This window comes from Trichomycterus rosablanca, chromosome 25 (assembly GCF_030014385.1).
Source record: "Trichomycterus rosablanca isolate fTriRos1 chromosome 25, fTriRos1.hap1, whole genome shotgun sequence".
In the NCBI taxonomy this organism is placed as follows: domain Eukaryota; kingdom Metazoa; phylum Chordata; class Actinopteri; order Siluriformes; family Trichomycteridae; genus Trichomycterus; species Trichomycterus rosablanca.
Window position 1 is genome coordinate 13,330,365 of NC_086012.1, and position 72,089 is coordinate 13,402,453.

Here is a 72,089-nt window from a genome sequence, read left to right on the forward strand (position 1 = left end):
TGCAAGTTTTTAGCTATTTTGAACCTTCAATAGCTTTTAAAATATTTACCAAAATTCTCTAAAACACGTTTTATTGTATCAAGAAAAACCCACCTTACACACTACAATTTTTATTTTTAAACTTTTATTCTTTAATACTGAAGAAAAAACTGATTTTATCCATGCCAAAATGCCATTGAAATATACAGCATAGCAAATACCTCAGTAGCATTGCAAGTTTTTAGCTATTTTGAAACTTCAATAGCTTTTAAAATATTTACCAAACTTCTCTAAAACACGTTTTATTGTTTCAAGAAAAACCCACCTCACACACTACAATTTTTATTTTCAAACTGTTACCTTTTAATACCTAAAAAAAAACTGATTTTATCCATGCCAAAATACCATTGGAATATACAGCATAGCAAAAACATCAGTAGCATTGCAAGTTTTTAGCTCTTTTGAACCTTCATTAGCTTTTAAAATATTTACCAAATTTCTCTAAAACACGTTTCATTGTTTCAAGAAAAACCCACCTCACACACTACAATTTTTATTTTCAAACTGTTACCTTTTAATACCTAAAAAAAAATGATTTTTTCCATGCCAAAATATCATTGGAATATACAGCATAGCAAAAACCTCAGTAGCATTGCAAGTTTGTAGCTATTTTGAACGTTCAATAGCTTTTAAAATATTTACCAAATTTTTCTAAAACACGTTTTATTGTCTCAAGAAAAACCCACATTACACACTACAGTTTTTATTTTTAAACTTTTATTCTTTAATACCTAAAAAAACAGATTTTATCCATGCCAAAATACCATTGGAATATACAGCATAGGAAAAACCTCAGTAGCATTGCAAGTTTTTAGCTATTTTTAATCTTTAATAGCTTTTAAAATATTTACCAAATTTCTCTATAAAACGTTTTATTGTCTCAAGAAAAACACACATTACACACTACAATTTTTATTTTCAAACTGTTACCTTTTAATACCTATAAAAAACTGATTTTATCCATGCCAAAATATCATTGGAATATACAGCATAGCAAAAACCTCAGTAGCATTGCAAGTTTTTACTTATTTTGAAACTTCAATAGCTTTTAAAATATTTACCAAATTTCTTTGAAACACGTTTTAATGTCTCAAGAAAAACCCACATTAAACACTACAGTTTTTATTTTTAAACTTTTATTCTTTAATACCTAAAAAAAAACTGATTTTATCCATGACAAAATACTATTGGAATATACAGCATAGCAAAAACGTCAGTAGCATTGCAAGTTTTTAGCTATTTTTAAACTTCAATAGCTTTTAAAATATTTACCAAATTTCTTTGAAACACGTTTTATTGTCTCAAGAAAAACCCACATTACACACTACAATTTTAATTTTCAAACTGTTACCTTTTAATACCTAAAAAAACTGATTTTATCCATGCCAAAATATTATTGGAATATACAGCATAGCAAAAACCTCAGTAGCATTGCAAGTTTTTAGCTATTTTTAAACTTCAAAAGCTTTTACAATATTTACCAAATTTCTCTATAAAACGTTTTATTGTCTCAAGAAAAACACACATTACACACTACAATTTTTATTTTCAAACTGTTACCTTTTAATACCTATAAAAAACTGATTTTATCCATGCCAAAATATCATTGGAATATACAGCATAGCAAAAACCTCAGTAGCATTGCAAGTTTTTAGCTATTTTTAATCTTTAATAGCTTTTAAAATATTTACCAAATTTCTTTGAAACACGTTTTAATGTCTCAAGAAAAACCCACATTACACACTACAGTTTTTATTTTTAAACTTTTATTCTTTAATACCTAAAAAAAAACTGATTTTATCCATGACAAAATACCATTGGAATATACAGCATAGCAAAAACGTCAGTAGCATTGCAAGTTTTTAGCTATTTTTAAACTTCAATAGCTTTTAAAATATTTACCAAATTTGTCTAAAACACGTTTTATTGTATCAAGAAAAACCCACCTTACACACTACAATTTTTATTTTTTAACTTTTATTTTTTAATACTGAAGAAAAAACTGATTTCATCCATGCCAAAATATTATTGGAATATACAGCATAGCAAAAACCTCAGTAGCATTGCAAGATTTTAGCTCTTTTGAACCTTCAAAAGCTTTTAAAATATTTACCAAATTTCTCTTAAACACGTTTTATTGTTTCAAGAAAAACCCACCTTACACACTACAATTTTTTTTTTAATTTTATTCTTTAATACTGAAGAAAAAACTGATTTTTTCCATGCCAAAATACCATTGGAATATACAGCATAGCAAAAACCTCAGTAGCATTGCAAGTTTTTAGCTATTTTGAACGTTAAATTGCTTTTTAAATATTTACCAAATTTCTCTAAAACATGTTTTATTGTATCAAGAAAAACCCACATTACACACTACAATTTTTATTTTTAAACTTTTATTCTTTAATGTCTAAGAAAAAACTGATTTTATCCATGTCAAAATACCATTGGAATATACAGCATAGCAAAAACCTCAGTAGCATTTCAAGTTTTTAGCTATTTTGAAACGTTAAATAGCTTTTAAAATATTTACCAAATTTCTCTAAAACACGTTTTATTGTCTCAAGAAAAACCCAACTTACACACTACAATTTTCATTTTAAAACTGTTACCTTTTAATACCTAAAAAAAACAGATTTTATCCATGCCAAAATACGATTGGAATATACAGCATAGCAAAAACTTCAGTAGCATTGCAAGTTTTTAGCTCTTTTGAACCTTCATTAGCTTTTAAAATATTTACCAAATTTCTCTAAAACACGTTTTATTATTTCAAGAAAAACCCACCTCACACACTACAATTTTTATTTTCAAACTGTTACCTTTTAATACCTAAAAAAAACCTGATTTTATCCATGCCAAAATACGATTGGAATATACAGCATAGCAAAAACCTCAGTAGCATTGCAAGTTTTTAGCTATTTTGAAACTTTAATAGCTTTTAAAATATTTACCAAACTTCTCTAAAACACGGTTTTTGTATCAAGAAAAACCCACCTTACACACTACAATTTTTACATTAAAACTGTTACCTTTTAAAACCTAAAAAAACCCAGATTTTATCCATGCCAAAATACCATTGGAATATACAGCATAGCAAAAACCTCAGTAGCATTGCAAGTTTTTAGCTCTTTTGAACCTTCAATAGCTTTTAAAATATTTACCAAATTGCTCTAAAACACGTTTTATTGTTTCAAGAAAAACCCACATTACACACTACATTTTTTTTTTAATTTTATTCTTTAATACTGAAGAAAAAACTGATTTTATCCATGCCAAAATACCATTGGAATATACAGCATTGCAAAAACCTCAGTAGCATTGCAAGTTTTTAGCTATTTTGAACCTTCATTAGCTTTTAAAATATTTACCAAATTTCTCTAAAACACGTTTTATTGTTTCAAGAAAAACCCACCTCACACACTACAATTTTTATTTTTAAACTGTTACCTTTTAATACCTAAAAAAAAAACTGATTTTATCCATGCCAAAATACCATTGGAATATACAGCATAGCAAAAACCTCAGTAGCATTGCAAGTTTTTAGCTATTTTGAAACTTCAATAGCTTTTAAAATATTTACCAAACTTCTCTAAAACACAATTTTTTGTATCAAGAAAAGCCCACCTCACACACTACAATTTTTATTTTTTTAATTTTATTCTTTAATACTGAAGAAAAAACGGATTTTATCCATGCCAAAATACCATTGGAATATACAGCATAGCAAAAACCTCAGTAGCATTGCAAGTTTTTAGCTATTTTGAAACTTCATTAGCTTTTAAAATATTTACCAAATTTCTCTAAAACACGTTTTATTGTTTCAAGAAAAACCCACCTCACACACTACAATTTTTATTTTCAAACTGTTACCTTTTAATACCTAAAAAAAAACTGATTTTATCCATGCCAAAATACCATTGGAATATACAGCATAGCAAAAACCTCAGTTGCATTGCAAGTTTTTAGCTCTTTTGAACCTTCATTAGCTTTTAAAATATTTACCAAATTTCTCTAAAACACGTTTTATTGTTTCAAGAAAAACCCACCTCACACACTACAATTTTTATTTTTAAACTGTTACCTTTTAATACCTAAAAAAAAATGATTTTTTCCATGCCAAAATATCATTGGAATATACAGCATAGCAAAAACCTCAGTAGCATTGCAAGTTTGTAGCTATTTTGAACGTTCAATAGCTTTTAAAATATTTACCAAATTTTTCTAAAACACGTTTTATTGTCTCAAGAAAAACCCACATTACACACTACAGTTTTTATTTTTAAACTTTTATTCTTTAATACCTAAAAAAACAGATTTTATCCATGCCAAAATACCATTGGAATATACAGCATAGGAAAAACCTCAGTAGCATTGCAAGTTTTTAGCTATTTTTAATCTTTAATAGCTTTTAAAATATTTACCAAATTTCTCTATAAAACGTTTTATTGTCTCAAGAAAAACACACATTACACACTACAATTTTTATTTTCAAACTGTTACCTTTTAATACCTATAAAAAACTGATTTTATCCATGCCAAAATATCATTGGAATATACAGCATAGCAAAAACCTCAGTAGCATTGCAAGTTTTTACTTATTTTGAAACCTCAATAGCTTTTAAAATATTTACCAAATTTCTTTGAAACACGTTTTAATGTCTCAAGAAAAACCCACATTAAACACTACAGTTTTTATTTTTAAACTTTTATTCTTTAATACCTAAAAAAAAATGATTTTTTCCATGCCAAAATATCATTGGAATATACAGCATAGCAAAAACCTCAGTAGCATTGCAAGTTTGTAGCTATTTTGAACGTTCAATAGCTTTTAAAATATTTACCAAATTTTTCTAAAACACGTTTTATTGTCTCAAGAAAAACCCACATTACACACTACAGTTTTTATTTTTAAACTTTTATTCTTTAATACCTAAAAAAACAGATTTTATCCATGCCAAAATACCATTGGAATATACAGCATAGGAAAAACCTCAGTAGCATTGCAAGTTTTTAGCTATTTTTAATCTTTAATAGCTTTTAAAATATTTACCAAATTTCTCTATAAAACGTTTTATTGTCTCAAGAAAAACACACATTACACACTACAATTTTTATTTTCAAACTGTTACCTTTTAATACCTATAAAAAACTGATTTTATCCATGCCAAAATATCATTGGAATATACAGCATAGCAAAAACCTCAGTAGCATTGCAAGTTTTTACTTATTTTGAAACCTCAATAGCTTTTAAAATATTTACCAAATTTCTTTGAAACACGTTTTAATGTCTCAAGAAAAACCCACATTAAACACTACAGTTTTTATTTTTAAACTTTTATTCTTTAATACCTAAAAAAAAACTGATTTTATCCATGACAAAATACTATTGGAATATACAGCATAGCAAAAACGTCAGTAGCATTGCAAGTTTTTAGCTATTTTTAAACTTCAATAGCTTTTAAAATATTTACCAAATTTCTTTGAAACACGTTTTATTGTCTCAAGAAAAACCCACATTACACACTACAATTTTTATTTTCAAACTGTTACCTTTTAATACCTAAAAAAACTGATTTTATCCATGCCAAAATATTATTGGAATACACAGCATAGCAAAAACGTCAGTAGCATTGCAAGTTTTTAGCTATTTTGAACGTTAAATTGCTTTTTAAATATTTACCAAATTTCTCTAAAACATGTTTTATTGTATCAAGAAAAACCCACATTACACACTACAATTTTTATTTTTAAACTTTTATTCTTTAATGTCTAAGAAAAAACTGATTTTATCCATGTCAAAATACCATTGGAATATACAGCATTGCAAAAACCTCAGTAGCATTGCAAGTTTTTAGCTATTTTGAACCTTCATTAGCTTTTAAAATATTTACCAAATTTCTCTAAAACACGTTTTATTGTTTCAAGAAAAACCCACCTCACACACTACAATTTTTATTTTTAAACTGTTACCTTTTAATACCTAAAAAAAAAACTGATTTTATCCATGCCAAAATACCATTGGAATATACAGCATAGCAAAAACCTCAGTAGCATTGCAAGTTTTTAGCTATTTTGAAACTTCAATAGCTTTTAAAATATTTACCAAACTTCTCTAAAACACAATTTTTTGTATCAAGACAAGCCCACCTCACACACTACAATTTTTATTTTTTTAATTTTATTCTTTAATACTGAAGAAAAACCTGATTTTATCCATGCCAAAATACCATTGGAATATACAGCATAGCAAAAACCTCAGTAGCATTGCAAGTTTTTACTTATTTTGAAACTTCAATAGCTTTTAAAATATTTACCAAATTTCTTTGAAACACGTTTTAATGTCTCAAGAAAAACCCACATTACACACTACAGTTTTTATTTTTAAACTTTTATTCTTTAATACCTAAAAAAACAGATTTTATCCATGCCAAAATACCATTGGAATATACAGCATAGGAAAAACCTCAGTAGCATTGCAAGTTTTTAGCTATTTTTAATCTTTAATAGCTTTTAAAATATTTACCAAATTTCTCTATAAAACGTTTTATTGTCTCAAGAAAAACACACATTACACACTACAATTTTTATTTTCAAACTGTTACCTTTTAATACCTATAAAAAACTGATTTTATCCATGCCAAAATATCATTGGAATATACAGCATAGCAAAAACCTCAGTAGCATTGCAAGTTTTTACTTATTTTGAAACTTCAATAGCTTTTAAAATATTTACCAAATTTCTTTGAAACACGTTTTAATGTCTCAAGAAAAACCCACATTACACACTACAGTTTTTATTTTTAAACTTTTATTCTTTAATACCTAAAAAAACAGATTTTATCCATGCCAAAATACCATTGGAATATACAGCATAGGAAAAACCTCAGTAGCATTGCAAGTTTTTAGCTATTTTTAATCTTTAATAGCTTTTAAAATATTTACCAAATTTCTCTATAAAACGTTTTATTGTCTCAAGAAAAACACACATTACACACTACAATTTTTATTTTCAAACTGTTACCTTTTAATACCTATAAAAAACTGATTTTATCCATGCCAAAATATCATTGGAATATACAGCATAGCAAAAACCTCAGTAGCATTGCAAGTTTTTACTTATTTTGAAACCTCAATAGCTTTTAAAATATTTACCAAATTTCTTTGAAACACGTTTTAATGTCTCAAGAAAAACCCACATTAAACACTACAGTTTTTATTTTTAAACTTTTATTCTTTAATACCTAAAAAAAAACTGATTTTATCCATGACAAAATACTATTGGAATATACAGCATAGCAAAAACGTCAGTAGCATTGCAAGTTTTTAGCTATTTTTAAACTTCAATAGCTTTTAAAATATTTACCAAATTTCTTTGAAACACGTTTTATTGTCTCAAGAAAAACCCACATTACACACTACAATTTTTATTTTCAAACTGTTACCTTTTAATACCTAAAAAAACTGATTTTATCCATGCCAAAATATTATTGGAATACACAGCATAGCAAAAACGTCAGTAGCATTGCAAGTTTTTAGCTATTTTGAACGTTAAATTGCTTTTTAAATATTTACCAAATTTCTCTAAAACATGTTTTATTGTATCAAGAAAAACCCACATTACACACTACAATTTTTATTTTTAAACTTTTATTCTTTAATGTCTAAGAAAAAACTGATTTTATCCATGTCAAAATACCATTGGAATATACAGCATAGCAAAAACCTCAGTAGCATTTCAAGTTTTTAGCTATTTTGAAACGTTAAATAGCTTTTAAAATATTTACCAAATTTCTCTAAAACACGTTTTATTGTCTCAAGAAAAACCCAACTTACACACTACAATTTTCATTTTAAAACTGTTACCTTTTAATACCTAAAAAAAACAGATTTTATCCATGCCAAAATACGATTGGAATATACAGCATAGCAAAAACTTCAGTAGCATTGCAAGTTTTTAGCTCTTTTGAACCTTCATTAGCTTTTAAAATATTTACCAAATTTCTCTAAAACACGTTTTATTATTTCAAGAAAAACCCACCTCACACACTACAATTTTTATTTTCAAACTGTTACCTTTTAATACCTAAAAAAAACCTGATTTTATCCATGCCAAAATACGATTGGAATATACAGCATAGCAAAAACCTCAGTAGCATTGCAAGTTTTTAGCTATTTTGAAACTTTAATAGCTTTTAAAATATTTACCAAACTTCTCTAAAACACGGTTTTTGTATCAAGAAAAACCCACCTTACACACTACAATTTTTACATTAAAACTGTTACCTTTTAAAACCTAAAAAAACCCTGATTTTATCCATGCCAAAATACCATTGGAATATACAGCATAGCAAAAACCTCAGTAGCATTGCAAGTTTTTAGCTCTTTTGAACCTTCAATAGCTTTTAAAATATTTACCAAATTGCTCTAAAACACGTTTTATTGTTTCAAGAAAAACCCACATTACACACTACATTTTTTTTTTAATTTTATTCTTTAATACTGAAGAAAAAACTGATTTTATCCATGCCAAAATACCATTGGAATATACAGCATTGCAAAAACCTCAGTAGCATTGCAAGTTTTTAGCTATTTTGAACCTTCATTAGCTTTTAAAATATTTACCAAATTTCTCTAAAACACGTTTTATTGTTTCAAGAAAAACCCACCTCACACACTACAATTTTTATTTTTAAACTGTTACCTTTTAATACCTAAAAAAAAAACTGATTTTATCCATGCCAAAATACCATTGGAATATACAGCATAGCAAAAACCTCAGTAGCATTGCAAGTTTTTAGCTATTTTGAAACTTCAATAGCTTTTAAAATATTTACCAAACTTCTCTAAAACACAATTTTTTGTATCAAGAAAAGCCCACCTCACACACTACAATTTTTATTTTTTTAATTTTATTCTTTAATACTGAAGAAAAAACGGATTTTATCCATGCCAAAATACCATTGGAATATACAGCATAGCAAAAACCTCAGTAGCATTGCAAGTTTTTAGCTATTTTGAAACTTCATTAGCTTTTAAAATATTTACCAAATTTCTCTAAAACACGTTTTATTGTTTCAAGAAAAACCCACCTTACACAATACAATTTTTATTTTCAAACTGTTACCTTTTAATACCTAAAAAAAAACTGATTTTATCCATGCCAAAATACCATTGGAATATACAGCATAGCAAAAACCTCAGTAGCATTGCAAGTTTTTAGCTCTTTTGAACCTTCATTAGCTTTTAAAATATTTACCAAATTTCTCTAAAACACGTTTTATTGTTTCAAGAAAAACCCACCTCACACACTACAATTTTTATTTTCAAACTGTTACCTTTTAATACCTAAAAAAAAATGATTTTTTCCATGCCAAAATATCATTGGAATATACAGCATAGCAAAAACCTCAGTAGCATTGCAAGTTTGTAGCTATTTTGAACGTTCAATAGCTTTTAAAATATTTACCAAATTTTTCTAAAACACGTTTTATTGTCTCAAGAAAAACCCACATTACACACTACAGTTTTTATTTTTAAACTTTTATTCTTTAATACCTAAAAAAACAGATTTTATCCATGCCAAAATACCATTGGAATATACAGCATAGGAAAAACCTCAGTAGCATTGCAAGTTTTTAGCTATTTTTAATCTTTAATAGCTTTTAAAATATTTACCAAATTTCTCTATAAAACGTTTTATTGTCTCAAGAAAAATACACATTACACACTACAATTTTTATTTTCAAACTGTTACCTTTTAATACCTATAAAAAACTGATTTTATCCATGCCAAAATACCATTGGAATATACAGCATTGCAAAAACCTCAGTAGCATTGCAAGTTTTTAGCTATTTTGAACCTTCATTAGCTTTTAAAATATTTACCAAATTTCTCTAAAACACGTTTTATTGTTTCAAGAAAAACCCACCTCACACACTACAATTTTTATTTTTAAACTGTTACCTTTTAATACCTAAAAAAAAAACTGATTTTATCCATGCCAAAATACCATTGGAATATACAGCATAGCAAAAACCTCAGTAGCATTGCAAGTTTTTAGCTATTTTGAAACTTCAATAGCTTTTAAAATATTTACCAAACTTCTCTAAAACACAATTTTTTGTATCAAGAAAAGCCCACCTCACACACTACAATTTTTATTTTTTTAATTTTATTCTTTAATACTGAAGAAAAAACGGATTTTATCCATGCCAAAATACCATTGGAATATACAGCATAGCAAAAACCTCAGTAGCATTGCAAGTTTTTAGCTATTTTGAAACTTCATTAGCTTTTAAAATATTTACCAAATTTCTCTAAAACACGTTTTATTGTTTCAAGAAAAACCCACCTTACACAATACAATTTTTATTTTCAAACTGTTACCTTTTAATACCTAAAAAAAAACTGATTTTATCCATGCCAAAATACCATTGGAATATACAGCATAGCAAAAACCTCAGTAGCATTGCAAGTTTTTAGCTCTTTTGAACCTTCATTAGCTTTTAAAATATTTACCAAATTTCTCTAAAACACGTTTTATTGTTTCAAGAAAAACCCACCTCACACACTACAATTTTTATTTTCAAACTGTTACCTTTTAATACCTAAAAAAAAATGATTTTTTCCATGCCAAAATATCATTGGAATATACAGCATAGCAAAAACCTCAGTAGCATTGCAAGTTTGTAGCTATTTTGAACGTTCAATAGCTTTTAAAATATTTACCAAATTTTTCTAAAACACGTTTTATTGTCTCAAGAAAAACCCACATTACACACTACAGTTTTTATTTTTAAACTTTTATTCTTTAATACCTAAAAAAACAGATTTTATCCATGCCAAAATACCATTGGAATATACAGCATAGGAAAAACCTCAGTAGCATTGCAAGTTTTTAGCTATTTTTAATCTTTAATAGCTTTTAAAATATTTACCAAATTTCTCTATAAAACGTTTTATTGTCTCAAGAAAAACACACATTACACACTACAATTTTTATTTTCAAACTGTTACCTTTTAATACCTATAAAAAACTGATTTTATCCATGCCAAAATATCATTGGAATATACAGCATAGCAAAAACCTCAGTAGCATTGCAAGTTTTTACTTATTTTGAAACTTCAATAGCTTTTAAAATATTTACCAAATTTCTTTGAAACACGTTTTAATGTCTCAAGAAAAACCCACATTACACACTACAGTTTTTATTTTTAAACTTTTATTCTTTAATACCTAAAAAAACAGATTTTATCCATGCCAAAATACCATTGGAATATACAGCATAGGAAAAACCTCAGTAGCATTGCAAGTTTTTAGCTATTTTTAATCTTTAATAGCTTTTAAAATATTTACCAAATTTCTCTATAAAACGTTTTATTGTCTCAAGAAAAACACACATTACACACTACAATTTTTATTTTCAAACTGTTACCTTTTAATACCTATAAAAAACTGATTTTATCCATGCCAAAATATCATTGGAATATACAGCATAGCAAAAACCTCAGTAGCATTGCAAGTTTTTACTTATTTTGAAACTTCAATAGCTTTTAAAATATTTACCAAATTTCTTTGAAACACGTTTTAATGTCTCAAGAAAAACCCACATTACACACTACAGTTTTTATTTTTAAACTTTTATTCTTTAATACCTAAAAAAACAGATTTTATCCATGCCAAAATACCATTGGAATATACAGCATAGGAAAAACCTCAGTAGCATTGCAAGTTTTTAGCTATTTTTAATCTTTAATAGCTTTTAAAATATTTACCAAATTTCTCTATAAAACGTTTTATTGTCTCAAGAAAAACACACATTACACACTACAATTTTTATTTTCAAACTGTTACCTTTTAATACCTATAAAAAACTGATTTTATCCATGCCAAAATATCATTGGAATATACAGCATAGCAAAAACCTCAGTAGCATTGCAAGTTTTTACTTATTTTGAAACCTCAATAGCTTTTAAAATATTTACCAAATTTCTTTGAAACACGTTTTAATGTCTCAAGAAAAACCCACATTAAACACTACAGTTTTTATTTTTAAACTTTTATTCTTTAATACCTAAAAAAAAACTGATTTTGTCCATGACAAAATACTATTGGAATATACAGCATAGCAAAAACGTCAGTAGCATTGCAAGTTTTTAGCTATTTTTAAACTTCAATAGCTTTTAAAATATTTACCAAATTTCTTTGAAACACGTTTTATTGTCTCAAGAAAAACCCACATTACACACTACAATTTTTATTTTCAAACTGTTACCTTTTAATACCTAAAAAAACTGATTTTATCCATGCCAAAATATTATTGGAATACACAGCATAGCAAAAACCTCAGTAGCATTGCAAGTTTTTAGCTATTTTTAAACTTCAAAAGCTTTTACAATATTTACCAAATTTCTCTATAAAACGTTTTATTGTCTCAAGAAAAACACACATTACACACTACAATTTTTATTTTCAAACTGTTACCTTTTAATACCTATAAAAAACTGATTTTATCCATGCCAAAATATCATTGGAATATACAGCATAGCAAAAACCTCAGTAGCATTGCAAGTTTTTAGCTATTTTTAATCTTTAATAGCTTTTAAAATATTTACCAAATTTCTTTGAAACACGTTTTAATGTCTCAAGAAAAACCCACATTACACACTACAGTTTTTATTTTTAAACTTTTATTCTTTAATACCTAAAAAAAAACTGATTTTATCCATGACAAAATACCATTGGAATATACAGCATAGCAAAAACGTCAGTAGCATTGCAAGTTTTTAGCTATTTTTAAACTTCAATAGCTTTTAAAATATTTACCAAATTTGTCTAAAACACGTTTTATTGTATCAAGAAAAACCCACCTTACACACTACAATTTTTATTTTTTAACTTTTATTTTTTAATACTGAAGAAAAAACTGATTTCATCCATGCCAAAATATTATTGGAATATACAGCATAGCAAAAACCTCAGTAGCATTGCAAGATTTTAGCTCTTTTGAACCTTCAAAAGCTTTTAAAATATTTACCAAATTTCTCTTAAACACGTTTTATTGTTTCAAGAAAAACCCACCTTACACACTACAATTTTTTTTTTAATTTTATTCTTTAATACTGAAGAAAAAACTGATTTTTTCCATGCCAAAATACCATTGGAATATACAGCATAGCAAAAACCTCAGTAGCATTGCAAGTTTTTAGCTATTTTGAACGTTAAATTGCTTTTTAAATATTTACCAAATTTCTCTAAAACATGTTTTATTGTATCAAGAAAAACCCACATTACACACTACAATTTTTATTTTTAAACTTTTATTCTTTAATGTCTAAGAAAAAACTGATTTTATCCATGTCAAAATACCATTGGAATATACAGCATAGGAAAAACCTCAGTAGCATTTCAAGTTTTTAGCTATTTTGAAACGTTAAATAGCTTTTAAAATATTTACCAAATTTCTCTAAAACACGTTTTATTGTCTCAAGAAAAACCCAACTTACACACTACAATTTTCATTTTAAAACTGTTACCTTTTAATACCTAAAAAAAACAGATTTTATCCATGCCAAAATACGATTGGAATATACAGCATAGCAAAAACTTCAGTAGCATTGCAAGTTTTTAGCTCTTTTGAACCTTCATTAGCTTTTAAAATATTTACCAAATTTCTCTAAAACACGTTTTATTATTTCAAGAAAAACCCACCTCACACACTACAATTTTTATTTTCAAACTGTTACCTTTTAATACCTAAAAAAAACCTGATTTTATCCATGTCAAAATACGATTGGAATATACAGCATAGCAAAAACCTCAGTAGCATTGCAAGTTTTTAGCTATTTTGAAACTTTAATAGCTTTTAAAATATTTACCAAACTTCTCTAAAACACGGTTTTTGTATCAAGAAAAACCCACCTTACACACTACAATTTTTACATTAAAACTGTTACCTTTTAAAACCTAAAAAAACCCTGATTTTATCCATGCCAAAATACCATTGGAATATACAGCATAGCAAAAACCTCAGTAGCATTGCAAGTTTTTAGCTCTTTTGAACCTTCAATAGCTTTTAAAATATTTACCAAATTGCTCTAAAACACGTTTTATTGTTTCAAGAAAAACCCACATTACACACTACATTTTTTTTTAAATTTTATTCTTTAATACTGAAGAAAAAACTGATTTTATCCATGCCAAAATACCATTGGAATATACAGCATTGCAAAAACCTCAGTAGCATTGCAAGTTTTTAGCTATTTTGAACCTTCATTAGCTTTTAAAATATTTACCACATTTCTCTAAAACACGTTTTATTGTTTCAAGAAAAACCCACCTCACACACTACAATTTTTATTTTCAAACTGTTACCTTTTAATACCTAAAAAAAAACTGATTTTATTCATGCCAAAATACCATTGGACTATAAAGCATAGCAAAAACCTCAGTAGCATTGCAAGTTTTTAGCTCTTTTGAACCTTCATTAGCTTTTAAAATATTTACCAAATTTCTCTAAAACACGTTTTATTGTTTCAAGAAAAACCCACCTCACACACTACAATTTTTATTTTTAAACTGTTACCTTTTAATACCTAAAAAAAAAACTGATTTTATCCATGCCAAAATACCATTGGAATATACAGCATAGCAAAAACCTCAGTAGCATTGCAAGTTTTTAGCTATTTTGAAACTTCAATAGCTTTTAAAATATTTACCAAATTTCTCTAAAACACGTTTTATTGTATCAAGAAAAACCCACATTACACACTACAATTTTTATTTTTAAACTTTTATTCTTTAATACTGAAGAAAAAACTGATTTTATCCATGCCAAAAACCTATTTGAATAGACAGCATAGCAAATACCTCAGTAGCATTGCAAGTTTTTAGCTATTTTGAACCTTCATTAGCTTTTAAAATATTTACCAAATTTCTCTAAAACACGTTTTATTGTTTCAAGAAAAACCCACCTCACACACTACAATTTTTATTTTCAAACTGTTACCTTTTAAAACCTAAAAAAAAACTGATTTTATCCATGCCAAAATACTATTGGAATACACAGCATAGCAAAAACCTCAGTAGCATTGCAAGTTTTTAGCTCTTTTGAACCTTCATTAGCTTTTAAAATATTTACCAAACTTCTCTAAAACACGGTTTTTTGTATCAAGAAAAGCCCACCTTACACACTACAATTGTTATTTTTTTAAGTTTTATTCTTTAATACTGAAGAAAAAACTGATTTTATCCATGCCAAAATGCCATTGGAATATACAGCATAGCAAAAACCTCAGTAGCATTGCAAGTTTTTAGCTCTTTTGAACCTTCAATAGCTTTTAAAATATTTACCAAATTGCTCTAAAACACGTTTTATTGTTTCAAGAAAAACCCACATTACACACTACATTTTTTTTTTAATTTTATTCTTTAATACTGAAGAAAAAACTGATTTTATCCATGCCAAAATACCATTGGAATATACAGCATTGCAAAAACCTCAGTAGCATTGCAAGTTTTTAGCTATTTTGAACCTTCATTAGCTTTTAAAATATTTACCACATTTCTCTAAAACACGTTTTATTGTTTCAAGAAAAACCCACCTCACACACTACAATTTTTATTTTCAAACTGTTACCTTTTAATACCTAAAAAAAAACTGATTTTATTCATGCCAAAATACCATTGGACTATAAAGCATAGCAAAAACCTCAGTAGCATTGCAAGTTTTTAGCTCTTTTAAACCTTCATTAGCTTTTAAAATATTTACCAAATTTCTCTAAAACACGTTTTATTGTTTCAAGAAAAACCCACCTCACACACTACAATTTGTATTTTTAAACTGTTACCTTTTAATACCTAAAAAAAAAACTGATTTTATCCATGCCAAAATACCATTGGAATATACAGCATAGCAAAAACCTCAGTAGCATTGCAAGTTTTTAGCTCTTTTAAACCTTCATTAGCTTTTAAAATATTTACCAAATTTCTCTAAAACACGTTTTATTGTTTCAAGAAAAACCCACCTCACACACTACAATTTGTATTTTTAAACTGTTACCTTTTAATACCTAAAAAAAAAACTGATTTTATCCATGCCAAAATACCATTGGAATATACAGCATAGCAAAAACCTCAGTAGCATTGCAAGTTTTTAGCTATTTTGAAACTTCAATAGCTTTTAAAATATTTACCAAATTTCTCTAAAACACGTTTTATTGTATCAAGAAAAACCCACATTACACACTACAATTTTTATTTTTAAACTTTTATTCTTTAATACTGAAGAAAAAACTGATTTTATCCATGCCAAAAACCTATTTGAATAGACAGCATAGCAAATACCTCAGTAGCATTGCAAGTTTTTAGCTATTTTGAACCTTCATTAGCTTTTAAAATATTTACCAAATTTCTCTAAAACACGTTTTATTGTTTCAAGAAAAACCCACCTCACACACTACAATTTTTATTTTCAAACTGTTACCTTTTAAAACCTAAAAAAAAACTGATTTTATCCATGCCAAAATACTATTGGAATACACAGCATAGCAAAAACCTCAGTAGCATTGCAAGTTTTTAGCTCTTTTGAACCTTCATTAGCTTTTAAAATATTTACCAAACTTCTCTAAAACACGGTTTTTTGTATCAAGAAAAGCCCACCTTACACACTACAATTGTTATTTTTTTAAGTTTTATTCTTTAATACTGAAGAAAAAACTGATTTTATCCATGCCAAAATGCCATTGGAATATACAGCATAGCAAAAACCTCAGTAGCATTGCAAGTTTTTACTTATTTTGAAACTTCAATAGCTTTTAAAATATTTACCAAATTTCTTTAAAACACGTTTTAATGTCTCAAGAAAAACCCACATTACACACTACAGTTTTTATTTTTTAACTTTTATTCTTTAATACCTAAAAAAAAACTGATTTTATCCATGACAAAATACCATTGGAATATACAGCATAGCAAAAACCTCAGTAGCATTGCAAGTTTTTAGCTATTTTTAAACTTCAATAGCTTTTAAAATATTTACCAAATTTCTTTAAAACACGTTTTAATGTCTCAAGAAAAACCCACATTACACACTACAGTTTTTATTTTTTAACTTTTATTCTTTAATACCTAAAAAAAAACTGATTTTATCCATGACAAAATACCACTGGAATATACAGCATAGCAAAAACCTCAGTAGCATTGCAAGTTTTAAGCTTTTTTTTAAACTTCAATAGCTTTTAAAATATTTACCAAATTTCTTAAAAACACGTTTTAATGTCTCAAGAAAAACCCACATTACACACTACAGTTTTTATTTTTTAACTTTTATTCTTTAATACCTAAAAAAAAACTGATTTTATCCATGACAAAATACCACTGGAATATACAGCATAGCAAAAACGTCAGTAGCATTGCAAGTTTTTAGCTATTTTTAAACTTCAATAGCTTTTAAAATATTTACCAAATTTCTTTGAAACACGTTTTATTGTCTCAAGAAAAACCCACATTACACACTACAATTTTTATTTTCAAACTGTTACCTTTTAATACCTAAAAAAAACTGATTTTATCCATGCCAAAATATTATTGGAATACACAGCATAGCAAAAACCTCAGTAGCATTGCAAGTTTTTAGCTATTTTTAAACTTCAAAAGCTTTTACAATATTTACCAAATTTCTCTAAAAATTGTTTTATTATCTCAAGAAAAACACACATTACAGACTACAATTTTTATTTTCAAACTGTTACCTTTTAATAACTAAAAAAAAATGATTTTTTCCATGCCAAAATATCATTGGAATATACAGCATAGCAAAAACCTCAGTAGCATTGCAAGTTTGTAGCTATTTTGAACGTTCAATAGCTTTTAAAATATTTACCAAATTTTTCTAAAACACGTTTTATTGTCTCAAGAAAAACCCACATTACACACTACAGTTTTTATTTTTAAACTTTTATTCTTTAATACCTAAAAAAACAGATTTTATCCATGCCAAAATACCATTGGAATATACAGCATAGGAAAAACCTCAGTAGCATTGCAAGTTTTTACTTATTTTGAAACTTCAATAGCTTTTAAAATATTTACCAAAATTCTTTGAAACACGTTTTAATGTCTCAAGAAAAACCCACATTACACACTACAGTTTTTATTTTTAAACTTTTATTCTTTAATACCTAAAAAAAAACTGATTTTATCCATGACAAAATACCATTGGAATATTCAGCATAGCAAAAACCTCAGTAGCATTGCAAGTTTTTAGCTATTTTTAAACTTCAAAAGCTTTTAAAATATTTACCAAATTTCTTTGAAACACGTTTTATTGTCTCAAGAAAAACCCACATTACACACTACAATTTTTATTTTCAAACTGTTACCTTTTAATACCTAAAAAAAACTGATTATATCCATGCCAAAATATTATTGGAATACACAGCATAGCAAAAACCTCAGTAGCATTGCAAGTTTTTAGCTATTTTTAAACTTCAACAGTTTTTAAAATATTTACCAAATTTTTCTAAAACACGTTTTATTGTCTCAAGAAAAACACACATTACACACTACAATTTTTATTTTCAAACTGTTACCTTTTAAAACCTAAAAAAAACGGATTTTTTCCATGCCAAAATATCATTGGAATATACAGCATAGCAAAAACCTCAATAGCATTGCAAGTTTTTACTCATTTTGAAACTTCAATAGCTTTTAAAATATTTACCAAATTTTTCTAAAACATGTTTTATTGTATCAAGAAAAACCCACATTACACACTACAATTTTTATTTTCAAACTGTTACCTTTTAATACCTAAAAAAACCACTGATTTTATCCATGCCAAAATACCATTGGAATATACAGCATTGCTAAAACCTCAGTAGCATTGCAAGTTTTTACTCATTTTGAAACTTCAATAGCTTTTAAAATATTTACCAAATTTTTCTAAAACACATTTTAATGTCTCAAGAAAAACCCACATTACACACTACAGTTTTTATTTTTAAACTTTTATTCTTTAATACCTAAAAAAAAACTGATTTTATCCATGACAAAATACCATTGGAATATACAGCATAGCAAAAACGTCAGTAGCATTGCAAGTTTTTAGCTATTTTTAAACTTCAATAGCTTTTAAAATATTTACCAAATTTCTTTGAAACACGTTTTATTGTCTCAAGAAAAACCCACATTACACACTACAATTTTTATTTTCAAACTGTTACCTTTTAATACCTAAAAAAAACTGATTTTATCCATGCCAAAATATTATTGGAATACACAGCATAGCAAAAACCTCAGTAGCATTGCAAGTTTTTAGCTATTTTTAAACTTCAAAAGCTTTTACAATATTTACCAAATTTCTCTAAAAAACGTTTTATTATCTCAAGAAAAACACACCTTACACACTACAATTTTTATTTTCAAACTGTTACCTTTTAATACCTATAAAAAACTGATTGTATCCTTGCCAAAATATCATTGGAATATACAGCATAGCAAAAACCTCAGTAGCATTGCAAGTTTTTACTTATTTTGAAACTTCAATAGCTTTTAAAATATTTACCAAATTTCTTTGAAACACGTTTTAATGTCTCAAGAAAAACCCACATTACACACTACAGTTTTTATTTTTAAACTTTTATTCTTTAATACCTAAAAAAAAAACTGATTTTATCCATGACAAAATACCATTGGAATATTCAGCATAGCAAAAACCTCAGTAGCATTGCAAGTTTTTAGCTATTTTTAAACTTCAAAAGCTTTTAAAATATTTACCAAATTTCTTTGAAACACGTTTTATTGTCTCAAGAAAAACCCACCTCACACACTACAATTTTTATTTTCAAACTGTTACCTTTTAATACCTAAAAAAAAATGATTTTTTTCCATGCCAAAATATCATTGGAATATACAGCATAGCAAAAACCTCAGTAGCATTGCAAGTTTGTAGCTATTTTGAACGTTCAATAGCTTTTAAAATATTTACCAAATTTTTCTAAAACACGTTTTATTGTCTCAAGAAAAACCCACATTACACACTACAGTTTTTATTTTTAAACTTTTATTCTTTAATACCTAAAAAAACAGATTTTATCCATGCCAAAATACCATTGGAATATACAGCATAGGAAAAACCTCAGTAGCATTGCAAGTTTTTAGCTATTTTTAATCTTTAATAGCTTTTAAAATATTTACCAAATTTCTCTATAAAACGTTTTATTGTCTCAAGAAAAATACACATTACACACTACAATTTTTATTTTCAAACTGTTACCTTTTAATACCTATAAAAAACTGATTTTATCCATGCCAAAATATCATTGGAATATACAGCATAGCAAAAACCTCAGTAGCATTGCAAGTTTTTACTTATTTTGAAACTTCAATAGCTTTTAAAATATTTACCAAATTTCTTTGAAACACGTTTTAATGTCTCAAGAAAAACCCACATTACACACTACAGTTTTTATTTTTAAACTTTTATTCTTTAATACCTAAAAAAACAGATTTTATCCATGCCAAAATACCATTGGAATATACAGCATAGGAAAAACCTCAGTAGCATTGCAAGTTTTTAGCTATTTTTAATCTTTAATAGCTTTTAAAATATTTACCAAATTTCTCTATAAAACGTTTTATTGTCTCAAGAAAAACACACATTACACACTACAATTTTTATTTTCAAACTGTTACCTTTTAATACCTATAAAAAACTGATTTTATCCATGCCAAAATATCATTGGAATATACAGCATAGCAAAAACCTCAGTAGCATTGCAAGTTTTTACTTATTTTGAAACCTCAATAGCTTTTAAAATATTTACCAAATTTCTTTGAAACACGTTTTAATGTCTCAAGAAAAACCCACATTAAACACTACAGTTTTTATTTTTAAACTTTTATTCTTTAATACCTAAAAAAAAACTGATTTTATCCATGACAAAATACTATTGGAATATACAGCATAGCAAAAACGTCAGTAGCATTGCAAGTTTTTAGCTATTTTTAAACTTCAATAGCTTTTAAAATATTTACCAAATTTCTTTGAAACACGTTTTATTGTCTCAAGAAAAACCCACATTACACACTACAATTTTTATTTTCAAACTGTTACCTTTTAATACCTAAAAAAACTGATTTTATCCATGCCAAAATATTATTGGAATACACAGCATAGCAAAAACCTCAGTAGCATTGCAAGTTTTTAGCTATTTTTAAACTTCAAAAGCTTTTACAATATTTACCAAATTTCTCTATAAAACGTTTTATTGTCTCAAGAAAAACACACATTACACACTACAATTTTTATTTTCAAACTGTTACCTTTTAATACCTATAAAAAACTGATTTTATCCATGCCAAAATATCATTGGAATATACAGCATAGCAAAAACCTCAGTAGCATTGCAAGTTTTTAGCTATTTTTAATCTTTAATAGCTTTTAAAATATTTACCAAATTTCTCTATAAAACGTTTTATTGTCTCAAGAAAAACACACATTACACACTACAATTTTTATTTTCAAACTGTTACCTTTTAATACCTATAAAAAACTGATTTTATCCATGCCAAAATATCATTGGAATATACAGCATAGCAAAAACCTCAGTAGCATTGCAAGTTTTTACTTATTTTGAAACCTCAATAGCTTTTAAAATATTTACCAAATTTCTTTGAAACACGTTTTAATGTCTCAAGAAAAACCCACATTAAACACTACAGTTTTTATTTTTAAACTTTTATTCTTTAATACCTAAAAAAAACCTGATTTTATCCATGACAAAATACTATTGGAATATACAGCATAGCAAAAACGTCAGTAGCATTGCAAGTTTTTAGCTATTTTTAAACTTCAATAGCTTTTAAAATATTTACCAAATTTCTTTGAAACACGTTTTATTGTCTCAAGAAAAACCCACATTACACACTACAATTTTTATTTTCAAACTGTTACCTTTTAATACCTAAAAAAACTGATTTTATCCATGCCAAAATATTATTGGAATACACAGCATAGCAAAAACCTCAGTAGCATTGCAAGTTTTTAGCTATTTTTAAACTTCAAAAGCTTTTACAATATTTACCAAATTTCTCTATAAAACGTTTTATTGTCTCAAGAAAAACACACATTACACACTACAATTTTTATTTTCAAACTGTTACCTTTTAATACCTATAAAAAACTGATTTTATCCATGCCAAAATATCATTGGAATATACAGCATAGCAAAAACCTCAGTAGCATTGCAAGTTTTTAGCTATTTTTAATCTTTAATAGCTTTTAAAATATTTACCAAATTTCTTTGAAACACGTTTTAATGTCTCAAGAAAAACCCACATTACACACTACAGTTTTTATTTTTAAACTTTTATTCTTTAATACCTAAAAAAAAACTGATTTTATCCATGACAAAATACCATTGGAATATACAGCATAGCAAAAACGTCAGTAGCATTGCAAGTTTTTAGCTATTTTTAAACTTCAATAGCTTTTAAAATATTTACCAAATTTGTCTAAAACACGTTTTATTGTATCAAGAAAAACCCACCTTACACACTACAATTTTTATTTTTTAACTTTTATTTTTTAATACTGAAGAAAAAACTGATTTCATCCATGCCAAAATATTATTGGAATATACAGCATAGCAAAAACCTCAGTAGCATTGCAAGATTTTAGCTCTTTTGAACCTTCAAAAGCTTTTAAAATATTTACCAAATTTCTCTTAAACACGTTTTATTGTTTCAAGAAAAACCCACCTTACACACTACAATTTTTTTTTTAATTTTATTCTTTAATACTGAAGAAAAAACTGATTTTTTCCATGCCAAAATACCATTGGAATATACAGCATAGCAAAAACCTCAGTAGCATTGCAAGTTTTTAGCTATTTTGAACGTTAAATTGCTTTTTAAATATTTACCAAATTTCTCTAAAACATGTTTTATTGTATCAAGAAAAACCCACATTACACACTACAATTTTTATTTTTAAACTTTTATTCTTTAATGTCTAAGAAAAAACTGATTTTATCCATGTCAAAATACCATTGGAATATACAGCATAGCAAAAACCTCAGTAGCATTTCAAGTTTTTAGCTATTTTGAAACGTTAAATAGCTTTTAAAATATTTACCAAATTTCTCTAAAACACGTTTTATTGTCTCAAGAAAAACCCAACTTACACACTACAATTTTCATTTTAAAACTGTTACCTTTTAATACCTAAAAAAAACAGATTTTATCCATGCCAAAATACGATTGGAATATACAGCATAGCAAAAACTTCAGTAGCATTGCAAGTTTTTAGCTCTTTTGAACCTTCATTAGCTTTTAAAATATTTACCAAATTTCTCTAAAACACGTTTTATTATTTCAAGAAAAACCCACCTCACACACTACAATTTTTATTTTCAAACTGTTACCTTTTAATACCTAAAAAAAACCTGATTTTATCCATGTCAAAATACGATTGGAATATACAGCATAGCAAAAACCTCAGTAGCATTGCAAGTTTTTAGCTATTTTGAAACTTTAATAGCTTTTAAAATATTTACCAAACTTCTCTAAAACACGGTTTTTGTATCAAGAAAAACCCACCTTACACACTACAATTTTTACATTAAAACTGTTACCTTTTAAAACCTAAAAAAACCCTGATTTTATCCATGCCAAAATACCATTGGAATATACAGCATAGCAAAAACCTCAGTAGCATTGCAAGTTTTTAGCTCTTTTGAACCTTCAATAGCTTTTAAAATATTTACCAAATTGCTCTAAAACACGTTTTATTGTTTCAAGAAAAACCCACATTACACACTACATTTTTTTTTTAATTTTATTCTTTAATACTGAAGAAAAAACTGATTTTATCCATGCCAAAATACCATTGGAATATACAGCATTGCAAAAACCTCAGTAGCATTGCAAGTTTTTAGCTATTTTGAACCTTCATTAGCTTTTAAAATATTTACCAAATTTCTCTAAAACACGTTTTATTGTTTCAAGAAAAACCCACCTCACACACTACAATTTTTATTTTTAAACTGTTACCTTTTAATACCTAAAAAAAAAACTGATTTTATCCATGCCAAAATACCATTGGAATATACAGCATAGCAAAAACCTCAGTAGCATTGCAAGTTTTTAGCTATTTTGAAACTTCAATAGCTTTTAAAATATTTGCCAAACTTCTCTAAATCATGGTTTTTTGTATCAAGAAAAACCCACCTTACACACTACAATTTTTATTTTTTAAGTTTTATTCTTTAATACATAAGAAAAAACTGATTTTATCCATGCCAAAATACCATTGGAATATACAGCATAGCAAAAACCTCAGTTGCATTGTAAGTTTTTAGCTATTTTGAAACTTCAATAGCTTTTAAAATATTTACCAAATTTCTCTAAAACACGTTTTATTGTATCAAGAAAAACCCACCTTACACAATACAAGTTTTATTTTTAAACTTTTATTTTTTAATACTGAAGAAAAAACAGATTTTATCCATGCCAAAATACCATTGGAATATACAGCATAGCAAAAACATCAGTAGCATTGCAAGTTTTTAGCTCTTTTGAACCTTCAATAGCTTTTAAAATATTTACCAAATTGCTCTAAAACACGTTTTATTGTTTCAAGAAAAACCCACATTAAACACTACATTTTTTTTTTTAATTTTATTCTTTAATACTGAAGAAAAAACTGATTTTATCCATGCCAAAATACCATTGGAATATACAGCATAGCCAAAACCTCAGTATCATTGCAAGTTTTTAGCTCTTTTGAACCTTCAATAGCTTTTAAAATATTTACCACATTTCTCTAAAACACGTTTTATTGTTTCAAGAAAAACCCACCTCACACACTACAATTTTTATTTTCAAACTGTTACCTTTTAATACCTAAAAAAAAACTGATTTTATTCATGCCAAAATACCATTGGACTATAAAGCATAGCAAAAACCTCAGTAGCATTGCAAGTTTTTAGCTCTTTTGAACCTTCATTAGCTTTTAAAATATTTACCAAATTTCTCTAAAACACGTTTTATTGTTTCAAGAAAAACCCACCTCACACACTACAATTTTTATTTTTAAACTGTTACCTTTTAATACCTAAAAAAAAAACTGATTTTATCCATGCCAAAATACCATTGGAATATACAGCATAGCAAAAACCTCAGTAGCATTGCAAGTTTTTAGCTATTTTGAAACTTCAATAGCTTTTAAAATATTTACCAAATTTCTCTAAAACACGTTTTATTGTATCAAGAAAAACCCACATTACACACTACAATTTTTATTTTTAAACTTTTATTCTTTAATACTGAAGAAAAAACTGATTTTATCCATGCCAAAAACCTATTTGAATAGACAGCATAGCAAATACCTCAGTAGCATTGCAAGTTTTTAGCTCTTTTGAACCTTCATTAGCTTTTAAAATATTTACCAAATTTCTCTAAAACACGTTTTATTGTTTCAAGAAAAACCCACCTCACACACTACAATTTTTATTTTCAAACTGTTACCTTTTAAAACCTAAAAAAAAACTGATTTTATCCATGCCAAAATACTATTGGAATACACAGCATAGCAAAAACCTCAGTAGCATTGCAAGTTTTTAGCTCTTTTGAACCTTCATTAGCTTTTAAAATATTTACCAAACTTCTCTAAAACACGGTTTTTTGTATCAAGAAAAGCCCACCTTACACACTACAATTGTTATTTTTTTAAGTTTTATTCTTTAATACTGAAGAAAAAACTGATTTTATCCATGCCAAAATGCCATTGGAATATACAGCATAGCAAAAACCTCAGTTGCATTGTAAGTTTTTAGCTATTTTGAAACTTCAATAGCTTTTAAAATATTTACCAAATTTCTCTAAACCACCTTTTATTGTATCAAGAAAAACCCACCTTACACAATACAAGTTTTATTTTTAAACTTTTATTTTTTAATACTGAAGAAAAAACAGATTTTATCCATGCCAAAATATCATTGGAATATACAGCATAGCAAAAACATCAGTAGCATTGCAAGTTTTTAGCTATTTTGAACCTTCATTAGCTTTTAAAATATTTATTAAATTTCTCTAAAACACGTTTTATTGTTTCAAGAAAAACCCACCTCACACACTACAATTTTTATTTTCAAACTGTTACCTTTTAATACCTAAAAAAACCCAGATTTTATCCATGCCAAAATACCATTGGAATATACAGCATAGCAAAAACCTCAGTAGCATTGCAAGTTTTTAGCTATTTTAAAACTTCAATAGCTTTTAAAATATTTGCCAAACTTCTCTAAATCACGGTTTTTTGTATCAAGAAAAACCCACCTTACACACTACAATTTTAATTTTTTAAGTTTTATTCTTTAATACTGAAGAAAAAACTGATTTTATCCATGCCAAAATGCCATTGGAATATACAGCATAGCAAAAAACCTCAGTAGCATTGCAAGTTTTTAGCTATTTTGAACCTTCATTAGCTTTTAAAATATTTACCAAATTTCTCTAAAACACGTTTTATTGTTTCAAGAAAAACCCACCTCACACACTACAATTTTTATTTTTAAACTGTTACCTTTTAATACCTAAAAAAAAAACTGATTTTATCCATGCCAAAATACCATTGGAATATACAGCATAGCAAAAACCTCAGTAGCATTGCAAGTTTTTAGCTATTTTGAACCTTCATTAGCTTTTAAAATATTTACCAAATTTCTCTAAAACACGTTTTATTGTTTCAAGAAAAACCCACCTCACACACTACAATTTTTATTTTTAAACTGTTACCTTTTAATACCTAAAAAAAAAACTGATTTTATCCATGCCAAAATACCATTGGAATATACAGCATAGCAAAAACCTCAGTAGCATTGCAAGTTTTTAGCTATTTTGAAACTTCAATAGCTTTTAAAATATTTGCCAAACTTCTCTAAATCATGGTTTTTTGTATCAAGAAAAACCCACCTTACACACTACAATTTTTATTTTTTAAGTTTTATTCTTTAATACATAAGAAAAAACTGATTTTATCCATGCCAAAATACCATTGGAATATACAGCATAGCAAAAACCTCAGTTGCATTGTAAGTTTTTAGCTATTTTGAAACTTCAATAGCTTTTAAAATATTTACCAAATTTCTCTAAAACACGTTTTATTGTATCAAGAAAAACCCACCTTACACAATACAAGTTTTATTTTTAAACTTTTATTTTTTAATACTGAAGAAAAAACAGATTTTATCCATGCCAAAATACCATTGGAATATACAGCATAGCAAAAACATCAGTAGCATTGCAAGTTTTTAGCTCTTTTGAACCTTCAATAGCTTTTAAAATATTTACCAAATTGCTCTAAAACACGTTTTATTGTTTCAAGAAAAACCCACATTACACACTACATTTTTTTTTTTAATTTTATTCTTTAATACTGAAGAAAAAACTGATTTTATCCATGCCAAAATACCATTGGAATATACAGCATAGCCAAAACCTCAGTATCATTGCAAGTTTTTAGCTCTTTTGAACCTTCAATAGCTTTTAAAATATTTACCACATTTCTCTAAAACACGTTTTATTGTTTCAAGAAAAACCCACCTCACACACTACAATTTTTATTTTCAAACTGTTACCTTTTAATACCTAAAAAAAAACTGATTTTATTCATGCCAAAATACCATTGGACTATAAAGCATAGCAAAAACCTCAGTAGCATTGCAAGTTTTTAGCTCTTTTGAACCTTCATTAGCTTTTAAAATATTTACCAAATTTCTCTAAAACACGTTTTATTGTTTCAAGAAAAACCCACCTCACACACTACAATTTTTATTTTTAAACTGTTACCTTTTAATACCTAAAAAAAAAACTGATTTTATCCATGCCAAAATACCATTGGAATATACAGCATAGCAAAAACCTCAGTAGCATTGCAAGTTTTTAGCTATTTTGAAACTTCAATAGCTTTTAAAATATTTACCAAATTTCTCTAAAACACGTTTTATTGTATCAAGAAAAACCCACATTACACACTACAATTTTTATTTTTAAACTTTTATTCTTTAATACTGAAGAAAAAACTGATTTTATCCATGCCAAAAACCTATTTGAATAGACAGCATAGCAAATACCTCAGTAGCATTGCAAGTTTTTAGCTCTTTTGAACCTTCATTAGCTTTTAAAATATTTACCAAATTTCTCTAAAACACGTTTTATTGTTTCAAGAAAAACCCACCTCACACACTACAATTTTTATTTTCAAACTGTTACCTTTTAAAACCTAAAAAAAAACTGATTTTATCCATGCCAAAATACTATTGGAATACACAGCATAGCAAAAACCTCAGTAGCATTGCAAGTTTTTAGCTCTTTTGAACCTTCATTAGCTTTTAAAATATTTACCAAACTTCTCTAAAACACGGTTTTTTGTATCAAGAAAAGCCCACCTTACACACTACAATTGTTATTTTTTTAAGTTTTATTCTTTAATACTGAAGAAAAAACTGATTTTATCCATGCCAAAATGCCATTGGAATATACAGCATAGCAAAAACCTCAGTTGCATTGTAAGTTTTTAGCTATTTTGAAACTTCAATAGCTTTTAAAATATTTACCAAATTTCTCTAAACCACCTTTTATTGTATCAAGAAAAACCCACCTTACACAATACAAGTTTTATTTTTAAACTTTTATTTTTTAATACTGAAGAAAAAACAGATTTTATCCATGCCAAAATATCATTGGAATATACAGCATAGCAAAAACATCAGTAGCATTGCAAGTTTTTAGCTATTTTGAACCTTCATTAGCTTTTAAAATATTTATTAAATTTCTCTAAAACACGTTTTATTGTTTCAAGAAAAACCCACCTCACACACTACAATTTTTATTTTCAAACTGTTACCTTTTAATACCTAAAAAAACCCAGATTTTATCCATGCCAAAATACCATTGGAATATACAGCATAGCAAAAACCTCAGTAGCATTGCAAGTTTTTAGCTATTTTAAAACTTCAATAGCTTTTAAAATATTTGCCAAACTTCTCTAAATCACGGTTTTTTGTATCAAGAAAAACCCACCTTACACACTACAATTTTAATTTTTTAAGTTTTATTCTTTAATACTGAAGAAAAAACTGATTTTATCCATGCCAAAATGCCATTGGAATATACAGCATAGCAAAAAACCTCAGTAGCATTGCAAGTTTTTAGCTATTTTGAACCTTCATTAGCTTTTAAAATATTTACCAAATTTCTCTAAAACACGTTTTATTGTTTCAAGAAAAACCCACCTCACACACTACAATTTTTATTTTTAAACTGTTACCTTTTAATACCTAAAAAAAAAACTGATTTTATCCATGCCAAAATACCATTGGAATATACAGCATAGCAAAAACATCAGTAATGAGATTTTTAAAGGTTTGATGAAAGATTTGAGATAACGACTCTGGTAAATTGGTCTCGTAATTTTTAAGGCCAGGGAACAAATGAAAAAAACATTTGCTTTTATCCTTTGACTGCACGGTTGAAAGAAACCCAGGATAGCAATGTTTCAAGGGAAAAATACCCCGCTGAGTGGCGCAGGGGGGAGATGAGGAAGAAGATAAAGAAATGAGAACGTCTGAGGAAGTATGAATGGAATTGTATGTGCGTATATGAATGTAGAGATGAAAGAAGGTGCTGGAAACAGTTGTGAGGATGGGTGCTATATATAAGAGGATGATTGTTAAAATGTGTAATCAGAAGGATGTATACACATATATTTATTTAAAAAAACAACAAAAAAAGGTTGAAATGTTATTGCAGGCAACTGGTAGAACCTCAGAATGTAAAATAAAAGGAATAAAAAAGAAGTTTGACGTAGGTGATGTAATCTGATGTATAATTGAATGGATAAAGCTTGTAGCCCTGAAATGAAAGCACTGAAAGCTGTAAAAGAACAGACTATTTAAGATGTTTTATTCACAATGCTTCATAATGCTTTATTAAGATGTATTATTTACATAGAAGCCTCACATTCCATGATGGGATTATTTCATGATTCTTAATGCATTTAATTCTATACAACACGTGTCAAACGCAAGGCCCATGGGCCAAATCCAGCCAGCCAAGTCATTTTCTGTGGCCCACGAGAGCTTAAAAGACATTTGATTGGCAGTGTTTCCACATCAGCATTTAACTGAGGCGGTTTTCCAACAAGTGATATTAAGAAATATTTACAAATAATCGCAAAATGTACAAGAAGAGAAAAATGAAGAGAATTTAATGAAAGATGGGAAAGTGAATATTCTTGAACTCTAGCTTCAAGAAGAAAAAACGGTACGTCTCTTGTGTTGAGGCCGTGTCTGTGGTAAAGGAGTACAATATAAATGTAGATATACATTATAAATATACAGAATAAATTTGGCATTTTGACACCACACAGAATTTAGCCTCCAAGAAAAAACAACGAATTGGCCAAGACTTAAAAGGCCGACTGCAATCACAGCAGGATACGTTACAATCGTCCCTTTGAGGGCCACCATAATGCAGATGTGGCCCTTGGTGAAAATAAGTTTGAGCCCCCTGCTCTACAGGGTGGAGTTATGTGTATTTTAGTAGCTCAAATTGCCCTGACTGCATGTCTGTGGATTGTAGAAAACCGGAGTACCCGTAAGAAACCCACGCAGACACAGGAAGACTATGCTAACTCCACACAAAAAGAATCCAAACTGCTCCACCTTGAAATCAGTCCCCGGTCCTTTTTACTTTGAGGCGAATATTGAAATGATAAATTTGACTAACACGTTGAATCCATCTGTGGGCTTTAGTATACATAACGACCCGGCACCACCAGACTGAATCAGACAAAGTCCTTGCTTGGCCTTATGACAAAGTATTACATTTGAATTTCAATCCTTTGCTGCATCTTTCCACATTCATCTTTACAGTTTGCGCATGTGAAATATGCATTGACCATGAATGATTGTGCCTGTTTAAATAATAAGATGTAAATGTTCAGTGTTTACTACATTTCAAACAGATGCATACAGATTTGATTAATACCAACCTTGATTTATACTCACAGAAGTAACTGCGCCTTAAAATTGTGACTAATGTTGCAGTCTAAATTTAAAACAAAGAGTCTTATGGGTCCAAAAGTTGGTTCAAGCCACTGTTGGACCACTGACCTTAACCACTAGGCTACAACTGCCCCTTAGCAAAGCTAACATATAGGTGAATGAGGTGCTGGCTCCTAAAGAGGAATGTGATCTCTTATGGCTCCTCCTATAATAAAAAGCTGGAGTCACATCTGGTTCCCTTCAAGACTTTCATATTAATTTATCAAAGCTATGTTTTATTTACAAAGCTGGAAAATTAGGAACCAACAATGACAAGCCTTTTTTTTATACTGAAACTGCACCTTTAAAGTAAAAGACATGCAGAACAAGTGCACTTGTAAGAAATGTCGCTGTATCTACCTCTTCTTTGTCGACCAAAACAGATTTCCATTTTGCTTATGTAGACCCACATCAAACGGACCACGTGGGTCCAGAGTCAAACCCCTTCTGTGTAGGTCAGCTCTTCTCCAGCAAACGAATTTCATGCTCAGGATCAAAGAATTTCCCCCGCTGCTTCACATAAAGCTCAAAATGCTCACACATCTCCATCCTCCACGGTACAAGAGCCGAGCTACCGCTGGTATAAACTTTTCTACCCAGCTGAGATGATCGGTATTGCAGCAGCTCAAATAGGTCAGTGGAAATAACAGAAAAAGCATCTTAGCATCTTATCCATGTTGGATCCCTGTAAGTTTTGCCCACACAACCGCTGCGTTCAGCACAAAAAAGTAAGCAAAGGACACATCCAACGACTAAAAACTTCTCTCTAACACTGAAGTTTAATCTACAACACTTTTCTCATGGATAATGATGCATCTCTGACATAGCACTTAAGATTTATCATTTAATGACAATATTTTTAGCCATTTTTAGCTGCAAACATTGAATGGACTGCAGCTCTTCTTCTGTGGCCTCATGCACAGTGTTTCCAGCATACTCCAGACCCCCACAAACCTAAAGAGCTCAAAGAGGTTACTGAAGATAAATGAGAGAATGGATTTCCATCACCAAAGGTAAAAGTGTACTCACTTTAGTAGCCTTTTCTAAGCGCTAGTGCTATTTTTGTTGAACCAATTTGGTTTTCAATTTAAAAATAATGACAGTCATCAAACTGGATTTTGGGTGTCTTTAAATGAACCCAATCAATCAAGAGTGGTGGGCTGTCAAAAATTCATTATAGTCTGAAGTGCAATTAAAGCGACATAAGGCAAAGGTTGGACAGTAACTAGAAAACTTTCTTTCAATAGAGTCAGAGTGAAGCATCATGAGCAGCATTTATAATCATCTCTCCATCATTAATAACATGTATAAACATGTACAAGTCAGGAAAACAGACACAGATAATGAATGAATCTTTGTTTTTTAACCGCTACACTATTGCTTGACTGCTGCAGTGCACAAACACCAGAATCAGTAGCTTGTTAAACAATAAAACTGTGATTATCCAACATTATTTAGGGTGTCCGAATAGTGTGATGATTGTATATACCACCTTGTTAGCTGTGTGAACTTCTATAAAAATGAAGTGTGATTTGAGTATTTGTACTTACAGGTGTTCATCAGGCATGCAGGCAGGTGTGCTGAGAGTCAAAGGACCCGAGCACTGAGGGTTGATGGTACTTGGAGTCCTTGGTCTGCACCGTTTTGGGAATGTTCTGTTTTAAAAACGTGTCCGTGTGAGTGTGGTTGATTGTAAGTTGGGGATTGTATGGTGTTCTTATATGATTGTGATATTGTCTTAAAGTAAATAATTAATATAAAGTTTATTTATTAATATAATTATGTAAAGTGATAGTTTAACCTAGACCAATGTAAGATTGATAATGGTGAACTTGTGGAAATGTTGAGTTACCTGTAGTTGGTCTTGTCTAATACCACAGAGTATTAAGGGAGCAGACGTCGACCAATGTAGGGAGAGCGGGCACCCAACTGGAATGCGTAGACATTGTAACCAACCAGAAACAGTTAGGCATATACTATTGGACATGGCAGTGGAGCAGCTGGAGGAGTGGGTGTTACACAGCAACATGGGACCTGGAGGCCTGGGTTTAATTCTCACCTCCAGTCACTGGTCTGCTAGAGTAACTGTAATGAATACAGTGGTAATAAACACAACCGTAATATTTACATTTACATTTTTGGCATTTAACAGACGCCTTTATCCAAAGCGACTTACAGTACTGGGAGATTATACAGTCTGAGCAACTGATGGTTAAGGGCCTTGCTCAGGGGCACAACAGCAGCAACCTGGTAGTGGTGGGGCTTGAACCAGCAACCTTCTGATTACTAGTCAAGTACCTTAACCGCTAGGCAACAACTGCCTTGAGCAAGGCCCTTAACCCTCAATTGCTTAGACTGTCTCAGAAGACACATTTGTATTGTCTTACAGAGTAAGGGCATGAAAAGCCAATGCTAAGGAGCAAATCTAACATTTTTTTACATTTCAAAACAACTTCTAGCATAAAAAAGCTGAATCTAAAGGTTTGTGTTTTTTGTATCAAAGTTTTAATAGATTTTGTGATGCTGATAACGTACACACTGACATTATTAGTAACTGAGGAGAAGTGCTGTGAGCGGAGGGGCAGGAGCTGAACAAGGCAGAATGTGATTGGCTTTGTGTTCACTGGCTTTAATCATTATTTAATGATGATGATGAATTGTTCTCCCTAAAGACAGAACAAGGCATGCAAATTTTCGTCTGTTCTGTTACAGAAGCACTTCGCAGAATGCCAAATAATCTTAAGTTATCGTCTTGGAAGGGGGAGACCTGAAAGAGATGCTGATGCTAGAATGTGACTTTAAATAAGGACATTATGTGTAGGACAGTGTAAAAATCTTCATCTACAGTCTTGATCAGCTTCATATTCAATGCAAGTTATTCATTATTTAATTATGGTTTAGGTTTAGGTTGAGGAACTTGAATTAACATCTACTAAGTGAATTAGATGCCTCAATATAGTTTGATGAGTGTAGCACAGAGGAACACGAGTGACCTGCACAGAGTTCTGGAACATCTCCTTAAACACCTTAGGGATGAACTGGAATGTCAACTGTGTGCCAGGCCTTTCATATCCGGTATCACTGACCAATCCCATATTATTGACTGAAGTGTTATTTTGACTAATGGCCACAAATCCAACATAGACAGTCTGAAATTCTGAGTAGATGTGGTAAAGTAGCGGCTGTTGTAGCTGCAAACGGGCCATGTTCATATTAATGCCCACGGTCAGCTGTCCACATATTTTTGGTCACAGAGTCAGGCCTTTGAAAGAGATCTGGAAAAGTGGAACTTTCATCTTCATCGTTGTGAAAGTGCTCTGCCTGACCAAAGTTGTACTTGTGATGTACATCACATGGGAGTGATCACGCCCTCTGCAAAGCAATCACGCTCTGCTAGCTGCACATGCCCGACCCCGACATCTGCTACGCTGCTACTTGTGCCACCCTTGCCCTGCCCAGCCTGATGTGTGACCACAGTGAGTAATGCAGCACTGCCTACTTTTGTCACATTTTGCCATTTATTAAAATGTATGGCCAAAAGTGTGGACACCTGAACATGATCTTGTCAGATGGAAATTGGTTTCCACAATACAGGATTTGTGTCGTGGCTTGCATCAGCATTCCAATTTCGTTCCAAAGATGTTGATTGGGGTTGGGGTCAGGGCTTTGTGCAGGCCACTGCAGTTCCACAAGAGCAAACTGGTCAGATTAAAGTCTGAATAGACCTAGCTTTGCACACAGTCATACTGAACTACTAAATGGTCCATCCCAAACTCCTGGCACAGCATAAAAAGCATCGCACTTGTTTTAAATAATTGATTTTTAAAATCAATCAGCAATGGCTGTGTCTAAACAACTAGTCAATCAGACTTTTGGGTATATTATGCACTCTACATGTACGAGCACCTTGAAGGTCAGAAAGCTTTAATTGTTCATCAGAACATTGCAAGGTTCTGCCTATCAAACAAGCGAGCATCTCTTCCTCTGGTCCAAATTGTCTTGTAGAAAACAGGATTCATCTATTCGACCTCCTTCCATCGCTCCAATGCCCAGTTCCAACGTCTGTGGACCTTTTGGAAAGACCCTTACTGGTCCAGCCTGACTGCACAGGTTCTATAAAGACACGCTTTAACAAACTGGGTGTGGAGAAACTCCAGTGGCCTGAACAGGGCCCGGACCTTGAACACATTTGGGATGAATTAGAAGACTGAATGCAATCCAGGATTTTTTCTTTAACGTGTCAACAATGCTATTTTGATTGAATGGGCACAAATAGCTATAGGAAACATTAAAAATCATGTAGAAGCCTTTCAAGAGGAATAGAGGCTGAGCTAAATAATTTTTATGGACATGCTTTTGGAATAGAATGTCCAACAAGCTCACGGTCAGGTGTCCAGATTAAATTCAATTGTTGTGGTTTTGTAGATTTTAATGAGACACATTGACCTCACTCCAGCACCACTCACTCACCTTCTTTATTACCAAGCACGGGTTAGTACAAAACAGTAGAATATAAGTGATGGGATCATAAATGGAAAATACTATATAGTGTTTATTTGTCCTATACAGTCTGGCTTAGCGGGACAACTGAAATAAGTGAAGGGCTGAAATAAAACAAAATCTAAGCCCATCATGCTTGACTCGACAAGCTTCTGATGTATCTTATTATTAATGCTTACCGTGGTAACTCAAATCAGTTCTTATGACTTCAGATCTGTGGCTTGTTTACATGTGGTTTTGGGCCGGATGAAGAAACGTAGCAATCAGACGAAATAGCTGTTGCTTATGGTTTAACCTAAGTAAATTAGTGTAAACAAAGAGTACAAAATATCCAAATGTCCGAAGGTAATTGTGCAAAATTTGAGAAAAATAAAATTTATAGGGCTCTACCAGTACGGACTGTTTGTTATAAAAATTTGAATTAAAAATGTTTGTTGTTTGGTCAATGTGAATGAAAGTTGCTTTTGAAAATTATTTGCCCCCCTTGTCTATAGATGGGTGACAAAAAACATTGAGTTGAAAAATGCTCTGGCATACACTGTAAGAATGGTACAGGTCTGAATGTTTGACGCCAATGAGAATTCATATCCACTTGCTTAATTCGGGGGGGGGGTTGACAGCACCCTATCCATATTGCATTAGGGATCAGAGAACGCTCTCATGAGTATAAAAATTACACAACTCGCCTGTAAGCTCAAGCTGAAAACGGACGCTTGGCACCTAGACTCACAGCTGATCGTATGATCAGTGAGAAGCGACTGATGCTTCAGTGTCTCAGATCTGTACTCCAAATAAAAAACAACTAATCTGTCTGCACAATTAACACACACTTGAGGACGAAAGTCCACACACTGGCTGCTTATGAAAAGTACAGTACTGTAGGATTTGTCTGCCTGAGTTTGTATTGCTGGTCTTTTCTCTGCCAGTCATGAAACCTGGCGGCTCTACAGAGACGACGTCTCAATCCGAGGTTTTTTAACGCCACATAGTTTTTGTGCATCTTCACCATTGGCAACGTCATTTAAAGGCTCCTGCTTACAAACGTCCGTCGTTTAATTTTCTTCTTTTTGCTCTGTTTTGACTCGGTCCGTATTCTTTACGTCATCCTCTTTCTTCGCTGTTTTTCTCTTCAGCCCAGGTTCTTTCTTCTCCTCGATCTTCAGCTCGATCTTTACTTCCTTTTTCCAGGCGCCGAAGGGCAGGATGTCGGCGTCGCCCCCGGAGAGCTCGCACAGCGTCGGCCCGGTCCAGTCTGGGATCTCCAGGCCCAGGAGTTTCATCAGCTGCTTCATGACCTCGTCCACATAACCATGGATTCGCAGGTGGGCGTGTTTGTCCTGAAACAATGAAATGCTACAGGTAACGTCACAAGTGTACAAGAAACAAAATTATATGAATCAGTTTTATATCCTGCTGTGGACTGACATCTTTCCAACTGTTACATGGCAGCATTGTGTGTGCGTGTTGTGGTGGAAAATTAATGCTTATGTACTAAATCCCCATAGTCATATTATTGAATATATTTAGTGTAACTTAGTGGAGAATCACTGGCATTGTTCTGAGTGTGAGTAAGCAGATGTTGTGGATGTGGAATGGAATGTGCTCACACTCCCAACTGCAAAAGAGCTGAACCTGCTAATAACCAATTCTGGCAGCTAGAAGAAGAAGCACTTCTAAAGCCTAGATGAATAGAACAGTATAAATACATAATAAAAAGAGAACGCTTTGTCCTTTTGCTGTGATACTGCTGTAATCGTGTTAATAAACTTCTTCAAACCAGTCGAGTTGGTAATTCTATGGTGTATTCTAATCATACATTTTCATAAAAGTGTGTGTGTGTTAACTCACATGTTTTGTCGACTGCAGGTTGACTATAACCACTTTGCCTCCGGTACGTTTGGTCAGAAGAGGCAGATCCCCGCTGGGCTTAATTTGCAGAGACGTACCCAAAGTAAGAGCCAGGTCGGCTCGTCTGCACGCGCGCGCACGCACACACGCACACACACACACACACACACGTTGCACTGATCAAAAATGCATTGGAATCACTGGATTATACCGCTTCACGGACCTGTCTGGCTTAGAATAAAGCTCTTGAGAACGATATACGCACTTTCACACTTGCCTACAAATCAGACTCTACCAGGTCACAAAGACTTTGAAGTCACAAGACAAAGACTCACGAGGCTTTGAAGTACGTCTGTGGAAATGTGTGTATATTCAGTCAAAATAGTATATGTATAGCTGGGCGGTGATGTTAGTCAAGAAAGTCTCAGCTGATGTTCCACTTCATTCCAAAGCTGTTCAGTGGAACTGAGATCAGGGCTCTGTGCAGACTACATGTCTTTATAGAGCTTGCTTTGTGCACAGGGCCACAAATGCCCTGTTAGAAGCATAACTTCCCTTACATATTTGATCTATTACACCTGAAATACGTTAATTCAAAAATCAGAAGGGGGTGTCCCAATACTTTTGTCCATATAGTGTATGAGGGGTAAATTAAACAGCATTTTCCCTTAAATTGTATTAGGCTGGACAAAAATCTGATGAGCTGCTGTGTTCCAAATACCACGCTGTAAATGTACTACTGTAAATGTACTACTGTAAATGTTTAGCTAAATTACCTTGACATCAATAGTGTGGTTAATATTTGGATTCATATGTGTAGTAAATAGTGTGCGGTTTGAAACGCAGCCCTCTGTCTCAGTAGCCTAAACAGCGCCGTTCTGTTGTAAACATTACACACACATTCGGGAAAACAGTCCACATACTTGTAGCTCTCAGTTCAAAGCATTTATAGGCATGAATATCACTTATATATCAAGTTCCTTATGTTTTCAGAGGAGCAGCCAGAATTTGTGAGTAGACGGACCCCTCATCAGGGTGTGGTTACATAGCATGCAATCCCTAAGATCCCAAAATGACAAACGACTCGGTAGAAAGACTCCAAGTTCAGTATGCAAAATTAAACACACACACACCCACTCTCACAAATCTACCTGCTGGCCTCGTCGGCCCGGTTCAGGTCACGGTCCGGCAGCGAGTCCTCCCAGTCCAGGATCGTGCTGATCAGCTTCCCCCTGTAAAGCAGCAAACACACCAATCAGACGCATGTTATCACCCGACACACAGACCCACATGAACACAGACATACTGCAGGTAAGAACGTACTAACCTGCAGGCCCGGAGTCCTCTGGAACGGGTCTCTTCACAATAACGGCCGGTGGGTTTGAGACCCATGACCCCGATGACTTTCTCACGCACGTACTGCCTGTACAACAACAAATGTAAGAATGCTCCTTTCTGTTCCAGCATAACTTTGCCTGGACTCAAGAATACTTGACTGAATAAGCACAAATTCCCAAAGACATGGTGGAAAACCTTTCCAGAGAAATGGTCAGCTGTCCAAAGATTTTTTTTAGCCATTTAATGCAAGTGAACACTTCTACATAAAAGAACCAAACATAATATTTCATTTTCACCAGTGCTTTATCATGGTCAGGGTCATAGTGGGTCCAGCATGAGGCAGGGATACACTTCCACAAGGTACTAATCCATAGTACGGCTTAATTTAATAGTATGCATAGTATGCAAAATTTAACAGACCCCCACACCCGGCAATCTATCTGGCGGCCTCGAGCACAAGGCCTGCAACTGTCAGCTTCCGAGGAAAAGCTAGCAAAGACGTACATGAATTCATACGGACTTAGCAGGGGAGAGTTAGAAGCTCAGATAAACGATCCCTAAAAAGAGAAGGGTGAGAAAACACAGGATTTGACTGTGCATGTGCCAATCTGAAGCAGATACAGCACTCCAAACTGTATTAATATATAAATACTAAATAATACTTTATATTCACATATTACTAACCAGCATGACATTTGTTCCACACCCAAACCTATATGGCTGAATGAGCTTTCAGGTACTGATCTCTGGTCAGCCTATAAATGGAATCTGGGATTCGTTCTAATTTAAACCCTGGATCCCGCTGAGCAAACAGAGCGCCCTAACCAAGAGTTGCCAGATCAAAGCCTCTTCTTTACAACTTTATGTTTTCCAGGGGTTTCAATATTTGTGAAAAAAGACAGTGTAGTAATTCATAGGAAACAAAAATGATTGATTAGCTCATTTTTGTAAAGGCCGTTGATGTTTACCTGGGGAAGCCGGAGCGCACATGAAGTCCGTCTACGTTCTGGCTGATGAGGTATTTGAGGTAGCCGGCTCTCCGTCAAACTGCGGAGACTCCCCCTTCTCCTCCATCGTCCACACTCCTTTAGGACCCCTGCAGGAACACAAACACACACACACACACACACACACACACACACACACACACACACACACACACACACACACACACACACACACACACACACCGCATGTAATTCTAGGTCAGTGTGCCTCACAGATCCTTATATGAGCATGCACCATACATGCATGTTTATTTATTTATTATTTTATAAGCTACTCCTACCACATAGATGTACTTTGTGGGTATACAATTACAGACTGTAGCTCATCCTTGGCTCTGTACACTTAATTTCCTATGATAATGTCCCAGATGATGTTTGGGTGAAGGTCCATTCTAAGCACTGCAATAACAGTAACATGGTAATGACTTGAAAGACTGTGTTGCTCTGGTATATGTGTATCAGGTGTAGCAGTGTTGTTGTTTTTTAATACTGTTTAAACTTACTGACCTCCTTGTGTCTTTTTCATGGCGATATGTTTGACAAAGTTTTGTTTTTTTCTTTTAAAAGGGTTCAACCACAGAACTAGTAAATGTACAAATCCAGGTCATGCATTTCCAGGTGGGAGGCAGCAAGAGAAGTCTTGTCCCCAATGGCAGGTTTTGGCAGCGAGAACTGAGAGGAACAGAGATGTTTTTTATAGATGCTTCTTCTTTTCAAGCGCCCCTCTTGATCATTCTTGTGTCTGAAATGCCACGGGTGCAGGAGGGCTTTTTGATCTGAGCAGCTCAGAGTAAATAAAGGAGGGTTTTTAGGTCAAACGACTGAGCTGAGTGAAAGATTGGTGCAGGAAGGAACAAAGATAGAAATATACGAAAAGAAAAACCAGAGTTATATAATTATTAGGCCTTTTCGTCATTAATGCATATGCAATTTGCTGTGAAATTAAAAATTTAAGGTGTGTTTTCATTAATCGTTTTATCCTGGACAGTGATGCAGCGGGTCCAGTTCCACTGTGAAAGGCTGGGCTCAAGGCAGGAATACCCTGGACAGGGCACCAATCCATTACAGGGCTTCGGCCATCCACCTCCTTATTGTAATCAAGGTCACGGTGGGTTCATTTTCTCTGGAATTGCAATGCAGTAACACACCACGAACAGGACGCCAACCCCACGTAGGCACAGCCAATTACCGTATTTTCCGCACCATAAGGCGCACCGGGTTATAAGGCGCAGTCTCAATTACGGGATCTATTTCTGTACTTAACCCATACATAAGGCGCACCGCATTATAAGGCGCTAAAACATACGGTCTACAAAAAAAGGATACCTACCGAAGGCGTGGCGGAGGTAAGCGTACGTACTGTACGTATTACGTAATGTTCTCTGATTGGTATCCAGCGGGAAATGGTCCGATAGTCCAGCCATTCTCAACCGGGGTGCCGTCAAAAACATTCCGACGTTATTTAAATAAATAAACGCGGGTTGCGTCTGCTGTGTACAGCGAGGAGTCGTTTGCGAAAGATCCGAACTGAATAGCAGGAACCGAGTCGTACGCGCTGGCTCGCAAAGGGGAGGGGGGGGGGGGGGGGGGGGGGGTGTGTCGGAAGCGCCTGCCATACGCAACCGCGTGTTGGTTCACCAAGGGGAGGGGTGTGTGGTGCGAGGAGGGATGCAGAGGGTGAGTGCCTCTTAACACATTTCAGACTGGGGTGACTCAAGATTTTGAACACTAGTAAAGGGTGCCGTGACTGAAAAAAGGTTGAGAAACACTGCGATAGTCAATCAAGCGGAGCGCTTACCAAAGTCGCACAACAACATTTTTACAGACTTTGGAACTCAGTGCACACATAAGGCGCACCGGATTATAAGGCGCACGGCAGATTTTTGAGAAAATTTAAGGCTTTTAGGTGCGCCTTATAGTGCGGAAAATACGGTATGTCTGTATTTAGACTACTGACCGGCAGACAACACCACTGGAGATTCGAACCCTGGATCTGCTGAGCTCTTAACCCTCAATTGCTTACACAATATACTGTCACTGTACTGTAAGTCGCTTTGAATAAAAGTGTCTGCTAAATGCTGAAAATGTAAATGTGTTTAGCGATTTAACATTTTTCATTCGAGTAACCTTCAAGTGTCTCACGTTTACTGGTTAATTTGCACTATGAAGCGGTTCTAGCAATCCTACAGCAATTCAGTTAGCAATCAGTTGGTCAAAATATCAAGATATTGAAGTAAATTTATTAGAGCCCTACATATGACCCATTCTAATTCCAGTGTTTTTCCATGTGTGTGTTTTTCTGTATGCATGATTTAGTGTATGGAGGCAGCTGGAATAGCTGAAACAGCTAAAAGAGTCCACATACTTTTTTCTCAGTGTGTGTTTGGGAGCTTTTTTTAGGATCCTTTTATCTTGCTGGGTGCATGTTTACAGTTTGCTATTGAGCTCCATATATCTGCTGTGTTTGTTTTCCATTTGTTTTCCAGGCTGCAGCAGGATCGTGTGTGTAGATCTGGCAGGTGTGTGTACCCACGTCACTTCAAGATCGCTCCTGTGCTTGACAGCTTTGCACAATAGAGCACTGAAGGCTGTATAAACAGCCACTTTTCCCATTACTAGTTTTAGACACACGCCTCTGTTCCTGGTTGCTCCACACAAACAAGGCTTATACAAGCCGATTTTCATCTACTTTCACACATTCAGAGGGCATCGAGGCCTGGATTGAGCACTAAAACAAGACTCTGACGCTAAAGCTAGAACTGTGATTTAAGCCTGGATCAGGAAGGACCTCTCACATTAAAAAAATAAAAACTGTGCCCACTCATGTATAATACAGGAGCAGTCAAGAAAAAATACAAATAGATGATTTAATGTGCATCTGTACACATCTGTCCCCCCCCAAACACACACGCATTTTCTTTAATTTAGATATACACCATATGGGCAAAAGTATTGGGACACCCATTCTAATTACTATATTCATGTGTTGGTGATGCCAAGCTCTCTAGTTCCATCTACTGAGTTATCAATGGCATTACATTATCTGCCAAAGTTCTTAGCGAGGTACTTGGGGCTAAACATATTTAGTTCTTTAATACACACAGTTAAGCTCAGCATCTGTTCTACATGTATAGAAGGGTGGAAAACAGACCATAAAAACCTGCATCATAAATTTTGGAATGTTTTGCTGTTTGTTCTCTATTTAATTACATTATCATCATCACTGCTACAATAATTCAAGCTTCCACAATCAAGAATGTGTTGGTTATTAGAAGTTTAACCAACCAACAGAAATAAGGCCCACGTGCCCAAACCGTCTCAATCTCACCTCCCTAACATCATAGTTAGTTAGTGTTTAGTTTTTAACGCCATGTCTGCCCTTTGGGCCATGTTCATGGCAGGACAGGTTGTGATCTGTCTTTTATTTACTTATTTTTTATATGACTTAGAGAAGTTATGTCTGTTGTCTTTGTATGTTTATTTATATGTGTTGCTTCGGTTTTGTTAATGACAGGAATTTTAGGAGTGTTGTTGCTTTTGTCTTGGTAAAGAGTTCCTTTATGGTTTTTGCTGATGAGATTAACCGTTAACCATTGAATGATAATTGTTTACATTTTTGGCATTTAGCAGACACTTTTATCCAAAGCGACTTACATTACAGTCACAGAATACAGTCTGAACAATTGATGGTTAAGGGCCTTGCTCAAGGGCCCAACAGCAGCAACCTGGCAGTGGTGGGGCTTGAACCAGCATCCTTCTGATTACTAGTCCAGTACCTTAACCACTAGGCTACGGCTTGCCCCTTGCTTATTAGTAAAAAGAAATTGGTCATATTTGCACCCACATTAGGACCTTTTAGATCGAGAGATCTAGTATGAGCATCTTACAAGAATGCCTCTTGGAGACATGGGAAGAACATGCAAACTCCACACAGAAAGGACCCGGACCGTCCCACCTGGGGATCGAACCCAAGACCTTCTTGCTGTGAGGCTGTGCATAGTTCTAAAGCTAGCTATTTCTGCAAACTACCACTATGAAAAGAGAAATACAGAGGCAAAATAACGTCGTTTTATTTACATGTATTAAATACTAATAAGTAAATATTACATTACAGGGAAAATTAATATTCTGTACTCATATACTGTCAAAAATGTTGACAATTACCGATATAAAACTAGTAGTAATTAGACAAAACCGGTTATCTGCTAAAAGTGATGGTGGACGCTGGCGCATTTGGCTGCCGCTACCGTTACCGTATTTTACCGTATTTTATTGTATTTTTATCGTTTTTCGTTTTCATCTTTTTACACACCTTGTGGATCTATTTCTTTTATGTTACTTTTGATATTTTTATTTGTGCTTTTGATACTTTTTGTTCTTTCTACTGTACATCGCGTCTGCGGCCGGTGGTGAACGGTGGATGAGTTTTCCTGGGATCGGCACGATGTTGAACTATTCCGTTGACCAGCTGAGGAAGTTCAACAATTGCACTACTCCATCGTGTATTTCAGTCATCAAACAGCTTGGACTCCTTCGCCGGCCTCGTTACATTCACAGGGGCTCCCGGAGAAAGCTTGTTTATTTTCGAAACGGTAACGCTATTCCATCCTTCTGGTCAGCCGTGCGCACTGTCGCTCCGCAAACACGTCATCAGAGCGCTGCTGCCTTGCACACCAGTAGCGGTGTAGTCTCCATGACAACGCTGTCCACGGAGTGGGATGGGAAACGCGGAGTGGACTTAGCAAATCTCCGTTCTCTTCCTCGTTCCTCACAGCCAACTACACAACAATACCACTTGAAAATGGCATTGCTTAATGTTCGTTCACTCAACACAAAAAGTACTGTACTCAGTGAATTTATATCTGACAGTGAACTAGACTTTTTCTGTCTCACTGAAACTTGGCATAAACCCTTGGATTATTTTACGTTAAATCAGACCACGCCAATGGGATACTCGTATATTGATGAACCTCGTATGGAAGGGCGAGGTGGTGGTGTTGCTGCAGTCTATAGGGATGATATTAAAATAACCACTTTGTCTTTTCCTGCTGCTCTTTCTTTTGAACACCTGGCTTTCAAGTTGTCAGGGCCTACTCCTCTGGTCACTGCTGTAGTTTATCGTCCGCCAAAGCCAAACGCTTCCTTTCTCTCTGATTTTTCAGATTTTTTAACCCAGCTTAGTGCCCTCTCATCCTCTGTACTGCTTATGGGTGATTTTAACATCCATATTGATGACAACAACTGTAAATTTGCCAGGGAATTTTTGGAATTGTTACAGTGTTTTAATTTCACACAACATATAAATTTTCCAACTCATAAAAAAGGTCATACTCTTGACCTTGTCTGCTCTACTGGTGTCCTAGTTCATCAGCCGTCCAGCCATGACCTTACTGTCTCTGATCATTTGACAATCATCATGGACATTGAGGTCACTAGGCCCATCACTAGAGCTAAACGTAAAATATCCTTCAGGAATCTTCAATATATCTCTCCCTCTGCTTTCTCAGATTCTCTTGTTAAAAAGATGTCTGTCTGTCCTGTACTGTCCAGTAATTCATCTGACCTTGTCGATTACTATAATGACATACTCGCCTCATGTCTTGATGAGCTGGCTCCTTTGAGAACCAAATTTGTTTCATTTAGTCATTCTGCACCATGGTACACAATTGAGCTTCACCAAATGAAATCCCGTAAACGCCAGCTTGAAAGACTTTATAAGAAAACCGGTCTAACAGTACATTATCAGATTTATTCTGATTATCTTCAACATTACAAAGACGCTCTTACGGCAGCCCGATCCACTTACTATTCCGAACTCATACATGCTGGATCAACAAATCCTAAGACTCTCTTTTCCACAATAAATAAACTTCTCAAACCAGTTGACAATACTACCAATTCCTTTACAGTTGACAAGTGTAACTCTTACCTCTCATTTTTTCAAACAAAAGTTGAGAATATCCACAATTTTCTGACAGTTTCCCCTGTCATCTCTGTTTCTCCGCCTATCTCACCTCAATTTATTACCCAGCCTCTGTCTCAGTTCTCACCTGTGTCTCATTTGGACCTATCTGAGATCTTAACAGGGATGCGAAGCTCCACTTGTGTTTTGGATCCTGCTCCATCAAAACTTGTTAAGGGTTGTTTTCCAGTTATCTCATCACTTATCACAGAGATAATCAATTCCTCTCTTAGTTCTGGCTCAGTCCCTCAATCACTCAAATTGGCTGCTGTTACTCCCATACTTAAAAAACCTGGACTTGACTCTAACATTATGAGTAACTTTCGGCCCATTTCCAATCTTCCATTTCTGTCGAAAATACTGGAACGTGTTGTTGCCTCACAGCTCAAAGATCACCTAAATTCCAATAATCTATTTGAATCATTTCAGTCTGGTTTCCGCCCCCAGCACAGCACTGAGTCAGCCCTCCTCAAAGTCACAAATGACCTTCTTCTTTCCTCAGACTCTGGACAAATTAATATTCTCGTCCTCCTTGATCTTACTGCAGCTTTTGACACCATTAATCACTCCATTCTTCTGTCCCGCCTTGAATCCTCTGTCAACATCACTGGTACTGCCCTTTTGTGGTTAAGGTCATATCTCGTAAACAGACAACAGTTTGTTAATATCAACAATTGTAGTTCTGCCATTGCTCCACTGTCCCAAGGCGTTCCCCAAGGCTCAGTGTTAGGTCCCCTTTTGTTTATTCTTTATATGCTCCCCCTTGGTGACATCATACGTCGGCATGGTTTACATTTCCACTGCTATGCTGATGATATTCAGCTTTACATCTCCTCCAAATCCATTAATACTGAACTTCACTCCACTCTGACAAATTGCATCACTGAAATGAAATTGTGGATGAAAGCTAATTTCCTCAAATTAAACTGTGAAAAATCTGATATGATCATCGTAGGTCCTACAACCCTGGCAAAAACCACAAAAAATTTTTCAAATTACCATTGATAATGACACTTTGTCTCCGTCTTCTAACATCCGAAATCTTGGTGTAATTTTTGATAGCAACCTCTCTTTTGACCGCCATGTAAATCACATCACCAAAACTGCTTTCTTTCATCTAAAAAACATAGCACGTCTACGTCCATCACTCTCCTTTTCTGCCGCCGAAACCTTGATTCATGCTTTTATTACATCCAGAATTGATTATTGCAATAGCATCCTTTATGGTACATCTAACAAAATCCTAAAAAAACTTCAGTATATCCAGAATTCAGCTGCTCGCCTCCTTACTCATACTCGCTCCCGTGATCATATTACACCTGTTCTACAAAAACTTCATTGGCTTCCCGTTGCTCAACGCATTCAATTCAAAATTCTTCTGTTCACTCACAAAGCTCTCCATAATCAGGCCCCATCCTACCTCACCGACCTGCTCCATCAGCACATTCCCTCCCGTAGCCTTCGCTCTTCTGAGGCTAACCTACTGTCCATACCCTCTAGGACCAAGCACCGGACCTGGGGTGACAGGGCCTTTTCCATAGCTGCTCCATCTTTATGGAATGCTCTCCCCAAACACCTACGAGATTGTCCTGACCTGTCCAAATTCAAGTCACTTCTCAAAACTCATCTATTCAAAATGGCATTTAACTTGTAACAACACGAAATAAATGCTTTTATTTTTGCTATTCTTTTTAATAGTTTTTATACTTAGATCACGACAGAAATGTGAAGTCCTAGATCCTAAAACTTGTAAAGTTTTCAGTTTCCTGATTGCATGTGAATCTGTCCTGTTTCTGTCTAATTTTAAGAAATTGTTCTATATTTGTTGTTCTCGCTCATAATTTAGCTAATTTTTAATGAACTGTCTTATGCTGCTCTCTTTGTTTTTATCTTAATTATTCTTGATGTTGATGTACTATTTTGATTTTGTACTATGATTTGTATGGTGTATGTACGTATTTGTTTTGATTATTTGTCTTATGTAAAGCGTCTTTGAGTATCTTGAAAAGCGCTATATAAATAAAATGTATTATTATTATTATTATTATTAAAAGAGTGAGATACTATGAGGCTGCAATCCAAATTCCTACTTATTCCCTACACATGTGCACTATCTGCGGTGTGTATTGCACATTTCTACGCCCTACTCAGTGCACTACATCAACAAAGCCACGTCATTTGGTACGCGTCCGATGAAAGCTAGCTAACAACAAGGGAAACATTAAGTAAGTAAGTAAATTTTATTTATAAAGCACTCTTAAAACAACTTACGTTGACCAAAGTGCTGTACATCGAATAAGCATACATAACACAACATTATATTAAAAAAGTAAGAACCAAATAAAAATACAGAGAAAGAGACAAAATAAAACAAATACAAATAGACTAAACAATTAAAATTAACACAGCTCCTCACTGTTCAAATGCCAGCTTATAAAGGTATGTTTTTAGGAGTGATTTAAAAACAGCGGCCGAAGGTGCTTGTCGAATATTAGGAGGTAGAGTGTTCCATAGCCTCGGAGCATAAACTGCAAATTACCTCGGGAAGTCCACAGACGCCTTTATCCGCGTAAGGAGATAATCCAGAAGCATAGTTCACGGACATGTTAAAGCGTTTTAAACTCCAAGTTCCCACTGTGATTAATACATGTAAATGTAAAGGAAAATGAGCGTTAATGTAAATCACAACGAGCTTTCTCATGCACCAGTCCGGGTTGTTGTGTTGGTTCTCTGTTCTACGTCATACAGAGTTTGCGTACTACTGTGCACAGCAACGTAAAACGTCACTTAGCGACGCTCACAGATCATTTTACTTTATTAACTATTATCATCATAATTATCATTACTATTGTTATTATTATTATTAGGGTGACCATATTTTGGGTTTCAAATAAGATAACAGTGGTGTGCAAAATTTGGTATCGATCCGAAATCAATACCGATAGTTTTGACTTACTAACAGCAGTTAATTTACTTTTATGTAGGAATGAGCACTGTCATGATTTAAATAAATATTATTGATATACTTTAACAACTAAATTATAATATTATAATTAAATTAAATTAACAATATTTTGTAATTTTTACTTTCTACTGTTAATTAGTTAATCATGTTCATGTTAACAAAGTTACAAACTTCTTAGGCAAATAAAAAGTACTTTTATTACTATAATGAACGAAGTCTGATGTTTTTGTTCAGAACCAATTATATAATAACAAAACATCATTTATCCCTCTCATTGCACGTTTCTGGCTTTTTGTAAAAGAAACAAAAAACACAAAATTATTAAATAACTTAAATTTATTTTCAGTAACAGGTTTTTCATACAATCATATACAATAGTACAATAACAAATTAACATTTCCACATTTCACTGTACTCTTCTGTCTTACAAAAAATAACTTAAACAAAATTATTACTGGAGAAGAAATGTTTTAAAACTTACATTCTGTGAGTTAATATCTTAAATCAACATCACTGGTACTTGTTAGCTTAGTCGCTAGTGTTAGCTGTTAGTTTCCACACAACAAATACACTTCATTATGATAGTACACCATCTGTAGATGTCACTCAGTTAATATCAAGCAATTCTGATGTGTCATTTTTAAATTAAGGCCTTTATATTGTCAAATTTCCATTATTTTTTAATCAAGATTGTTATAAAAAGGAATTTTCTAGTTTCCACAAAACCATTCCACTTCATAATGATAGTACACCATCTGCAGATGTCACTCAGTTAATATCAAGCAATTTTGATCCGGCATTTCTAAATAAAGGCCTTTCTGATGTATCATTTTTAAATTAAGACTTTTTATATTGTAATATTTCTATTATTTTCAATCTAGACTATAATCAGAGAATCTAGAATATAATAAGTCAGTTCAACAAAAAAAATAAGTTTGTTACATTTGTTCAAATTTTTGAGTTTGGGCAACCTAAAAAGACATTATTTTAGACAAACTCAAAATTGTAAGCTTTTTCAACGCATTATTTTGCTTTAGCACATCATACCAATTTTGAGTTGAGCCAACTAAAATATCTTACGTTCTGTCACTGCGCATGCGCACTTCTCCGAGTTGAGTTGTAACGGACGAGGACGACGCTGAGGACGCTGAAGTTTTGGATTTTGCCCTGACCTTCCCTGAGGTAGGTATTCAGCTATTCAATATAATACAAGTTATGTTTAAAACGTAACAAATGCATAAACAATAAACTGACTGAATAACAAGGGGAATTACTAGCATTTTAGTTTCACGTATTTTCTCAACCAAAGATTTCAAATATTGTATTGAGTGCGAGTTTTTTAATTTATATAAAGGTGTACGAGTGTAATCTATTTGCAAATTTGGGCTTGTTGGTGACAATTTAACCATTTTTGGTACACAGAGAGCGATGTTAGCTGACATGCTAGCGGGTTATGATGCCCATTTGTTTGAATGGCCTGGGGCTAAATGTGTTAGCTTGATGCTATGATGCAGTATTATTGTAGGTAAGCGGCTCATTTGATGTGATTTACACGGCTGTAAATTAGGTAGGGCTTTATTCATGGTATTCATAGTTAGCTATAGTTGCAGACTTTTAAACATGAATATGCTTATTGTCATATTTATTGGAATTTTGCTTACAAACTTCAACTTTAGCTGATTTACTGTGCTTGTCTTAATTGATTATCAAACGAGAGCTAAATAGTCATATTGTTTAAATGTAAATATATTAATTGTTTGTGTTTTTTTATTGCAGATTAATATGCAATGCAGTCCCAGTCCAGAAGTACTACTGAAACATTACAGATTGTGTCATTACCAAGGGCGCTCCTGGCCATTCCCGTGTTTGTATCCTGACTGTGCTTACCTGGAAAACTAGTTTGTTTATTGATGCTAATTATACTTTTGCTGGAGTGGCACAGGTTTATGGCTTAAGTCAAATAAACATTTTAATACAATTTTCTTAAATTGTCTTAAATTTCTTTTATAGCTACTTGTTAAGAGCATAACATATTAATTTACATTTTTGTCATTTTGCAGATGTTTTTACTCAAATAGACTTACAATTATGGCTGAATACAATACAAGCAATTGAGGTTTAAAAGCCTTGCTCAGGGCCCCAACAGTGGCAACTTGGTGGTGGTGCTTGAATCAGCATCCCACCGAATACTAGACCAGTACCTTAACCACTGAGCTACCAACTGCCAGTTCAGTTATGTAAAAAACTTTTGCCTGTAAAAAACATTTAGTAACAGTTTTAGTTAAAAAAAAAAAAAAACACAGTTCAGTAAAGTAAAATGTTGAGTCAACCTTAAAAATCTAAAGCTTAAACTGACTTGAAAATGTAAGGCAACTTGCTGCCTCATCTTTTAGAGTTTTCTCAACTTCAGGAGCCCAAGCAGTTGTGCAACTTGCTTTGCTAAGTTAGATTTTTAGTTCACTCAAATCACTATTTAAAGTTGGACAAAATTACAATTACTATTTGATTGTACTTGGAAAAAAAAGGTTGATTTAACTTAAAATATTTTTTAAGTGAACTTACAGGGAAACTAAAGAAAATAAGTATGAATACCTGAAGTTGAGAACACTCAGAAAAGTGAGGCAGCTGGTTGCCAAAGCAGATGCTTTAATTTGTTGTTGCATAACAACACATGGAATTTCCAAAGGTGCCTTTAATTTGAACTGAACTGTCTTATAATTAATACAAAAGGTTCGATTAATTTAGCCTGATTTGAAATATATATGGTGGTTGCATATATATATATATAGTTTGCACTTTTAATAAATGCAGATATTGTATTTGATGACTGGAAATTGATTTGAGTGGTAGTTAAGTGTGCTTATATTTTAAGAAATACAAAAGCAAAAACATTAAGGCAATAGTTTGCATGGATCTTTCTATGTTGGTAGAACTTAAAAAAATGAGTTGGTACAACTTGAATTTGTAGTCCTTTATTTTGACTTTATTTAGTTGTGTTTATTAGAAAACCTGAGTAGATTCAACTTAAAAATCAACTCAAAATATTTAAGTTGACTCAATGTAGCGATTTTAGTTATACTGTGATAATTTATTTAAGTATATTTTATATATATATAGATAGGTTCCATTTACTTAATAGAACAGAAAGTTAATTCAACTCAAAAAGATCCATGCAAACTATTGCCTTAATTTTTTAAAGTAATTTCAACACCTCCTTTTTTACAGTGTATGCGCTGGTGTACAAAATAAACAAACGGAACGCGATTCCTACGAACAGAAAACGGCTTTAACTCTCCACAAAGCAAAGGTGTTTAAGTGCTGAACTACAGAAACAAACAAACACAAACGCTCTTTGTTTCAGACAAAAATACAAGTAAATACAAGCGATTTTTTACGATAGACAAAATAACACTCTATATCAACTACACGCGAAACATTAACGTTTAAAACATACGTATATAAAAGTTATTTAGCTAATGGCTACAAACAAACAAACAACTAGGCTACAGTCTCAGCGTGCGTGCGTACCACCGGAAACCGTTGACAACCTTAGATAACGTAAATGTAACCTTGACGGTCCTGATGGCTTCCAACGTTACTGGCATGACAAGGAGATCCCACCTATGCGGCACAGTGGGGGAGGCGCCATCATGATTTGGGGTGCTTTTTCCTTTAATGGAACAATGGAGCTTTAGGTTGTGCAGGGGTGTCAAACAGCAGCTGGCTATGTGGAGATGTTGCAGCGGGCATCCTCATGACTGAGGGTCCTCGTCTGTGTGGTTATGACTGGATTTTTCAACAGGACAATGCTGCAGTTCACAATGCCCGCCTGACAAAGGACTTCTTCCAGAAGAATAACGTCATTCTTTTGGACCATCCTGCGTGTTCCCCTGATCTAAATCCGATTGAGAACATTTTTGGATGGATGGCAAGGGAAGTTTACAAAAACGGACATCAGTTCCAGACAGTGGATGCCCTTCGTGAAGCCATCTTCAACACTTGGAGCAACGTTCCCACTAGCCTCCTGGAAACACCTGCATCAAGCATGTCTAAACGATTGTTTGAAGTGATCAACAAGAATTGTGGAGCTACTCATTACTGAGTCCTTTTTTGACACTTTGATTTCTGTTTTGAGGGGTTTTTTGGGTTTTTTTGAGCTATGGTCTTAAACTTTTGATCAGCTGATGAACAGCCTATTTCAGTTAAATTGTTGTTTTCAATAAATTCGCTGCTCAAAAGTTTTTGTCTCTTGCACCCATTTCTTCTTTTAGCATTGTGAAGCTCTACTTAGAACCTTCTTAAGATCCAATAGTGCAAAATGCAAATTCTTGCAATTTTTTAACTGGTCTTAAGATTTTGATCAGGAGTGTATATCAGCATCAGAACCTAAAGAGCTAGATCAGGCAACTCAAAACCTAGAGACCGTACTGCGCACAACCTTAGATAACGTAGCCCCAACCAAACTGATTAGGGAGAAAAAACTTGCTCCATGGTACAATGACCACACATGCGCACTTAAACAAGCAGCACGGAAATTAGAACGCAAGTGGCGTCACACTACACTGGAAGTGTATACGATTGCTTGGAAAGATGCTTTAACTGAGTAATCCCACAAACACATTTATGCTGTCCATTTTACTTAAATAAATACTCAAATAAATGAACATAATAAATCACAATATTTCAAAATGAGAGCCAACCGTAAACAGCAGAACCGCGACCCAGATCAATCACACAAGCAGCAGAAAATCATAAGCACTTATCTGTTTACCTGATCAATATCCATGTGTTGCTCCATTAGGGATTAATCCACTTGATATAAGAGCATCTTGTATGTTTCCAGAATATATAAATCCATACCCAAATGTTTTATCCACCTAACTAATGAATACTTTATGTATTATCGCGTCTTTCCCGGTAAAAAGCTTAAATTTGTGATTCGTTCACTAAACTGTCATTTATACAACAACCAGTATAGGAAGAGATTGAAATTGAAATTAACAGGCTGTAAAATCTACTTAAAAAAGTACAAGTACACAAAAAAACTACTCAATTACAGTAACCCGAGTAAATGTAATTCGTTACTGTCCACCTCTGTATATATAAGACATCCCAAGTTGCAAAAACTCATTTCCGGGAGGTACCCAGATTCATATTAATAATACTTTCAGGATACTTTCAGTCCCCATTTTCCCAATCTTCAGTTGTCATTCAGTACAATGTTAATAAAAAGCCTTATTTTAATATGCAATCAAGTTACTGCAGTCATGTGACCAATTATAACAACAAAAGAAGACTCCTGGGGACCCTTCAGCACACACACAAGGTCAATTAATTTTAACATTATTTGATAAAAATGTCTTTTTACTGACATAGTACATTAAAGAACAAAACTGAGTGTCATTCAGTACAACACAAAACGTAATATTACGGATACTCTTGTAAACAAACAAGGTTATTAACATTTAAATGTGAATATGTGTAGAAATGTCTTTGAGCTAAGGTCAATGTTAGCTTTGGCTAACCACTGGGATAACTGTAAAGTGTGCTAAAGTAAAATTTCTGTCATTCAGTACAACAGTCATTCAGTGCAACAGAATTTCGCTGTTGCACTAAATTGACAATGACATTGTTATAGTGACTTTTTAATGTTTTAAAATTATTTTTAAATATTAAAACCACTTTTTTCCATTCTAGGCTTCCTTAATAAATAAGAGCAGTAATTACAATGAAGATTAATAATTATGTTTTTGATGAAGTATGATGAAGCAGTCCATGAGATTTTGTTATTGTCAAGTACAATGACCTGCCATTCGTTGGGGGTAGGAGATGAGGTGCAAGTTAGCTGCTACAAAATAAAATACAAAATAAAATGTAACTTCAAATGGTTTTTACTACTAAATAAATTTCACACAAATTCCACACATCCACACTGTTCTGGTGCCTTACAAGTTGTTATAATGGTTTCATTAGCCAAGTTTTAATATTAAAATGCTTTATGAATATATTGAAATGCTTTAACAGCAACCATTTTTAATGCTATGACAGGACTTTAAATGATCTCATGTTACATCACGTTTTATGCAAGTTTCTTGTTTTATTTCAGAATAAAGTTTATGTTTTTGATTGCCTTACTTTTTTCATGATGTAGTAATATTATAACACATACTTGCCACTGGTGTGGCATAATTTCATTCTACTACTGCTACTTTAATCAATAATGAACTTAAAAACAAATTAAGTCATGAATATTCTGATGTAACAGGATAATTTGGAGTATGTCATTCAGTGCAACATAAAATCATCATACAGTGCAACAAAAACATTTGCTTAAAATAACTGTAATAAGTAATTATTATATATATATATATATATATATATATATATATATATATATATATATATATATATATATATATATATATATATATAATTATTATTTTTATTTTTTTATGTGAATGCAAGAGAATCCAGGCCTGCTTCATAGAAAATGGAGTTTGATTGGGTTTCAAATAGAATAGACTGTGTAGCAAAAACATCTTGTATACAAATAAACAAAATCCCAAGACACATTAGAGTACAAACAATGCACAGAAAATTTAAAACAGAGTAAGCACGGTTTCTTCTGAGGTTTTAAATCTTTTGTAAGAGATATATTAAACTTATAAATATTTACATAGGTGACACATTTGTGCACAATATTAAATGAAAAAACTATACAATTTAACCATTTTATTTTTTTTGGTACTTGGAACACCCTATTCGTCTTTCACCCACACACCCACATATATATATATATATCATAGCAGTGATAAAAATTGTGCAACAGAGATAATTTACACATAAGGTGCATATTTGCATTAACTGTATAAAAATATGAAATGTGGGACGCTCGTGTGAAACCATGAACATTTATTTAAAACAGAGGGATGAGGGAGTTATCCTTGTTTAGTAAACTGATTACCTGGAGAGAGAAGCTGTGAAGGTGCTGGTTTGTTCGAGTCTTTAATGCTCTTACACAAACTACTGGTTCCACACTCCAGTCCAGATGGTGGCGGTAATGCAACAAAAATTTAGTTGCCATCCACCATGAAAAAGGTATATAAGTAGGAGACGAAGTAGGTGAAGAAGGAGAAGAAGAAAAAATACAACAACAACGACGCTGGTAAGCCGCAGTACAGACAGACAGCCGGGAATGTGCCAACAACACAGGTGCCAACTAACCAGGTATATGATTAGGAAAATGAGGGGTATAAGAAAATCTGGGACTCTACCAGTATTACAACAGGGAGACTGGGAGGCGGTTTCTGATGTGGACAAAGCAGAGGTTTTGGCTCAATCTTTTGTAAAGATTCATGGATATGCAAACTTGAGTAATGAAATGATGGCTTGCAGAGAAAGAGTTGTAGCACAATATCCTAAAGTGTTACATAAAAGAAAGGGGTTGGATAGTGTATTAGATTGTGATCTTACATTAATCGAATTCAAACAAGCAATAGCAAGATCTGGCCAGACTTCTCCAGGTAAAGATGGCATATGTTATACTATGTTTAAACATTTATCTGATAAATCACTGGGTGTTGTTTTGGAATTTTATAATAAAATTTGGAGAGCAGGACAGATTCCCTCTGCTTGGAAATTGGCTATAGTGGTTCCAGTAGGGAAGCCAGGGAAGGACCTGTCTGATGTAAGTAGTTACAGACCAATTTCATTGACTTCCCATATAAGTAAACTTATGGAACGAATGATAACAGAGAGGCTATCTTATTACCTAGAACGGCAGAATAGTTTTTCTCCATATCAGAGCGGATTTCGTAAAGGAAGAATGACTATGGACTCAGTACTATGTATGGAATCTGACATTCGGAAGGCACAAATTTATAAAGAAGCTGTAGTAGCTGTGTTTTTGATATAGAAAAAGCATATGATATGCTGTGGAAAGAGGGTTTGCTGATTAAGATGTCTGAGCTAGGAATTGGAGGGAGGCTATACAACTGGGTAATGGATTTTTTGCAGGATAGATCAATACAGGTCAGGGTAGGAACCAAATATTCTAAAGTGTATCAGATTGAAAATGGAACTCCACAAGGCAGCGTCTGTAGCCCCCTACTGTTTAATATAATGATTAATGATATCTTTTCAGTGGTTGGAACAGATATAGCTAAATCATTGTACGCAGATGATGGGGCATTATGGAAGAGAGGTAGAAATCTGGCATTTGTAACAAGAAAGATGCAGGAGGCAATAGCAGCAGTGGAACACTGGTCAAAAGATTGGGGTTTCAAGTTGTCTGTTCCAAAAACCCAGGTTATTTGTTTTTCAAATAGACCTAAAACAGGTGCACTAGGGCTCAAAATGTATGGGCAGGTTCTGGAACAGGTCAAGGTGATCAGGTTCCTCGGAATGTGGATGGACTCGAAGTTGACCTGGAAACAACATATTCAGAAGATATCAGATAAATGTAAGAAAGGCCTTAATGTCCTTAAGTGCCTAGCGGGATGTGACTGGGGAGCTGACCGTTCCTCCCTCTTGAGAATATATGATGCTTTAATAAGGTCAGTGTTTGATTACGGCTGTATGGCATATAGGTCAGCTGCTAAGACAAACTTGAAAAAACTAGATGTAATACAAACACAAGCGTTAAGAATATGTTGCGGGGCTGTTAGATCCTCTCCAGTGGCCTCAATACAGGTAGAAACAGGGGAAATGCCTCTGTATTTGCGACGAGTGGCACTGTCTACCATGTATTGGATAAACCTAAAGGGGCAAAATGAGAGTCATCCAGCGTTAGCCACATTACATGATTGCAGTAACCATCCCCACAGTCCTATTAGAAACTTTGGGTGCCTGAGCAGTAAAGAAGCAGACAACATGGGACTACAGGCTTGTAGATTCAGCTGTACAGTGCCTAGGTCAGTGATACCACCTTGGATGTTCGAATTACCCAGTGTAGACCTGACACTGCATGAAAAGCAGTATAATAATTCAGAAATTCCAGCTGCTACAGTATTGGTGCAACGTCATCTGGAACAAAAATACTATAATATTCTGCAGATGTATACGGATGGATCAAAGCATCCTACTACAGGAACCACAGCAGCAGCAGTGTATATCCCAGACTTTCGAGTAATTATCAAAAGACGATTAACAAGTAATCTTTCAGTGTTTGCCACTGAAATAGTTGCCATTCTGCTGGCGTTGCAATGGGCCGAAGAGGTATGCCCAATGAGAATAGTGATTTGTTCAGATTCCTTGTCCGCATTACAAAGCATCCAGTCGGGGCAGTCTACTTGCAGGCCAGATCTCATTATAGAAATTCATCAGACACTGTTCAGATTACATATGCAATTAATATCAGTCAAATTCTTATGGGTTCCAGCACATGTAGGAATAATCGGAAACGAGAATGTAGATGTAGCTGCAAAACAATGCCTAAAACGAACAAGATGTGATTTTGACATCCCAATTAGCAAGGCTGAGGGAAGAGTGCTTGTTAAACAATTCGTGAGAAAGGTATGGCAGGGTGACTGGGAACAGGATTTCAGGGGAAGGCATCTATTTGCAATACAGCCAAAAGTAGGTTCAGGTACAGGTGGAGGACATGATCGAAGAAAAGCAATTATACTAACTCGGCTCCGGATAGGTCATACAATGTTAAATTCTTCTCTTCACTTAATAAAAAAACACGACACAGGGCTTTGTCAATACTGTCAACAGAGGGAAACTGCTGAACATGTATTACTTATTTGTAAAAAATATTCTGCACAAAGATCACTATTCATTGATACTTTAAAGGAAAAGGGACACAAAGATTTCACTATGAAGGGGTTACTTTCTTATGGGACAGGGATGGGTATAGTACACAAGCAGGTGTTTTGGTTTCTAAAAAATATTGGTAATTATAACAATTTAATTATTATTACAACAAAATTATAATTTTTTTTTTTATTTTTTTTTTATTATTTATTATTATTATTATTATTATTATTATTATTATAAACCACTTGAGGATAGCATTGAGTAGAAAAGTCACTTCCAGAAATCTCATTCCACACACACATAGTAGATGGCGGTAATGCACCTTTAGTTGGACTCAGAGCCGTAGATAGAGAGAGTTGCGACACTCCTTGATCTCGCCGCTACGCGGTCACGTGGTTCATGTAACCCTCCAATAGTTCCAAACAAACCCGGCGCTGTCATGTTCTCATATGGGACAGGCAGCAGTGAGTGAAATATTAAACAGTAAATAATAAACATTTGTACAATTTCTGGGTATTTTCAACTGCGTTTACATTTACTGCATCTGCTTTAATATCAATTTGGTATATGAAGTGGAAGATTGATGTTTATAATGACTTAATAGGTCGTTCTTGTTAACACACAGTACATTATATTAGCATACATTACATAATGCCATATCATTAAGTAGTAGAGACAATATACAGTACAGAGATTAGACAGTTTTTTATGTTTTGTTTTTTACATAAACTAATCTCCCTTCACTTTCCTGAGGATTCATAATAATAATCATTTTGGTTAAACACTAAGCCATGTGGCTGGATTCATAAGGTTTACCTGCACTGAATGAACAGATTCATAAACACACTACCGTACCAATACCTTTAACATTATAGTGCAGGTACATGAAATAGCATTAATTCATGTCTTATTTCATGAGTAAGTAATAATTTATTCCTACATGTAATACATGAATTAATTCATAATTAATATGCACTAGTTCATTTTGTCTAATGTAAGTGGTGGACAAGGTACACAAACCATGTAGTTGAGTTGAAGTAGAGATATCCAAGGTAACATATTACTCCAGTAAAAGTAGTAGTAAAAGTAAAAATACTCTTTACCTCCACTAAAGTACTAAACTAAATTTACCTTCAAATGTACTTAAGAATGAAAGTAAAAGTATAATGATTTATTATGGCTCTGATGTTTTATTATCATTTCTGTAACAAGACTCTTGATTAATCAACTTTTAATTAATCAATTTTAGGTGAAAAGACTCTAGTGTCAATAATTTAGCTTAGCTGACTAAGCTAAATTCAGTTATACCTATTAATTAAGATAAACATGTAACATTTAGTGCTGAGCAAATGCTAAATAATAACAGTATTACGTATATTAATGACATCAAATTCATTATTTTTTTTAAAACAAAGCAACAAACAGCTAAAAATGCTTGATAAGTAGTGGAAATGAATGGGGCTCTATGGGATGTTTGGAACTATACAGAGCTCCACAACCCGGAAGCTGCACAGAAAATATGTCCCGCCCCCTTTCCAACGGTTCCCTATGGGAGTGTCGCCACTCTGTTCTCTCTACCGCTCTGGTTGGACTGCCACCCGCCATTAACCTAAAAGAAGAAGAAGAAGAAGAACTAACCAGGTTCAGTAGAGCAGATTAGCCGCGGTGCTAACAGCGAGGTTCGGTAGAGCAGATTAGCCGCGGTGCTAACAGCGAGGTTCGGTAGAGCAGATTAGCCGCGGTGCTAACAGCGAGGTTCGGTAGAGCAGATTAGCCGCGGGGCTAACAGCGAGGTTCGGTAGAGCAGATTAGCCGCGGGGCTAACAGCGGTGCTAACAGCGAGGTTCGGTAGAGCAGATTAGCCGCGCGGCTAACAGCGGTGCTAACAGCGAGGTTCGGTAGAGCAGATTAGCCGCGGTGCTAACAGCGAGGTTCGGTAGAGCAGATTAGCCGCGGTGCTAACAGCGAGGTTCGGTAGAGCAGATTAGCCGCGGTGCTAACAGCTACAGAGACATCCCAAGTTGCAAAAATTCATTTCCGGAAGGTAACCCCGGACCAAAAAAACTAAACTATAAAAGCTTTTGCACACATTAAAGGATGTGGGTGATAACAGAACTTTTAGGAGCTGCTAACTGAGCTACTAAGCTAACTGTTCGTGTCCCAAACAAATTAATGTGTACTACATAGTGCTCTAGATAGTGTGAAAGAAAATAGATTTATGTATCCTACATAGTGCACTATAGTATTTTATATATGAATTCATGTTCCCTCATTAGTGCACTAGACAGTATATTAAACATGTTCCCTACACAGTGCACTAGATTGTATATCAGATAACGGATTTAATACGCTATCTGTGTGTAGGTGTGTGTGTGTTTGTAGGTGTGTGTAGGTGTGTGTGTGTTTGTAGGTGTGTGTAGGTGTGGGTGTGTGTAGGTGTGTGTGTGCGTGCGCTCTTAGCCGATCGTTATAGATTCCTTTTTTTATTTGAAACATATTCTTACATCGTTGAACATAAACACACATTACAAACATTACATTACACAGTGAGCATTACACAGAAATACTTCCAAACTCTTCCAGTAATGCCAAAGCTTTTCTAGCTTTCTTGTTCTTGGAAAATTTGATAGTCAATGTAGTTAAGAAGAGCTATATTAAATACTCTGAAACAGGGATTAAAACTACACCATTTAGCTTGATGTATATGATATTTACCAAGAATAAAAAATAAATCACATATTTTCTATTTGTAGGGGTACCATCATTACCAAATGTAATAACAACTTGTATATCCAAAGACAAATTCATGTAAAATTTTTTTTTTATTCAAAAACTGAACCATCTCATGCCAAAACATAGATACAATGGGACATTCAAAAAAAAGATGCTCAATAGTTTCTGTCTCCATTACCGAAAGAACAACAATAATCTATATCCAGTCTGAATCTTTCCAAAGTAACCTATGGGCAGGATAAATCTTGTATTATCTTAAAAAAGACTTTTTTAGTTTTATTCGCAATACAATATTGTTTAAGTACACTCCAAGTATCTTCCCCAGGGTGTCCGCGGATCCTTAAAAAGCCTTAAGTCTTAAATATGTGTATCTCAAAAAAGGCCGTAATTTGTTTTAAGTCTTAAATTCATCTGCCACTGGTCTTAAAAATGCCACAGAGTGTAAATACAATTTTGTTTTGATTTTCACGGATTGTATCTCGTAATTTTCAGATTTCGTATGCAAGTTGTTTAAATGTCTAAACAGCGGATTGAACTAAGCGGAACCGACGGCAGTCTTAATGGTTCCGAGGGGCGCTAATTTAATAACAGGGTTCGTACAGGTGCTTGAAATCCTTGGAAGAGCTCGTTCACAACCGACAGCTAGTATGTGAGTGCGATCTGCCGGTCTGTTTTATGTGTGATCTGTCCGAAGAGACAGTGGGTAGTGATGGATCGTTCGCTAACGAGCCGATTCTATTGAACGGCTCTTTAAAATGAACGAAATGAACAGAGCCGTGCCTCAGGGAGCCGTGAAGTGTGTGTTTTTTTTTTTTTTTTTTTTTTTTTGCCGCAGTTCTTATCGACTGTAGAGAGAGAGAGAGAGAGATAATGGAGCTACAGATAGAACATGCAGAAAATAAGCAGTGCTCCTAGTATAATGACAAATAATTAAGAAATAAACTTGTTTAATTATGCTAATTATTCTTTAATATTGAAGAAAAAACTGATTTTATCCATGCCAAAATTCCACTGGAATATACAGCATAGCAAAAACCTCAGTAGCAATTTAAGTTTTTAGCTTTTTTGAAACATCAATAGCTTTTAAAATATTTACCAAATTTCTCTAAAACACGTTTTAATGTCTCAAGAAAAACCCACATTACACACTACAATTGTTATTTTTAGACATTAAAACGTGTTTTAGAGAAATTTGGTAAATATTTTAAAAGCTATTGAAGTTTCAAAATAGCTAAACACTTGCAATGCTACTGAGGTTTTTGCAATGCTGTATATTCCAATGATATTTTGGCATGGATAAAATCAGTGTTTTTTTAGGTATTAAAAGGTAACAGTTTAAAAATAAAAACTGTAGTGTGTAATGTGGGTTTTTCTTGAGACAATAAAACGTGTTTTAGAAAAATTTGGTAAATATTTTAAAAGCTATTGAACGTTCAAAATAGCTACAAACTTGCAATGCTACTGAGGTTTTTGCTATGCTGTATATTCCAATAATATTTTGGCATGGATAAAATCAGTGTTTTTTTAGGTTTTCAAAGGTAACAGTTTGAAAACAAAAATTGTAGTGTGTAATGTGGTTTTTTCTTGATACAATAAAACGTGTTTTCAAGAAATTTGGTAAATATTGTAAAAGCTTTTGAAATTTAAAAATAGCTAAAAACTTGCAATGCTACTGAGGTTTTTGCTATGCTGTATATTCCAATGGTATTTTGGCATGGATACAATCAGTTTTTTTTTAGGTATTAAAAGGTAACAGTTTGAAAATAAAAATTGTAGTGTGTAATGTGTGTTTTTCTTGAGACAATAAAACGTTTTTTAGAAAAATTTGGTAAATATTGTAAAAGCTTTTGAAGTTTAAAAATAGCTAAAAACTTGCAATGCTACTGAGGTTTTTGCTATGCTGTATATTCCAATGGTATGGATAAAATCAGTTTTTTTAGGTATTAAAGAATAAAAGTTTAAAAATAAAAACTGACGTTTTTCTTGAGACAATAAAACGTGTTTTAGAGTAATTTGGTAAATATTTTAAAAACTGTTGAAGTTTAAAAATAGCTAAAAACTTGCAATGCTACTGAGGTTTTTGCTATGCTGTATATTCCAATGGTATTTTGGCATGGATGAAATCAGGTTTTTCTTCAGTATTAAAGAATAAAAGGTTTGGCTATAGCAGCCCGGCCGTGTATATTGACCCTGTGGAGCTCCCGACGGACAGTTCTGGTGGAAACAGGAGAGTTGAGGTGCACATTTAATTCTGCCGTGATTTGGGCAGCCGTGGTTTTATGTTTTTTGGATACAATCCGGGTTAGCACCCGAACATCCCTTTCAGACAGCTTCCTTTTGCATCCACAGTTAATCCTGTTGGTATGCTGACATTACCCTGGATACCGTGGCTCTTGATACATCACAAAGACTTGCTGTCTTGGTCACAGATGCGCCAGCAAGACGTGCACCAACAATTTGTCCTCTTTTGAACTCTGGTATGTCACCCATAATGTTGTGTGCATTGCAATATTTTGAGCAAAACTGTGCTCTTACCCTGCTAATTGAACCTTCACACTCTGCTCTTACTGGTGCAATGTGCAATTAATGAAGATTGGCCACCAGACTGGTCCAATTTAGCCATGAAACCTCCCACACTAAAATGACAGGTGTTTCAGTTATTTTGTCCAACCCCTGTACATATACACATACATACAGTACATACATATACAGTAGATACATACATACATGCTATTTTACAATGATTATACAAATGAACTAGAATGGCATTTCCTAAAGAAAGTGCACGTGAGTGCTGAAATCATTCTAAATACAGCATTATTTATATGCAGACATTATGGCCGATTGTAGCTGTTATGGTCGGACGTAGCGAATTCGCGACAAACAGAAAACTTCAAATAACAGAAAAAATATTCGCCACATTAAATCTATTCCAATATCTCAGCTGTAGAAGCAATCAATAAGATTGTACGTATTTTTATCTTAGCACAACCTGCATCAAATTGAACAATTTCTCCAAATTTGCAGCCGCAAGATGCACAAGTCACTATCCGACAGGTTAGCTTCCGTGAATCGCATGTAGTTCCCACTCCGACCGGTCCTACGAGAAACTAGTGATGGGTCGTACTGTGCCGAGGCTTCGGAGCGTGTGTCGAGAAATCTAGGAAGTCTTTCGTGAAGCGCGTATCGAGGCTTGCTTCTTTAAGAACAAGTGACGTCACGGATGACGTGTGCTTGCCGGTTCAGGAAGTGGTTTGAGTACTGGCGCGATTTATGAGCATATTTAAAGCGCCATGAGTCCCAGCACAGTGGAAAAAATACTGTTTCTAAATAAAAATGAATAAAGTCCATCTCACCAGTATTCACAAACACAATCCTATAAAAACACCACTAAAATTTAAACATGAATAGACCTATATTACTTTTTCCCACTTAACAAAAATCATATATGAAATCATGAATGAATGGATGGATGGATGGATGAATTAACCACACAAAATCATATTAAGATCTTTTTATTTCTATTCTTGGCAGTGATTATTCCCATGTTAACACTTGCATGGGAGGCAGGGGTCATCACATCAGTTGAAATGACAATAATAGTTTTGACCAGCAGGGGGGTTTGTGTGCAAATGAAGCCTCGAGAAATGAACCTTTTCTCGAACCAATTTGATGGAAAGCGTCAAGGCTTCACGAGGCTTCATCAGCCCATCACTACGAGAAACTAGTGCTTGCAAAAGGTTCCTAGGAACGTATTCAATAAGCACAAACCGGCATTGCGAATTCGCGACAAGTGGCGTTAAGGGGTTAAAAGAAAATCTTCTGTTTTAAGAGGCTCCAGCATTGTAGAAGGCTATTAAAAGTAAAGTAAATTTTCAATGCTGATTTGGCTTAATAGTGTTGGTCAGTCTGTATCATATTGTTGAAAGAAAATTCACACTGGCATGTTCTGGGGTTCAACTTGGTGTCATCATTACACACAAGTTGGGAGCCAAATGATAAAGTATTGCAAATGAATAGCTTTGAAATTCTTCCTCATAATGTTAAGGTTGCTATATTATGTTTTTTACTTGTCAGGGAAAATAGAAAGAGAAAAAAAGCTTATTATTAGTATGCGGGTCTTCGTGATGTAATTCTACATGGCACTCACTGCCTGTATAGATAAATGAGTGAATGACCACATAAAAAAAATGTCAGTTTCTGTGCCACCCCTGTGTGTGAGCAATGGTCTCAGTCTGGCCACCACTATGGAAATCGCCTGACTTTATATTGTTACATTATTTTTATTTGAAAGACAAAATACAGAAAAGTGGGCGTAATTATAACATATTTCTTACAACTTCTTACATTTATCTACGAAGTGTTTGAAACTCATATTAATTCTAAATAAAACCTGAACATTATTATTATTTTTTTTGCAATAGTGTTTTCTTGAAAGAAATAAAATATTTTTCAGTGTTTTGTTATATCGCCAAAAATATAGTTATTGCAAAAATAATCTGAAATATTGTGATATTATTTTAGGGTCATATAGCCCACCCCGACTGCTTATACATAAATAATAAACAAGCCAAAATGTAGCTGAAAATCTTTAATTTACACTATGATTATAATGTAAACTCACATATCCCTTTTTCGAATTTGGATCCTTTAAGGATAGGAAGAGTGACACAATCCCAAGGGCATGAAACTCTTTTGTTGCTTTACTTACAGCTCTCCTGTAAAGAAGAAAAAGAAATGTTTTTTGGTAACATTTTTGCCTTGTTTACAAATAAGAGTCTCATGTCATGAACATCAAGCCTCTTACCCTTCCTTTTCATGCATGTGGGCTACAATGATGTTCACCATTAATCGCCTGGTGGAATCTTTCAAACTCCCAGTCTCTTCATACTCCTTGATCACAGTCATTCCTGCTGGCTTGGAAGTGAGAATTTGCTCTACTATCTAAATACAATTATTACAAATACAACAAAAAAAATTAACCCTTTTTTTCAACTCCTTAACCCCAATTCATTTGTTTTTAACAACAAAGTGTACAAATATGTAAATAATAAAATTACATTTCTTGCGCTAGTGCTGTCCAATACCGGTTGAACCATGTATCTGTAAGACTTGGAGAGGAGGGTCCTTCACTGCCTTGGTGCAGAAAAGTAAACTCTGGAAATCAGAAATAACAAACATATTTAAACATTTTAAATGCTGCTTGTATTTTAGAAAACTTCTCTAGTAAAACATTAAATATATTTTAAACAATAAGTGGTTGATGACAAAATATTTTTTGACCAGGTGGCCATTTTGTATTTCATTATGCCTACCACAAGGTGTGAGTATCACATATTCAGTCAGCTCAGAGTAGTCAGTTCTTGAGTAATTCTGCTGGTGAGGTGTTTAAATACAGAAGAGTTAAATGACTAACTTTATGATTGTTGATTTTGAACTGAAATTCACAGTCAGCTTACCATCATCAGTGTAGATGACAAAACAACTTCTTGGACTTTTGCAAGTTCTGGAAATACGTCCATATCCACCTCTATGCCCTGCTCATCGACTGAGATCATGTGACTTTTAGTGTGGTATTTTCTGGTATAATAAACTTTTGCTGCACTGACACATAAGTAACACTTCATTAACAAACTTACTGTTACACTACTACTTTAATGACTTGGCACAAAACCACTTCCAGCACTAATAAAGTCTGAGAAGCTGACTTCTAGTTTTATATATTTCTTTGTCCCTCTGTGTTTAGCCTTTATCAACATCTTGACAAAGGTAAAAAACACACACACACACACACACACACACATATATACACATATATATACAGTATATATTACAATTCTTGTTTTTTAAATTGCTTTAATGTCAGTTTGGTATATGAAGTGGAAGATTGATGTTTATAATGACTTGTTAATAGGTCGTTCTTGTTAAAACATAGTACATTATATTAGCATACATTACATAATGTGATATCAAAGTAGTAAAGGCAATATACAGTTCAGATATTTTTTCTTTCTTTTTTTTTTTTTTTGCATAAATTAATCTCCCTTCACTTTCCTGAGGATTTATTATTATAATAATTTTGGCTAAACACGGAGCCATGTGGCTGGATTTATAAGGTTTACCTGCACTAAATGAACAGATTCATAAACATACTACTGTACCTTTAACATTATAGTGCAGGTACATGAAATAGCATTCATTCATCTCTTATTTCATGAGTAAGTAATAATTTATTCCTACATGTAATACATGGATTAATTTATTATGAATATGCACTAGTTCATTTTGTCTAATGTAAGTGGTGGACAAGGTACACAAACCATGTAGCTGAGTTGAAGTAGATATCCAAGGTGAAATATTACTCCAGTAAAAGTAGTAGTAAAAGTAAAAATACTATTTACCTCCACTTGAGTAGAAGTACCAAAGTATTTAACATTTAAATGTTGAAAGTAAAAGTAGCATTAAAGCTGCACAGAAAAATTTCCAGCCCCTTACAACGGTTCCCTATGGGAGTGTCTCCTATGGCGTCAAAATACGGCCAAAAGTATTGAAAACCAAAAATCAGAGTTCAATTTTGAGTTCATTTTGTATTTTATATTTAGTCAGTTTTTTGCTTTTGGCTGAGCTTTTTTTTAATCACGCTTCTCTCCGTCTCACTTTTAAATTAAACAGTTTCTCACCCCTGCGTTTTTTTTTTTTTGTGCTCTGTTACACTTTTTTCTCGACTCAAAAATCCTCTCAAGTTTTTTTAAAAGTAACTTTTATTTTTAAACAATATTACAGAAGCATACATATCATATATACATAAACATGTCAATTTTGTTTTTACACTAAATTTAACAATATACAAAATAATTGTTTTTAAAATATATTTTCAGATACCAATTTTGAAAAAAAAGATTAATGGGTAAAAGCAATTACAGAAGGTACATCTACCAGAAATATAAAAAAAATTGCTCAATCTAGCATTGACTGGATAGCGTTTATAAAGTATTTTAAAAAGTACATCTCTTATTTTATTATTAATTATGAATTTATACTATAAAGTCCAAATTAACTGCCTTTTTGTAATGTCTCCAGGTATGTGAGAGATAGTTCATATACTAAAATGTTGGGTAAGAAGGTTCCTAATATTTATTATAATTTTTTATCCATTACATTAATTATATCAATATAAATATTAGGATCTAAAACAGTAAATTGTTGAAATTGTAATGTCACATGTCCCGGTCAGCCAATCCTGAACACACTCATCGGCTCTGGAGTTTTGATTCAGTTCAGCGGTGTTTGATTCAGTGAATCTTAATTAAATGATTCTGTTTGTGTCTCGTTTTGCCGATTGTGTTTGCGCTTCTTATTTCTGAATCTAACCGTTACCGTGTATAATCCTTGTTGTCTTCCGGCTACTGTTTTAGTCTATCCTCTGGGTTTGTACACTGTTTTTGCCTATTTGTTATTAAACTTTCCCTGATTTATATTCTGAGAGCGTCTGGTCAGTTTCTGCCTCGTGACATGTTGATATTTTAATAAAAATATAAAGTATGTAAACAATCGCGATGGTCACATTCTAACATCGGGTGAAAACGTTAATGCGAATTAACCGAATTACACTGTGTGCACAATTATTAGGCAAGTTGTATTTTTGAGGATAAATGTTATTATTGAACAACTACTGTGCTTTTAGTCAATTCAAAATGTTAATAAACCTCAAACCTGAATATTTAAGAAAGTAAAAGTGAGGTTTTGGCTTTCTTAGGAAAATAGCTATGCGTGCATAATTATTGGACAACTATTAGTGTGCAGAATTATTATGCAACTAAATAAAAAACTAAAATTTTCTCATCTCACTTGTTTATTTTTATCTGTTAAAGTGAGAATAATAAACAAACAACTTAAAATTAACAAATAAACATTTCTGACATTTAAAAAAATAACAGTGATCAATATAGTCACCCTTCTTTTTAATAACAGCCATAAGCCTTATATTCATGGAGTTTGTCAGTTTCCTGATCTGTTGATGATCAACTTTTTGTGCAGCAGCAACCACAGCCTCCCAGACACTGTTCAGAGAGGTGTATTGTTTTCCTTCACCGTAAATCTCCCCTTTAAGAAGGGCCCACAAGTTCTCAATAGGGTTTAAGTCAGGTGAGGAAGTGGGCCATGTCATTATTCTTTCATCTTTTAGGCCTTTACTGGCTAGTCACTCAGTGGAGTACTTTGATGCATGTGATTGAGCATTGTCCTGCATAAAAATCATGGTCTTTTTGAAAGATGCAGACCTTTTCCTGTACCACTGCTTGAAGAAAGTGTCTTCTAAAAACTGGCAGTAGGTTTGGGAGTGGATTTTAAGTCCATCTTCAACCCGAAAAGGTCCAACTAGCTTATCTTTATATACCAGCCCATAGGAGTACCCCACCTCCACCTTGCTGGCATCTGAGTAGAAGAGGAGCTCTGTGCCTGTTACTGATCCAGCCATGGTCCCGTCCATCTGGTCTGTCAAGAGTCACTCTCATCTCATCAGTCCATAAAACCTTTGAAAAATCTGTCTTCAGATATTTCTTGGCCCAGTCTTGACGCTTCAACTTATTTGTCTTGTTCAGTGGTGGTCTGGTTTTAACCTTCCTTACCTTGGCCATGTCTGAGCACTGAACACCTTGTACTTCTGGGTACTCCAGTTAGGTTGCAGTTCTGGAATATGACAGCACTGGAAGATAATGGTTCCTGGTAGCTTTACGTTTAATTCTTCTCAAATCTTTGGCAGTTAATTTGCATCTTTTTTTCTTAACACGTTTCTTTTGACCCTGTTGGCTATTTGCAACAAAACGTTTGATGGTTCTGTGATCACGGCCCAATATCTTAGCAATTTCAATAGTGCTGCATCCCTCTGAAAGACATTTTACAATTTTTGACTTTTCAGAGTCACGTAAATCTCTTTTTTGGCCCATTTTGCCTGAGAAAAAGAAGCTGCCTAATAATTATGCACACCTCAATATAGGGTGTTGATCTCCTTAGGCTACACCCTCCCACATTACACAAATACACAATACCTGATGTGCTTAAATACAATAAGCATTCAAGTTTATACAGCTTGGAGTTGGAAAAGATGCATACAAATTATGATATGGTCAAAATACTCACTTGCCTAATAATTGTGCACACAGTGTAATCATGAAAATCGCCCAGTCCTACCTAAAGGATTTTAAAAATCATTTTTAATCCACTTTATTTTGATAATTTGGTTGAGTGTTGTAAAGTCCAGTACATTAAGTCCTTTTTCAGCACATAAGATGCTGTGGTCCCACCAGTTTAGCAGAGTGTCAAAATATAACTTGGATGCTAAGCCCACCTCCACAACCTCAAACATGCTGCATTCCCTTTACAAATTGCTAGGCATCTAATTTCATATTTCAGCATTTCCCATGATCAGTTAAAATAGCTGGGAGAATACCAACTTCTTTAGTTTTATACTCTAAACTGGAAGAGATTAATCACATGTCTAGTCTAGATTGTGAGCTAAAGTCTTTGTTATTTTTGTTATTTCAGGTACATTTTGTTTAATCCGGTGCAGTGGTTCCCAAACTTTTTCTGTCAGGCCCCCCTTTGGAAGATAAAAATTTGCCATGCAGCAGATTTTCAGATGTTCATCAGAAGGATGGACCCATATTTAGACTTCATTATTTTCATGTGAGAAAAGGCTGATTCACACATGTAGGTTGATCCGAAAAAGCTGTCAAATTTGTGGAAGTTTCAAAATGTCCAGCAGAGGCCCTAGAGTTCATATAAATGTCAGATTGCTGGATTAAAATTTCTCCATCAGAAAACGTTATGGATTAGCTGCTTTACTTCTTGCGAGTTATTCATAACCATATTAAAATCATCCCTTAACTATAATTTTAGTTGACTGGTACGAGATTAAAATCTGATAAGTTTTCAATTTCCCTACATAAAACAACATTAGCATTTAAATTATAGCCATAAACATTACATAGCAAAACAAAATGGTCATTATAAGCAATCAATAAAATAATCCAATGTATGTTCAAATCATATTGTGAGAATAATACTGATCCCTTATTCACACCTTTAAGAATCGCTGTTCCACTCGAGTGAGTAGAGCCATGAGAGCACCATGTTGTTACCCCATTGTGTTTTCCAAAAAGATCTTCCAAGGAGGAATGTGATTCCTGCAAAAAAAAAAAAAAAAATAGAAATAACTCAAAACAATGAAAATAAGGGTTGTCCCGACTTTAAAAAATGTGGTCAATATATAAACAACATTAGAAGAATTCTGTTAAGAAAGAACAAGAGTCATAACAATAGAAAAAAAGAGAAACTGCAACAGTAAACGTGAATCCTTTCAGCTGCTCACGCCAGAGGTCACCACAACGGATCGCAATCCGCATCACGGATCAGTCCTACCCTATCGAAATGCATTCCTGTGGTAAATATTATTATAAATAAGTTTTATCAATCTATTCTTATTAAAAGTATGTCTAGCTTATTATACCTAGTGATAGCACATTATCGATAGGTCTGTATCTTATTATAAACTACAGGTAGCACATCTGGATAGGTCTGTATCTTATTATTAACTATAGGTAGCACATTATCGATAGGTCTGTATCTTATTATAAACTATAGGTAGCACATCTGGATAGCTCTGTATCTTATTATAAACTATAGGTAGCACATTATCGATAGCTCTGTATCTTATTATAAACTATAGGTAGCACATTATCGATAGGTCTGTATCTTATTATAAACTATAGGTAGCACATCTGGATAGCTCTGTATCTTATTATAAACTATAGGTAGCACATCTCG

The 72,089-nt window shown here is 33.1% G+C and overlaps 1 protein-coding gene and 1 long non-coding RNA gene across 3 annotated transcripts; both read right to left on the reverse strand.

Annotated features, from left to right (window-relative positions):
- Positions 1–35,610: 35,610 nt before the first annotated feature.
- On the reverse strand, positions 35,611–48,537 carry LOC134302540 (NAD-dependent protein deacylase sirtuin-6-like). Of its 2 annotated transcripts, none has more exons than XM_062987675.1 (6): positions 48,348–48,537; positions 39,808–39,935; positions 38,829–38,924; positions 38,653–38,733; positions 37,502–37,625; positions 35,611–36,990 (listed from the first exon to the last, which is right to left on the reverse strand). In XM_062987675.1, exons 3-6 carry the CDS (start codon positions 38,891–38,893, stop codon positions 36,706–36,708), a joined length of 555 nt encoding a protein of 184 aa, XP_062843745.1. In that variant the 5' UTR covers positions 38,894–38,924; positions 39,808–39,935; positions 48,348–48,537; the 3' UTR covers positions 35,611–36,705. The 2 variants fall into 2 exon arrangements, with proteins under 2 accessions (XP_062843745.1, XP_062843746.1); XM_062987676.1 differs by having other exon boundaries at positions 35,611–37,006.
- A 17,642-nt stretch (positions 48,538–66,179) lies between these two features.
- Positions 66,180–66,645, reverse strand: LOC134302309 (uncharacterized). Its single transcript, XR_010007516.1, has 3 exons — positions 66,581–66,645; positions 66,326–66,422; positions 66,180–66,209 (listed from the first exon to the last, which is right to left on the reverse strand). It is a non-coding gene; the product is annotated as an uncharacterized LOC134302309 (long non-coding RNA).
- Positions 66,646–72,089: the final 5,444 nt, after the last annotated feature.

Coding starts and splice junctions, on each gene's coding strand:
- LOC134302540 (XM_062987675.1), bottom strand. CDS start 38,893: ATGGGTCTCAAACCCACCGGCCGTTATTGTGAAGAGACCCGTTCCAGA. Junction 38,734..38,828: donor AGAGGACTCCGGGCCTGCAG/GTTAGTACGTTC, acceptor GCTGCTTTACAG/GGGGAAGCTGATCAGCACGA. Junction 37,626..38,652: donor CGGGCCGACGAGGCCAGCAG/GTAGATTTGTGA, acceptor GCGCGCGTGCAG/ACGAGCCGACCTGGCTCTTA.